At 40.8% G+C, this 72089-nt stretch overlaps 1 long non-coding RNA gene and 1 pseudogene across 1 annotated transcript; both read left to right on the top strand.

Moving 5' to 3' along the window:
* Positions 1-19279: 19279 nt before the first annotated feature.
* On the top strand, positions 19280-53050 carry LOC113912959. The gene is made up of 4 exons (XR_003517051.1): positions 19280-19436; positions 26226-26335; positions 49505-49629; positions 52914-53050. It is a non-coding gene; the product is annotated as an uncharacterized LOC113912959 (long non-coding RNA).
* On the top strand, positions 40185-40285 carry LOC113913378 (annotated as a pseudogene).
* Positions 53051-72089: the final 19039 nt, after the last annotated feature.

Genomic DNA, 72089 nt, shown 5'->3' on the forward strand with positions numbered 1-72089 from the left:
ATATACAAATACCTACAATATCCTACTATGCTGTTCTGCTCATTTGGAAAAGCTGCCTGATGGTTTCCCCTCTGGCATTTTGAATAAGTACTAGCTGAAGGTGCTAAATAACTCTCAAGTCAGTGCAAGTTAATATTTCTGCCCAGTTCCTAATAAAATACAGCTGAAATCTCAACCAGGAGATGTTGTCTATCATCTGACATGCATTTGACTGTGATAATGAAATGCTGCCTGCCTCATTCCTAAATGTTGAAGTTGAGATCCCCGTGGAATAATTTTGGCAGTCTGGTTTCCCATAACTTTTTTGTTTATTGCATATGAATTAAGAATTGTTTTGTCCAATGATACGAGTTAAAGACTTGATAAAGTTGAGGTGGATTTAGTAACATCGTATGATTACATATTTATCATCTTAATAGCTTGCTTTCCCTGCAGTTTCCTCCTCACCCTTCCTTCCCACCCACAATTTGAGATTTGACGCAGAGTGTCTGTCCTGAGCTTCCTGTGCCTCACATCTGGATTGGAGTTACCTTTAATTATATCCTCAAGAAGCCCAGTGTTCTCCGCAGAATTCTCCTACAGAGTTCCTTAGTTACCTAAGAAACTGGCATATTAATTTCTCCGTTGATGTCAGTTTCTGTAGAGTATCAGATATTTGGCAAAAGTATAAAATTTCACTGAGATTAAGTCAGGAAGACAAAGAAATGGCAATCCAGATCGAAAATAATTTATGTAAAAATAAATCATGGTAAGCAGTGAGGACATTTGGTCCTCTGACCCAAAATGTTATAAACCCAGCTACACAAAATGGTATATGCCCAGGCTCCACCCACCTGCACTCCCCCCAAATTTAATGAGACTTCCTGCACCTTTTGATTAGTTTCCTGTTAGACTTTTCTGGAATGAAGATGAATTTGGTATAAGCATTCACTACCTTTGTTTCCCCGAGGACTTTCTTCAATTCAGGGCTGCAAAGTAAAAAATGTTCCAGAGAGATGAATTATTGGATCCATTTTTGAAGGGCTGCATATGAAGACAGAAAGGGCTTCCTTTATGAAGACCATAGAGGCCTCTCCCCACCTCTAACTTAAGGCTCATAGAACTTCCTGACATTTTAGCTCCAGCTGGCTAAGGGAAACCTGACATTGTTATCAACACACCCGGTTGAATTTCTTACTGCAGTGTGTTGCACACAATAGGTGTAAAATAAATATCAAATAATCAATCTGGCGTTTAAACTTAAATTGCTTTGTGAAAGCTCTTTTGCTGCTGACTTTACTGCTGCTTTATTCTTTTCCTAGTTTAAGATTAGAGAGTATTTCAGGCAGATCCTCACAAGACATGTCCATCCTAAGGACACTGACAGGGTCATTCCCTCAACTTCACATGTTCAGGGGTGCATTAGGGCCCCTGGACATGAGGTAGCTCGGGACCTAGGGTGAGGGGGAGAAGCCTACAGATTTTTCAATCTGTTAGAGAATTCTCCGTGCTCTTCTAGAGCATACATTTTCAACAGGAATGAATTCGTTTTGGGGGGATCAAAACCCCTTAGACTTTATATTAGATATTATAGTTTGTGGCCTTCCAAGGCTCAATCAAAATTTACAGAATCATAGTCCTCAGTACTTAAGTTCTTTCATTAGGGAGAAATTTAATTTAACCAAAAATGAAAATATATTCATTTCAATTATTTTAAAATGAAATTTATTTTTTCTCTTTAGGGGAGGACATTCCTGGGGGGAAAAAGGCTGAGAAATACTGCTCTGGTGCCTACTTCTTCTCTGTGGCTTTGGATACTGCCCATGAAAAGCATATGTGTATTCTTTAGTTATTTCCCTCAGATAAAACCAGTACTTTAAAAATGTCTCCCCCTCCCACTGTGGCTCTTCATAAGATGAACCCCTGGAAAAGGATTGGGAAAGGACCTTCTACAGATGCTGGGGACAACAAACAAAGTCTGAATTGAAAGAATTAGTCAAGGGTAGCTAACACAACTAGCCATGAGCCTTAACTCTAACTCCCCACCATGTTTCCCCAAATACGTCCTCTCTTTCATGTGGCAGGTTTCTCCAAATGGCCAGTAAGGGCTGGGCCTTGTAAAAGTCAACTTGTCCTAATTTGGGCCAGCTGTATATTTCCCATATTTTTTTCTCCTTTGGAAATGTTTATGATTCCTTCCAGGCAGTTTCTGAAGGCAGCTGTCTCTTTCCCTGGCATGGCCTGCAAAGAGTTACCTGACCTTGATTTAGGAGAAAATGTGAAAATAACTCTAGTAACCCCTGGGGACCTATCATAATCTCCATCCATGTGCTCATTCCTACTGGACAACCACACCCAATGATATCTGAGTCACGACTCACTTGGACATTTGAGTCCCTCAGCAAGAGGGTGAGGCTGCTGGATATTCTCTCCTCGCTATAAACAACTACAAAAATATTGGCTAAAATAGATCTAGGGACTTACCCAAGATCATGCAGCTAATAAATACCGGAGTCAGGACAGCTCTCATTCCAACACACACTGGAATGTTAGTTCTTTGAGGGCGGGAACTGTACTTGGTGCTCACCATCCAGGCCTAACATGAGGCTGGCACATAGCAGGAATTCAAGTAATAATTGTTAAAGGAATACATTTTTCCAAGCCTGGGGCTATCCCATCATCAGTGCAATGCAGGAAAGTCCCCTAAGAGTGGGAGCCATTTATCTGCTCCAAGGTCAGTACTACATTGTGATAGTTATCTCCCCCCATTTTAAAAAGTGAGGTGATTTTTTTTTTTAAAGCACATAGCTTACCCCAAACATCTAAGTTTGAAATGGAGTTCAAGGTGAGCTTATTGTCCTTCTAGGCTATGTTCCATTTCCAATTCATTACATGAAGTTAGTGTTAAAAGGTAAGATTTTCTTGTTATTCCTCTTATATCTCCTCTTATATTAGGAGACAGAAGTTGTACACACAGGTGAAGATACTCATTTCTGTTTTCAAGAAAGTTTACACATAACGCAAATGGATGAAAGAAGACTATGCATCCATTCTGGGAGATAGAAAATATACCATAAAAATGTTTGCTTCTCTTGAAATCAGTCATTTATTATGAGAGAAGATGTTATATTGAATTGTCACAGATGTGTCCTCAAACAGAAACTAGCTTTCCCCTGCATTAGCTTCTGCTAAGGAAAGGTGTTCTGGTGAGCTCAGTAGGTGTGGGGTGAATACGTTTCTGATTGAAGAAAATTGCATTTATTCAATCAGTTATGGGCCAGCAACCTTTATTATATCTTATTGCTGTGTTAAGCAATGGGAAAGATTAAAATGAATTGAGAAAAAAATCTTATTTTTGAGAAGATTATACTAGATTAAAGCAGGTAAAACATAACAGTAATTAAGGTAGGAAGTGAGAAGTGTAAAAGGCTATTAAGTGTTTAGAGCAGGGAAGGATTATTTCCTGTTTTGTGAGGTAGGAAAGAGTGGGCAGGATCAGATAAAGGAGGAGGCATTGTTTAAATTGGGTCTAAAATTAAGGAGTAATCTGGATGACAGATATTAAAAACAAGAAGGAAAGAGTAATCCAGGCAGAGAACATGACCAATGTCATGGATGCAGAAAAGTGAAGGCATGTGCAAGGGGACAAAGCATAGTTTAGTGGGGACTGGAACATGTGGTACTTGGTTCTCAGGAACTAAACTTAGAAAGGCCCAGAAAGCTGTGGGGGTCAGCCGAGCTGTTCTCATTCAGGAGTCTTCTTGAATTTGTTTTCCCCTATTCTTTTGAAATTAGGCATGGCCATGAATCTTTTTTCCTCCAGGTTTGGTGCAATATAACTGACATATAACATTATGCAAGGTGAAGGTATACAGTGTGATGATTTGATACATGCATATATTGCAAAATATTTATCGCAGTAAGGTTAGTTAACATGTCCTTCACCTCACATGACTACCATTTTGTTGATGTTTTTGTTATGGTAAGAACATGAAAGTTCTACTTTCATAGCAACTTTCAAGTATATTACAATATACTTAGTATATATTTTATTAACAATATTACACTATTCTTAACTTATTGTCATCATGCTGTACCTTAGATCTTTGGAACTTATTCATCTTATAACTGAAAGTTTGTACCCTTTGACCAGTATCTCACGATTTGCCCCAAACTCTTAGCCCTGGCAACTACCATTCTAATATTCCTGTGAGTTCAGCTTATTTATTTATTTGGTGCAAAAAATGTGGTTTTATTAAAGCACATGAACAGGACCCATGGGCAGAAAGAGCTGCTGCTGAGTTCAGACTTTAGATTCCATTATAAGTAAGATCATGCAGTGCTTGTCTTTCTCGGGTTTATTTCACTTAGCATAATACTCTCAAGGTCCATCCATGTTGTTGCAGATAGCAGGATTACCTTCTTTTTTTATGGCTGAATAATATTTCATTGTATATAAATACCACATTTTCTTTATCCATTTACCTACTGATGGACAATTAGGTTGTTTCCATGTCTTGACTACTGTAAATAATGCTTCAATGAACATAGGAGTGCATATATTTCTTCAAGATAGTTTATCTCTTTTGGATTTATACCTAGAAGTGGGATTGCTGAATGATATGGTAGTTTTATTTTTAATTTTTTGAGGAACCTCCATACTGTTTTCCATAGTGGCTGCACAGCTTACATTCCCACCAACAGTGCACAAGGGTTCCCTTTTCTTTACATCTTGTCTTTTGGATAATAGACATTCTGACGGGTAGGAGGAAATATCTCATTGTGGTTTGATGTCCATTTTCCCGACTATTAGTGCTGTTGAGCACATTTTCATGTACTTGTTGGTCATTTGTATGCCTTCTTTGGAAAAATGTCTGGTCAGGTCCTCTGCCCATTTTTTAGTCAGATTGGTTTTTTTGCTATTGAGTTGTAGGAGTTCTTTATGTATTTTGGATATTGACCCCATATCAGATATATAGTTTGCAAATGTTTTCTCCTATTCTGCAGGATATCTTCTCATTTTGTTGATTGTTCCTTTTGCTATGTAGAAGATTTTTAGTTTAATGTAGTCCCACTTGTTGATATTTGCTTTTGTTGCTTGTGCTTTTGGTGTCATATCTAAAAAATCATCACCAAGCCTGATGTCAAGGAACTTTTTCTCTGTGTTTTCCTTCTAGGAATTTTATGGGGTTTAAAAAAAATTCTTTTTAAAGATTTTATTTATTTTTCGACAGAGAGAGAGACAGCGAGAGAGGGAATACAAGCAGGGGGAGGGGAAAGGGAGAAGCAGGCTTCCCACAGAGCAGGGAGCCTGATGTGGGACTCGATCCCTGGACCCTGGGATCATGATTTGAGCCTAAGGCAGACACTTAACGACTGAGCCACTCAGGCACCCGAGTTTTATGGTTTTATGTCTTGCATTTAAGTCCTTAATCCATTTTGAGTTAATTTTTGTGAATGGCATAAATAGGGGTCCAATTTCATTCTTTTGTTTTTGGATATCCAGTTTTTCTAACACCATTTATTGAAGAGACTATTCTTTCCATGTTGAGTATTCTTGGCTTCCTTGTCAAATATTAGTTGACCATATATGTGTGGATTTATTTCTGGGTTCTCTATTCTGTTCCATTGGTCTAAGTGTCTGTTTTTATGCCAGTACACACTGTTTTGATTGCTATAGCTTCGTAATGTAGTTTGAAATCAAGACGTGCAATGCCTCCACATTTCTTCTTTCTAAAGATTGCTTTGCTTTGGTTATTTGGGGTCTTTTGTGGTGTCATATAAATTTTAGGATTTTTTTTTAATTTCTGTGAAAAATGTGGCCACATATCTTGATTTAAATTCTCATGAAAGTGGACCTTGAGACAAAGCCTTAAATGTAGCATAGAATATTTGTAAAGTGATCTTATGGAACAAAAATGAGGAAGTGGGGAAGTGACCCAGGAATGGGGGAAAGCTATGGGCCACTAATATTCAATCCTGTTGAGGGCACTCAGAGGTATCATAAGGATTGTGCCATAAAAGGAAAGGGATCCTGGGGCATATATCACAACTCTCCTCCTCCAATTTGTTGAAGGTTACTCCAGTGGCACTAATATCCTTGTATTTCTGGATCACCCTCATGTGTGGAACAAATTCTGGTGTTGGTGAAAGCCCTTGAGAATAAAAAAAAGAGAGAAACAGGCATTTGGGTTGGGAAGCTGTCAGCTTGCTGGGAATTGCCCTGTAGTACCAGGTGAACTCAAGTGACTGAGGAAGATGGAGCAGGGCCTCAAGAGGTATGTGCTACAGTACATATCTTACTTTGGTCAATAGAAGGTGAGCAAAAGTGATGTCACTTCTAGGTGGATGCTTTAAGAAAGAGTTCATGATTTCCATATTTCTTTCCCCTGCCAGACCAAAAATAATGGTTCAAATGATGGGGGCTCCCTCAGCTTGTGTTCAGCAGTGAAAAGATGTGGAGCAGAACTAGCAGCTCGCTCACAGTGTACAGACATATAGCATGAGTGAGAAAGAAACCTGTTCCTTATAAGCACCTAAAATTTCAAGGATTATTACTAGTTCGGCATAACCTAGCTTACCCTGACTGAAACGTATTCATTTCCAAACTGATTTGTTATGTGACAGTCAACTGTGGTACCCAAGAATTAATTTTAATACCACAGAAGTCCAGGGGCACAAATAAGATAGAGGTATAATTCTCTGTCATGTCCAGTTGAAGACGAGCCATACAGGATGGCTGGGGTTCTCCATTAGCTCTGGGCATCCAGGTTCTTTTTATCTTCTTGCTCTACTGCTACCCTAGGATAGGGAATAGCACACTTATTCTGTAAAGGGCCAAATAATAAGTATTTTAGGTTTTGCAGGTCACATGGTCTATTTGTTACAACAATTCAAGTCCACTGTAGAGTAAAAGTAGGTATAGATAATATGTAAATGAATGGGCGTGGGTGTGTTTCAACAAGGCCTTATTTGCAAACATAAGCAATGGACTGGATTTGGCCCATTTGCCAAAGGACGCTTTGGCCCTTAATTTAGGTTTTAAATACAATCTATGGGTTCAGTGTGGTAGCACAAATACTAAAACTGAAATAATTAAGAGAAGGTTAGTATGGTCCTTATTAAGGGCAAAGAATTCATGAAGTGCATTGGTCTTCAAAGCAATCATGCATTGAGCTATAGAGTAGTTCTACCTGGGAAAGATGGTGATTTCTAGGCAAGTCCAAGTAGGGAGCTGCATTTGGTGTCATCACTGTGTTTAAGGCTCTGAGCCGGCTTCTTAGGCTCTGAAACTAAACTCTAGGGGTAAGTAAAGGAACTAGGCTCCCAGGTACTGACTTTTTCTAAACAAACAAACAAACAAACAAACAAGAGTGGTGTGCAGTTCATTCTTTTGTAAAACAGGCAGCCTGGATATTTGTGTTCTTTAGTTCATGTATTCTCTCCCCGTAGGCAAGCAGCATGGGAAGAAAACTCATAATTAGGAATGAATATTAAGAACTTGGAATCAGAACTGGAAAAGAAGCTGGATGTTCTAGCAGCTGGTGATAGCCTGATATGTCTATTTCCTCCTTGGACTGCATCTCTCTGCTACTCCTTTTTCTAGCTTCCATCACCCCCCTGTACAATATGTAAAGCTTCAGTTTTGGTAGCCAATTTGTCTAAGGTAATGGATAATGATGCATACCTATGTTCTGATCTGTTATATGATTTCAATCTTGGGGACTTCCTCATTGTTTTCTCCATGTGCTAGCAATACATCATTTTGTATTTTTTATCAAGAAGTTAAATGTAAAAAGTCAAACCATAAATAAGAAGATATAGGTGAATGTGTGGTATTTAAGTAGGAAAGGACTTTTAAAGTTTAAATACAACAGAAACATTTAAAAAGGAAAATTATTGACTAGATTATTAGCCCAATCTAATGAATAGAAAATAGATTATTATTTTATTTTATTTAATTAATTTATTTTTTAAAAGATTTTATTTATGTATTTGACAGAGAGAGACACACAGAGAGAGGGAACACAAGCAGGGGGAGTGGGAGAGGGAGAAGCAGGCTTCCCGCTGAGCAGGGAGCCTGATGCGGGGCTCAATCCCAGGACCCTGGGATCAAGACCTGAGCCAAAGGCAGACGCTTAACAACTGAGTCACCCAGGCACCCCTAGATTATTATTTTAAAAGAAAAACTTTTCTGTGCTAGTAACATGCATAACATTAAGATGCAAGCCAAACACATAAAGAAATTGGAACAGGTGATAAGTAGAATCATTAAGAAATTCTAAAATAACCTTAATATATAAATATCTCCAGTGAGCAAATAAGAAAATAGCAGGAATTCCTGTAGATAACTGGAGAAAGGACATGCCCAAGCAACTCGTGAAACATGATATTAATAGTTATTAAATATATAAAAGGATATTCAGTGTCCAGAGAAATAAAGGCAAATTGTGGCCATTGTGACAGAGACAGTGCTCACCAAATGTTCCATACCCTCCTTGACATTTTTGAGCTCTTTTGCAGTTAGGCTGGGTCCTATGACCGGTTTTGGTCAGTGCACTACGAGCAGATATGACATTGATCACTGGGCCAAGGTAATTAAGAACCAGTGTGCCTTCCTGCAGCCATCTTAGAGACCATCTGTTCTAGATGCTGCAGCTGGAAGGTAGAGGGTTTATGTGAATATGAGATAAACTTTTATTGTGTTAGTTTTGGCAAAAGCTTGGCATGTTCTAGAAACAGAAAGAAGACCATTAGAGTTGGCCTGTGGGAGACTAGGAAGAAAGTGGCAGGAGATTATGTTGGAGAGGGAGGCAAACCCCAGTCAGGGAGGACTATGTAGATGAAAATGGAGAGTTTAAATTTTATTTTTAGTGCAACAGGAAGTGTATCAAGATACAGTGGTGTATCAAGAATATGCCCTCAAAGGAAGAATAGAGGGGGGGAAATCGGAGGGGGAGGCCAACCATGAGAGACGATGGACTCTGAAAAACAAACTGAGGGTTCTAGAGGGGAGGGGGGTGGGGGAGATGGGTTAGCCTGGTGATGGGTATTAAAGAGGGCATGTTCTGCGTGGAGCACTGGGTGTTATGCACAAACAATGAATCATGGAAACACTACTTCAAAAACTAATGATGTAATGTATGGTGATTAACATAACAATAAAAAAATAAAAAAAAAAAGAATATGCCCTCAAGAACCTTAAAAGTGTTTCTTCTCTCTGATCCACAAATATACAGAGTCTGTTCTGAAGATTCTAAGAAAAAATCTGAAAAGTAGTCAAAGATTTATATATAATAATGTTTTTTCTTAGATTAGAATAACAAAAAGCCAAAAAACCCCTAAATATCTAAAAATACAGGAAATTATTAAAGCCTCATATTGTTATATCTAAATAGATCTTCTCCTAAAGGATTTTAAAGATAGAAATTCTTATGTTGCATTTACAATAGCGACACAATTTGAAATAAAAAGAATGTAGAAGATCTTTAATGAAAGATGGAGAGGATGACCTGAATAAATGTAGGGAAATACTAAGTTGCTGTATGCAAGAGTTTAATATAAAAATGTAGTTTTTTCTATTCATTTAATAATAAAATTCCAATTAAATTCCCTAGAAAATTTTAATTAAACTTTACAAACCTGAGTCTAAAGTTCATCGAGAGAAAAAATGTCTGAGGAAACTAAAAATAGTTTGAAAAAAGAACAATATGGGCTCCTGCCTAGTTGTGAACATTGGCTCAGTGGAAAGAGTAGGAATTTAAAAAGTGACCCATTTTGTTTTTTTTAAAGATGTTATCTATTTATTTGAGAGAGAGAGAGAGAGAGAGCATGAGTGGGGGGGAGGGGTAGAGGGAAAGGGAGAAGGAGACTCTCCGCTGAGCAGGGAGCCCAACGCAGGACTCCATTCCAGGACGCTGGGATCATGACCTGAGCAGAAGGCAGATGCTTAACCGACTGAACCACCCACGTGCCCCAAGAGACCCATGTTTATATGAAAATTTAGTGTTTGATAAAGCCAGAGTCTCAAAGCAATGGGGGAAAAACAAACTATACAGTAAATGGGTATGGGACAACTGAATATCCATTCACATAAAAAAAATAGCTCTGCCCCACACATAGTACTCAGGAAAACATTCTGTGTGAAGTAAAGAACTTTATCTTTTTACAAAAAACCCACTATAAAAGTAGGGAAAATGTAGGTATAAAAAGCAACCAGGAGTTCTTCAAAAAGTTAAACATAGAATTACCATATGAGCCAGAAATTCCACTCCTAGGCTTATACCCCCCATATTGAAAACAGGGATGCAGTAAAAGGTGGAAACAACCCCAAAGTCCATTGGGAGATGACTGGATAAACAAAATGTGGTATGACATAATATTATTCAGCCTTAAAAAAGAAGGAGATTCTGACACAGGCTATGACATGGACGAACCTTGAAAGCATTGGTGTTAAGTGAAGCAAGCCAGTCACAGAAGGACAACTATTGTATGATTCCCCTTGTATTAGGCATCTAGAATAATCAAATTTATTGAGACGTGGAGTAGCAGGGTGGTTGCCAGGGACTGAAAGGGGAAAGAGGAATGGGCACTTGTTTGATGAGTACAGTTTCAGGTTGTGATGATGAGAAAGTCCTGGAAATGGATAGTGTTGATGGCTGCACAGCACTATGCATGTACTTAACATCACTGAATTGTGGCCCTTAAAATGGTGAAGATGGTAAATTTGATGTTACATATAATTTACCACAATAAAATTGCAAAAAATTATTTCAGGAAGTACACTAGAGAAAAAAAGGCAACCATGAAGGATTGGGCTGTGTGTCAGAGACAAACACTATTTCATGGTACAGGAGGAATTTGAGAGGCAGAAGTTCCCAGATCATTGAGAATGAGTACAAGCTGACATTGTACAGAAGTTGAAATTGACAATGTAAAAGTGTAATTCAGAAAAAGAAAAAAGCTGAAAAAAAGAGGAAGTTTTCAAAGGAATAGAGTGCTTAAGTTTTTATACATCGAAAACAAAAAAGAGAACAGATTTCCATTGAACGTGACCCACATAAGCTTTGCATACAGACACCACAAATTCTTACTTAATGAGGATTTAATTATTGGTCAAAAAAATAAAAGAAAACGAGTTAGAAAATTATTCTAATTAAAGTCATAACTTGAACAGATCAGAAGAAATCCCTACAACTTCATATTCTTCCCTGAATGAAGATTTAATTATGATCATGAAATGTCACTTACACACAAAAAGGCTCACAGGCAGTTACTAGACTGGAACAAAAAGGCTGAATAAACAGCAAACAATTGATAGTATTCTACAAAGACAACCAAATGCGGAACATTGACAGAGATAGAGAATATCAGCATGATGTTCTTGAAAACAAAGCATAACAGGGATTTTGTGGTACAATATTTACTGAAAAAAGATTTTCTAAGTTCAGTAGAAGTAATTTAATGCTAGAATGGCTAAACATGTAAGATGGAAAAGAAATTGTGAAACAAATTTTCACCATTTAGAATGGAGAATTTAATATATCATTATTGATTTAATAGGTAATTAAGTAGGACAAAATACCATATAAAAATTTAAAAAAGAACATATTGCTCAGTTCAGTCAGATTGTGGCAGGGACAAAAATTGTGTTGAACAACTAAAATTTATTGTATATGTTGTTGAACCAGAGACTTCTCAAAACAAGGAGGTTGAAATGAGTATTTCATTGATTTTTATACCTGTTGCAAAGAGTACATTTTTAAAAAATAACTGAAGAACTGAAAAATCTTGAGACATTTGGCATTAATTTAAAAGACAGGGGAAGGCAGTCTAGGGCAATGGCCCTGACATGTTTGGTGAAGACAAAGTCTGCAAAAACCAGACTTTTGTCTGAAATATTCAGAGCCCTTCTTTGTGCCTAACTAAATTTTAATTGTGTATAGTTAGAATTTGTTACTAGGAGACGTGGCTTTGACCATGCCAATTACAATTACATTCAGGAGGAACAATTCAGAGGTTAAGCATGATAATCTCTGGATTATCTCTGTGTAAAATGGTGTAAAAATGGCATATCTTGAAGAAAGTCATATCAAATTTGATCTTGCAACCACTCTCAGATAACATGATTGGGACATGTTGTGAAAGCAATTAGATTTAATTTAGATAAGAAGCAAGATCCATTACAAAAGATAGAGCAGCAGAAAATTCTCAAATAGAATGAATTATGGACTTTGGTAGAAAAAGAAATGAATATTAAATTTGTACTCCCATCAATTTTTAGTATTTAGAACTGATGTTTCCAAAAGGTTACAAGAAACCCCAAAAGATCAAGTTACTTACTCATATTAAAAAGGGCTAAAAATAGTTTAAAAACTTCTAGAGAAAAGTTTTTTCTAAATCAAAATGATATGAGAAATATGCACTATAATGATATTGCAATAAATACAAGGAAATTAAAATAAGGAAACAAAAATATTTCAATGACTGAGGGACAAGATTTATGTGTCAAATAATTTTGAAACTACTACAGAGACTATTTACTGAGCATTATAGATAAGGCAGAGTCACAAATGAAGATAGATATGAAAAAACTAAGTATTATAATGTAATCATATTTTTGGTTTTATAAAATCTGAGCATTGATAAATTTTAGTAGAACTTAAATGTAGTATGGATGTAGATATTCCTTAACAAGATGATGAAAATCAAAAGTGAATTTGGTGCCTTTCTTTCTTGCTGTGGAAGGGGATCAGAATATATCACCCCAAAGTATGCCACTTTGGGCATCAGGATTATTTTGAGCTGAAGGCAATTAAGAAGCAGCAAACTCAGAAAAGGCCCTTTGCCCTCCCCCCATCTGCCTAAAAGCAGGACATAAATTTCCCTTTGTGAAGGTGTTCCCTCTCTCCTATCCTGCCCCAGATGGAGAAAAACTCTTATCAATGGAGACAGAAAGTTGGCACCTGAGACGGAGCTGCACAAACGGACCTAACCCAAATAACCTCATCTTCCATTAGTTTCTGCTATATGTTTACTTTCCCACAATTTACCACCTGTAGAAGTCCAAGACCCTTCTCCTTTGGTCACTTCTCCACAGTTTCTCACCCTCTGTTGAAAGGGCACATAAGCTCCCTTCCCTCTCCTCCTGAGTTTAACTGCTACTTTAGTCTACACTTACTTTCTATGAAACGCTCTGTGCCTGTACGGATAAAAACATCAAATAAAATCTGTATGGGGGCACCTGGGTGGTGCAGTCGGTTGAGCTTTGACTCTTGGTTTTGGCTCAGGTCTGATCTCAGGTTCGTGGGATCAAGTCCAGCATTGGGCTCCCGGCTCAGCAGGATTCTGCTTGAGTTTCTCTCTCCCTCTCCCTCAGCCCCTCTCCCCCTCAAATAAATAAATAAATCTTGAAAAAAATCTGTATGCCTTTTCTCCTGTTAATCTGTCCTCCAGCGGTTGAATTCGAAGGTCCCAGCTGCAGAACCTAACAGGGTAGGGAAAAGTTTTTCCTCCCCTACACTATGTGGTGGTTTTGCCAGTGATTAATCTATTGTCTCTTGGCTCCAAATCTACTCTTTGGTGTTTGGCGTTGTGATGCTGGAGCTAGAACGCTTCGAACCACTTTTCTGCTTTTGCAGTGGTTCTGATCATCTTCGCCATTAGGGGTTGTCAGAGGGAGGCGGGAAGGCTGGGGGAGACAGACAGGACTTGCTCCTGGCTGTTTCCTTCCTCTTCTGATGGGAGGCACTCCAGGCTTCTTCACCCCAGCAGCAACACTTCCTCCCAGCTGAGGCCAGTGTGCAGTTAACACTTGGAGAAGCAGCCTTCTGACACCCCATTTCTGATACACCGGCACTGTTCAAATACATGGTATGATTTTTGCTTCCTGACTGGGTTCTGACTGATAAGGAAAAGTATTGAAAACATTTTGAAAAAAATATCTTTCATACTTTGACTGGCGGGTGGTCTGTGTCTAGGCAGCTTGTGTAGGGAACCTGTCTTGGGAGAGGAATAGTTGAGGTCCTGGAGGCACTAGTGTCACTCGCTGCAAGACAGAGTCAGAAGACCCAGTTCACAGGGCTGTTTGTGTGAATTTAGCAAAAGAACCAATGCTGGCGTATGCTGTTCCTGCTGCATTCCTTGTGGTCTTGCAGGGATACTGCAGATCTGTTTCTCTCCCTCTACCTCCAACCTTGGTGCTAGGAGCCCTTTCCAGACAGACTGGCCCATTGCTCAGCTCCATTGTCCTAAAATTAATCCCCCTCCCCATGTCTCTTTTTCTCTTGGAATCTGTGGACACTGAGCTGGTTTGGCCTCTGGTATTGCTTTAGTTTCTGCAGTAGCTTTCTCCTGACCTGCATTTTTTAGGTGTGTACTTCTTTGCCAACCTGATCTTTATGCTTATTACTTTGTGGGAATTCTTTTATAACCTCTTGATGTTATACCTTTTGGTTTTCTAGCTCTACATGTGTTTATTCTTTTAAAGTAGTATATTTCTCCCATTTCAAGGGATTTTGAATTAGAGTGATGTTCTTAGTTCAGTATTTTAATCCAATCTTATCTGTACTTCTTTATAATTGTTTTTTCCCCAAAGTGTCTATAAATGGGTTTTACTTTTATAATCAGAAGAAAAGATAGATTCCCCCAAAGATTATGTTACTTTCCTTGTAAACTATTAATCCCTCAGAAGTATAAACTTTTAGTTACTTCAGAAGGAAATATAACTATTATAATTCATGAAATCTCCAGGGGCAACACATTACAACTTAATTTCTTATATGGTGTTTTATTTATTTTGTAATTGCACAGATAAATAATGTATGAAAATGAAATGGCAGTTATGATCATCGTATCAGTGGAAATATTATGAAAGTCATTTGACTCAATTCAAGGCTGACAAGAACTTATGTACATTTAAAAATTTACTTATCTAGTTATCTTTTAATGTTTTGGCTCAGAATCTCCAGAGATTTTCAGGAACTAAATTAAAATAACATTTCTCTGAAATAAACTGAAAGTGAATGAGATGTTTGCAAATGTAACATGTACATATTGCAAGTATTTGTGAATACAACATGTAGATATTATGTAGATATTCATGATTCCTCAAGCATGAGTGCTCAACAGGTAACTGTCATTACTTTGACAATGCTTACTGAATGCCTACTGCATGTCAGGTGTTCTAGTCCTGTGAGTACAATGGATAAAGTAGATATGGTCTCTAGTCCCCATGGGACTTTTACTCTTGTGGGGAATAAGGATTTGTAGGCAGGCATTTATCATATAGTTTGCCAAATACTAGGATGAGATAAATCCAGGGAGATCAGAAAGCTCAGAGGAGGAAAACTTCAGTCTTGAGTATCAGGGAATAGTAGATGGTGACATAAAGAACTAATAATAAAGAAACTGATGAAAGGCAGATAACAGACGCACATCCTCTTTGCTTCAGCCTCTTGTATATACCGTGGCCTCTGCCGGGAGTCCTACAGCAGTCATACTAGGTGGTACCTCCTGAAGCAGTCATGTTTTGAGGTGCCAGTACTTTTCACACGTCCTTCTCTGTGATGCGTCCATTCCTTTGGTCCCATAACCATGCTTGTATTGTGTCATCTCCATCTTTTCTTCCTTTTGTCTCCCTCTTCCCTCCTCCTCTCCCCCAGCCCCATACCTGATTGCAACCAAGGTGGACACTTGTTATCCACACTGGACATTAACCAACCACAGTGTGTCTTCTTGATCTCTCTAGAGAATTTGAAGTAAGAGGCACAGCAACTCTACTGAAGCACTGTCTGTTGAATGAATAAACTAATTACTCCTCAACTTGATCCATAGGAACCGAGTTAAAGTACATTTTTGGAGCTTTCAGAACAATGTTCTTAATCTTCTTATGAAACCTTATAGAATTTTCCTTTATCAAGTATATTAAGATTATATATTAAAAATGATGGATGGGGCGCCTGGGTGGCTCATTCGTTTAGTGTCTGCCTTTGGCTCAGGTCATGATCCCAAGGTCCTGGGATCAAGCCCCGCATCGGGCTCCCCGCTCAGCGGGAAGCCTGTTTCTCCCTCTCCCACTCCCCCTGCTTGTGCTCCCTCTCTCTCTGTGTCTCTCTCTGTCAAATAAATAAAAATAAAATCTTAAAAAAAATGATGGTAAGTGTAACCATATTATTCAATATGATTAAGTTGCCACAATGTGTTAGTTCCTCCTACCAAATCATAAACTGTCAGTATAGGCACTGATGTATTTAAAAGCAGACATTTGTGTTCCAATTTGGTTTGAACCAAAGATTTGTCAGGTAATCTAAAATTAAATTGAAATAATTTTAATTTAATTTTGATCTATAATATATGCTTTTTAATTAGGACTTGAAGGGAGGAGTGCTATTTTTAGTGATATCTATATTGTTTGTTGTGATATCTATAGTGAAATGGTGTTGTAGATTTTTATTTCAGAGTTAAAAAAATCAGGTTGTTGAGAGGTGATGTTGCAGAATGTACCAGTTAGCTATTGCCAAAATCCTCTGCATAACAAACAGTTTCAAAACTCAGTGGATAACAATAATTAGTCTCAAGGACCTGAGGGTGGGCTAAGGGGGGGTGGTTAATATGGGCTGGCTTGGATTAGAATGACTTGGCTCCTCTCTACATGTCTCTTGTCCTTTTCCTGGGACTAATGCTCACCTAGGTGTGTTCTGCTTAGAGGTAAAGCAAGCAAGTGCGCACTTGTAAGGCCTCTTGAAGTCAAGGTTCAGAAAGAATACCCAGTCACTTCTGCCTCCACCAACTGTCCAAAGCAAGTCTTATGACCACATCCATAGGTGAGAGGAAGGGAAGTATGGTACCACACACTGAGAGGACACTGCAAAGTTTTATGGAAAAGGCCATGTATACAAGGAGGGATGAATGAGAAGGGACGGTGTGCTATAATCTATGCACAGAAACTACCGAGTTATTCACCAAACTTTCCTTTTCTTCCTAGTGCCTACAGCTAGACCACAATTCCTTGCATCTCATGTAGTGAGATCTGGCTGAATGACCAAGTTCTTGCCAATGGAATGTGAGCAGAAATGACTTGACCCATGAGAATGTCTACTTCCCTATGTTATTTCTCATTCTTTGGTTTGATGCAGACAAGGCAGGACAATTTGAAAGTCAAGTAGTAAACACAGTCAGAAGCATAGGATGAAAGAGGCTGTGTCTGTTCGGTATCTCCTATTTGGACTTCGTCTGAGAGAAATAACCTTTTATTGTGTTGGAGTCATTACTCATTTGGACTTGTTTGTTACCGCAGCTAGAATTACCTTAAATGATACATATGATATACATATGTCTATCTATATCTGTATCTCATCTATCTATCGATCTATCTATCTATCTATCTATCTATCTATCTATCTATCTATCTATCGAGAGAGAGACAGAGAGAGAGAGAGAAAAGCCCTTATAGTGCCTCCAGAGTTAACTTTGATTCCTTCAGGGCAGCTTCCCTACATATCCCTCAGTCAGGGAGGAAATGCCTTGATTATCCTGAGGCTGGAAAGATATTCTTCCCAGTCACCAGGGCAGGACTGAGCAGGAACAACACTTTAGTGACCAGAACAAGTCCCTGCAAATAGATCAGGGATGGAAATGTCTTTTAGTGTCAGGCCTTTTTTTTGGCATCCTTCTCTTCTTGGTTCCATTGGACTCCTTTAGCGGGAATGAAGGAGGAAGAATATTTGAGAAGAAGGTTTTCTTTTTTTAAGATTTTATTTATTTATTTGACAGATAGAGACACAGTGAGAGAGGGAACACAAGCAGGGGGAGTGGAGAGGGAGAAGCAGGCTTCTTGCCGAGCCGGGAGCCCGATGCAGGGCTCGATCCCAGGACCCTGGGACCATGACCTGAGCTTAAGGCAGACCCTTAACGACTGAGCCACCCAGGCGCCCCTGAGAAGAAGGTTTTGGGTGTGGTTTTCATCTCGCTACATGAGCTGAGGCTTGCCAGGCTGTGCCCAAGGCCAAGGCCAAACGCACTCCAAGAATTCTCCTCTCCTAGTAAAACACCAGGTATGCTTCATTTAGAATTTAGAATGTCTATTTTGTTTTAGAGTTTAGTTTTAGGCATGTAATCCATTATAAGTTTTAAAACATAATCCACTTGGGCATATCATCTTCAAAAGTCATAAAAAGCCTCTTTAATTTTTTTATTTGGAACAATTTTGCCTCATAAAGAAGCATCCTGAATTTACAAGAGATGATGCATTCTACCTCATCCATCACGTAATTCCTCCCCTACAGCTTCTAAGATCAGAAATGCTACTTCCTCCAAACTTTTCCATAGATTCCATTCTCTATTTAGTAACAAGTAGAATGTATCCATTACATCAGTGAACCTGCGGGTAAACATTTGGACATCACCTCATTTTATGAGTGAGAGAAAATGCCTAATTATCCAGTTTACTAGATATTCACCAATACCTCCTTGGCCCTCAAGAGATATAGAAGAAAAAGAGATTACTATGAGAGACGAAAATAGCTTCATCCTAGACAGAGTAGCAATTAGAATTTTTATCTCTAGGCCATTTGGGTTATTATTATAATTCCCTTTCTGTCCAAAAATTCCTCAATTCTGGTGGGTTTGTCCTTACAGTTAATAATAATAGCTAACATTTGTTGAACACTTACTGGGTCTCAGGCATTTAATGTACATTTGCTCATTTCATTCTCAGAAATATCCTATGAGATAGACGCTGTGATTCCTACTGTATAGATGAGGAAACGGAGGCATGGCTGGTAAGAGATCCAGCCATGGTTTGAGGCCAGACAGTATGACTCCAGAAGCTGAGCTCTTCTCTGATATTCTACATGGGAATAACTAAGTTGTATGGTTTCCAAGATTGATTAGTCTTTTGCTATACAAGCATGATGAACTCTGTTGAGAATCTCCAATGACTTTGTCTTGGCTGATTTGAAGCTGTCAGGTAGATGAGAAAGGCCACTTTTTAAGGCCTCTTTCCTTTTCCATATAATAAATGCTGCTAATTTGTAGCAAACATTTCTAACTTCTTTAATAGGCCCATGGAAAGCTAGATCCTGATATTATCCAGCTGTACATAGCCTCACGGGTCACAACATTTACTGCTGACATCAGGTATTTTTAATCTATATTCCATGGGAACATGGTGAGTACTCAGTGGGAACCATCCAGAATGTTGGTTGTACTGGTTGTTAAAATCATGACATAACAATAGGTAAATAGCTATTGCCCCAACAACCCCTTCACCCCAGACCCTTCTCTGATATTTCCATCTCTTTGTACCATCCATCAATGGAGGGGTTAGTGTCTGACACAGCGGGGTGCTTCCTAGATATGCTTTGCTCTGTGGCTGGTGTCCCTTGCTCTGGACCTCCATTAATTCATCTACACAGTGGAAAAAGCAACACTTGCTCTGCCTTTGTCATTGGGCTGAGGTGAGGATCATGGGGGAAACATGGCTGAAAACTTTCTTTCCATACCAACAAATACAAAAACCAGGGAATGTCACCATGTGGGAGAGCCTCACTTCCTACCAGGCAGGGGACAGTAAACGTCCTCTGGGTCTGCTAGCGTTCCTCAAGGAATGGCTGGGGTTCTGGAATTTTTTTTTCACACATAGAATTAAGTGTTAAATGTTTTTGTGAAGTTTCTAATGCTTTCTATATTTAAGTTCTTGTAGAGTATATGATTTTTTACCTTAGTTCCTTTCTCTTCTTTTTTTCCCTTCTAAATTAAACTCTCATTTTCACTCATTCTAAAATGTAATCAGAGCATGTGCGAGAAAATTTATAGCATATAGGTAGGAAATTGAAGGTTAAAAAGCCTATTCTGTGTGCTAATTGTACTTTGAGAAACAATGTAAAAATGAAAGGGCAGATTTAAAATTTATTTCAAAATTCAAACTTACCACCCTAATATTTACTCATTGTTCAACTCTTCTTTTGGTTACCTTCTTTCCAACAGCATAGATCTTTATTTTGTTTATAAGCATATGTTAGTTTTCAAATTATTTTCTTTGTTAACATTATTAGCACATTACCACTTTGCTTGAAGTTTCACAATATTTTTAAAGATTTTATTTATTTATTTGAGAGAGAGAGTGGGAGAAGAGTGGGGTGAGGGGCAGAGGGAGAAGCAGACTCCCTGCCAAAGACAGACACTTAAACAACTGAGCCATCCAGGTGCCCGAAGTTTCACAATTTTTAAAACAAAGATTTTAATGTTGAACATTTTCTCTCTGTGATAGCTGATCTTTTTTTTTTTTTTTCTCTTTTAAACAGCTTTATTGAGGGGCGCCTGGGTAGCTCAGTCGTTAAGCGTCTGCCTTTGGCTCAGGTCATGATCCCAGGGTCCTGGGATCGAGCCCTGCATCAGGCTCCCTGCTCCGCGGGAAGCCTGCTTCTCTCTCTCCCGCTCCCCCTGCTTGTGTTCCCTCTCTTGCTGTCTCTGTCTGTCAAATAAATAAATAAAATCTTCAAAAAAATAAAAAAATAAACAGCTTTATTGAGGTAAATTCACATAGCATACAATTTACCCATTTAAAGTGTGCAATTCAATGGCGTTTAATATATTCACAGAGCTGTACAATCATTATCAAAGCCAATTTTAGAACATTTTCCTAACGCCCCAAAGAACCCCATACCTTTTAGCAACCACCCCTCATCTCTCCCCAGTGCTGTCTCTGCCACCTCACCCCAGCTCTAGACAACTACTAATCTATATTTTGTCTTTATAGATTTCCCTATTCTGGACATTTTGCATAAATGGAATCATACAATATCTACTCATTTGTGAATGGTTTCTTTCACTTGTCATAATGTTTTCATGATTTCTATGACATCTTTTTGATAAGAGATCCTGTATGGTCTTTGGATAGCAACTATGTTTTGTTGCTCTATGTATGTTTCTATATAGTGCCTCACCAAATAGACCATAAACACTTAGGGACTATTTTGACATCTGTGGTTTTGTATGCCCAGAACAGCATTGCCTTTTGCTGGAAAATGCTCCTTTCAATCCTGGTGTTGGGGGAGCAATGGAACAGGTTCTTATATAGGCCCTTTCTCCCAGGGGTCAGTCTGGGGATGGACAGCTGACCCTGCTGATCCTTCCCTGGAATTTTAGAACTGAGAATGGAGACATGGGATTCTGTGGTCTCTGGAGATGGGGTTTAGGTGGTCATGTCTGCTGCTATGTGGAAGAAGGTTGTAGGAGAGAATGGAACCTTACACAAAAAGGTAAGCCATTTGGACACCTGGCAGCATTCACATTTCTGACTCTATTTATCTCTGAGGTCCACCTGCATCCCTGACCTTCCTATATGGTCTCTAAGGCACACTATTATACATTTCAACATATTCTGGCAGCAAGTATTTAGATATGGGAATTATCACTGCACCTAAAGTATCTTGGGAGGGTTCAAAATTATGGGTCACCTGTCTCTGGAAATATCATTTTAATGGATAATCATGACCTACATTAATTGATATTAAGTTTTAGATCCTAGGTATTTTGTATTAGTTCAAGATGTCTTCCATGAGCAAATTCAAGTTCTCAATTCACATTAATGATATATCACCAAATTTTGTGGGTATTTTTTTGATCATTAAAAAATGTATTACATAGGCACATGCCTATATAAAACACAATCAGATTTTTTTCCTCCACATTTCACTGGTTTGAATGAATGGAGGTTCTTTCTCATTTGGACTTGTTTAGTTATCATGAATAAGTAATTGAAAATAGAAGACAGGAAGAAATCTTAGGCATGCAGAGTATTTTTCTACTTTAAATGTACATTTTAGCATTTTGTGCATGCGCTGAGTATTTTAAAAAAAACCCTGAAATGCAGAATTAATATATTACTACTTTGTAATATTACATCTATCTATTTGCTGTTTAAAGAAAAGGTTTGGGTCTTAACACCTTAAATTTTATGAGACTATAAATATTCTTATTTATTCAGATGCACATAAAAGGCAAACTCTAAGAAAAAAGTCGTGACCCCTTTTACTACTCTTTTTTCTGTGTGGATGTGTATTGCAGAAAGGAAGACTTGGCATTTATAACAATTCTGCGTGTTTGGTGGAGATTCCTGGACTTTTTTAATGCCCCCGCACCCCAACCTCCAGTGACCTATATTCCTGTTTGCAGACACACTTTAATATCAGTTCTTTTTACTAACTGATGAAACAGCTACTTGAGCAAAGCTCTGAAGGACAAAGATAAAAGAAAGAAAACCACAGGTCTAGGGAGGGAGGTTGGAGAAGAGAATATGATGGGTCAGGAAGAAGGGGTGGGATCTGAACCAGGTTTCAGACTAGCTGGAGAGTGGGATTCCTGGGGCAGGTGCAAGAGGCAGGTGGTGATGGTCCCAGCAGGAAAGAGGTCCTGGATGTGGCAGTGGGTCTGAGTAGCTGTGGTGAGCTGCAGGCCTGTGGTGGATGATGGGGTCTACATTGGGGGAGAATCCTATCTCATGAGTTTGCAGTTGGAGAGAAGGTACAGGGCTTCACAGATGTGCAAGTTGTCTCATTCATGTAGAACACGGGGCTCCAGGTGGATTCGTGGTGGTTAGGCAAGACCTAAGGCTGGGAAGATCCAGAGTGCAAACCTCTGAAAGTTCACCGAGCCACACTTACCCCATTGGATAGGCACTTTTCAAGCCATCTTACTTGGAGCACTGCCAAGTGATCATGGAGGCCGAGCTGGCTGGGCTCTGAGCTCTAAACTCTGTTTCAACCATAGAAATTACTTTTATTTGATTTTTGTATGTGTGTGTGTGTGTGCATGTGTTGGGGGGGGGGAGTTGTATGGGATTTGACAGAGAAAAAGCATTCTGTTGCTAAATTATTAAAAAGTTAGAAATCTTTCCTCAGAAGATACTTCTTCAGCCTGACATTAAAAGGAGGCCAAAAGCTGCTCTGGTTGAAGTTAAGCTTGTCTTATGACTGAGAATGGATGGGCTTCCCCCATCTTTCAGGAAAGTCATTTTGGCCCCAGCTTTCAGTGGTCACCAATGTCATAGTGAGCCATGGAAAAGGTACAAGGAGGAAATTTTTCCTGGGAAGAGAAAGGTGAGGTTATAGGAAGTGAAATAAGGAAGGATCACTGGTAGGTTAATGCTCTTCAAGGAGAGGCCACGATTATGTCATTTGACCTCTACCCCAATAGCAGTCAGAGGCTAAGTGTCACATGGGGCAAATAAGCAAGTTTGCATATCATCTAACAGATGTTTGTGTCCAGGAGGGCGGGTATTTTATTTTACTCAGCTTTTGGTCAGTAGGACTTGCTGGGTGACTGGGCTATAAAAAAGTCAGCTCTGGGGACAGGGAAATGAATTTAGTTTGACTCAGCCAAGAAACCAGACCTAGTAGCTTGATCAAGCTTAATCGATAAATTGGTTCAAGTTATGTTTCCATTCTGTGTTGATGAACACATAATTTCTGGATGGGGAGGGAAGAGGGGCCTTTGGAGATCACCCATCCCTATCCTCACCCCTTTACCTCTTGCATGGCGTCCTGCAGGCCCAACCAGCTTGAATGGGGCATCACTCAGAATGAAGGCACTCAGCACCAGTGATTACACAGTGAACTTTTGAAGACTGCAGACCCCTAATTGGGGAAGTCAGAGGACCACCATCATAAGCTTGAGTGTACAAAAAACAAAATAAAACAAAAACAAAAACAAGACCCCCCAAAACAAGCTCTTAGGCCTCACCTAAAATCCACTGAATGAGAATTTTTGAGGGTGGGGCTCAGGAATACACATTTACACAAAACCCCAGAATGTCTTAGGTACTCTAACCCTTGAGAACCATTGCTTTGAGACCTAGAATGGCTCAGATAAGAAGCTTTAAATCTAGAGTGATGTGATTCCACATTGCCCTCCGTGGTGTTATTCTTGACTGAATAACAAAGACCTAGAAATTGTATCGTAGGAGAATTATTGTGTCTCAAGAATTGTTTTACTGGTGGTGGGGTGGGGGATGAATCTCAGGGTAAGATTAACCTGTGACTGCTCCTGGAAGAATAGAGAGGAGGGGAAAGAAATCTCAAGATAGGGAAGAAAGATTAGAAATTGGGGTGCGTGCTTGAGAGGATCCTCTATAAAGAGTTTTTAGTTTTTTTTCCCATGGGAGTCTGGGAACACTTATATTTGACCTCCAGGTTTAATCACTCCCTGGTTAAATCCCGTGCTCTGTGAAGGCTGTTACACACATACAGTGTAGTTTACATGTGGGAAGTTAGGGGCAGAGTAGTAAAGGAAAGAGTGGCTTCCTTAGAACTACCTTGCTACAGAGGCCAGCATGCCTGAGACAGCGTAAGTTAGCAGCTATAGCTTTCAGAAGTCCAGGCAAGGACCACAGGGTAGTGAGTGGTGCCAAGGCAAGGCAGGGAGGGGAAATTGGCAAGGACAACAGTCATCAATTGTCACTGTCCCTACCCTTGCTCCTATTTTTTTCTTTAACTTCAAACACATTTTTATCTCTACTATTCTTTAAAACTGCTCTTGTGAAGGTCACCAGTGACATCTAAGTTGCCAAATTTAATGGTAAGTTCAAAGGTCTCCTCTTCGACCCATCAGTAGGCATTTGACACAGTTGACCATTTGCTTCTTGAACATCTCATTGTTGACTTCCGGATGAGCATTCAATCTTGGTTTCCCTGCTCCCTCACTGGGTGCTCCCTTAAATCTCTGTTAGTCATTCTTTCTCAATATTGGCATGACCCAGGGCCCATTCCTTGGCCCCTTCATTCAACCCATGGAGAGTGACTCCCAATACATTTATCTCCAACTCCAACCTCTCCCCACTTGTAAATCCAGCTGCTGAATGTCCATCTCCAGTGGGATCTGAGATCAGACTAATTTAACATGTCCAAACCACACTTAACTTTCCTCCCTTTGCTGCTCCGAACTTGTTCCTCCTCAGCCTTCCCATGTCTCTAACTCATCCCTGACTCTTCTGTTTCTCTCACAGCCCGTATCCAGTCTTGTAATAAACCCTGTTGGCTCTACACCAGCGAAATATACTCAAGATGTGCTCCCCTCTCACCATGACCACCCTGACCCAAACCACTATTATCTCGCACCTGGATTTTTGCAGTAGATCTAGACAATACCTAACTTGCTTGCTGCTTCTACCCTCACCCCCTGTACAGTAAAGGATTAACTCAGCAGTTCCGGGTTGTCCAAACCTTGTACACTTTAAGGTAAAGTTTGCCCTGTCTGGCTTCTGGGAAATAACCTCTATGAGTTTGGAATATCCTGCTTGAAAGAGATTATTTCCCAGGAACCAGACAAGGGCCACAATTTTTTTTTTATTGTGCTAAAAATATACATGAAACTTACCATCTTAATCATTGCGAGGTGTAAAATTGTTATGCAACTATCACCACTATGCATTTCCAGAACTTGTTCATCATCCCGAACTGAAACTCTGTACATATTACACAGTGACACTCCATCCCTCCTCCCTCCAGTCTCTGGCAACTTCTACTCTAGCTCTGTCCCTATGAATTTGCCTATTCTAAGTACCCCAAGTAAGTGGAATCATACAATATTTGTCTTTTTGTGTCTCGCTTATTTGACGTTAGCATAATGCTTTTGAGCTTCCTCCATGTTGTGCATGTGTCAGAATTTTATTTCTTTTAATGGATTAATTACATTCCATTATATTCACATACTACATTAAAAAGATCTATTCATCTGTTGATTGACATTTAGACTGTATTCACCATTTGGCTGTTGTGAATAACATTGCTGTAAACATTGACATACAAGTATCTGTCTGAATCCCTGTTTTCCATTCTTGTGGTATGTACCTAGGAGTGGAATTGCTGGATCATATGGTAATTCTATGCTTAACTTTTTGAAAAACTGCCAAACTATTTTTCTACAGCAGCTGCACCGTTTCATGTTAACCACCAATTGTAACTGTCATCACTGTTGCATGGTGAGGGGGAGGGGTTAATTTCTCTACATACCCACAAATACTTGTTATTTTCAGGATTTCGTGTTTGTTTTTTGTTTTATAATTGCCTTCCTAATGGGCATGAAGTGGTATTTCATTGTAGCTCACAGTCTTTTATCTCATCAACTTGCACATAGATTGACAAAACAGTCCTTGGGACAATACCTGCTCTCCCTGTTTGTCTTCCTTACTGTTGCATTTGACCATTGTTGTTCATGGATCTTTGTAAAATACCCCTTGTGTTTTATAGATTGTCTTGTTGGTTCCCTGCTCCCTGAACCATCACATCAACACTTTTCTGCCTGGCACAGAGTTTTTGGTCTTCCCAAACTTCGTTCCCTAACTCAGCTCTTCCACATGGTAAGTGTTCCTTAAAGTTTTGCTGAGTAAGTGAGTCCATGGACTTATTAATCAAGACTCTTTCCTGAGGGAACTTGGAGTCTAGTATATGAGTTAAAAAGGAATAAAAATCAAAACAGAGACCCACATAAAGGAGAACCAGAACAGGGGGGCTTCATGGAGGAGAAGGAGTAGGAATTTGAAGAATGAGTAGGAGCTGGGGGGAAGGGAAAAAGGACCATTGAACAAAGAACACAGTATGTGTTTTCTTTGGCTGAGTCCTAAAGTATACAAGAAGGGAAGGTGTTCTTTTAAAAGGTGGAGAGGCACCAGATTCTGAAAGCCTGGAATGCATGGTCAGTAGTTTGGAATTCATTTAAGCAATTAATCAGGACTTAAAGGACTACACATTCTTCTCTAGTGCCCATGGAACATTCTCCAGAATTGATCACATCCTAGGTCACAAATCAGGTCTCAACCGGTACAAAAGATTGGGATCATTCCCTGCATATTTTCAGACCACAATGCTTTGAAACTAGAACTCAATCACAAGAGGAAAGTTGGAAAGAACTCAAATACATGGAGGCTAAAGAGCATCCTACTAAAGAATGAGTGGGACAACCAGGAAATTAAAGAAGAATTAAAAAAATAAATGGAAACAAATGAAAATGAAATCACAACTGTTCAAAATCTTTGGGATGCAGCAAAGGCAGTCCTAAGAGGAAAGTATATAGCAATACAAGCCTTTCTCAGGAAGCAAGAAAGGTCTCAAATACACAACCTAACCCTACACCTAAAGGAGCTGGAGAAAGAACAGCAAATAAAGCCTAAACCCAGCAGGAGAAGAGAAATACTAAAGATCAGAGCAGAAATCAATGAAATAGAAACCGAAAGAACAGTAGAACAGATGAACAAAACTAGGAGCTGGTTCTTTGAAAGAATTAATAAGATGGATAAACCCCTGGCCAGACTTATCAAAAAGAAAAGAGAAATGACCCAAAAAAATAAAATCGTGAATGAAAGAAGAGAGATCACAACTAACACCAAAGAAATACAAACAATTATAAGAACATATTATGAGCAACTATATGCCAGCAAACTAGATCATCTGGAAGAAATGGATGCATTCCTAGAGATGTATCAACTACCAAAACTGAACCAGGAAGAAATAGAAAACCTGAACAGGCCTATAACCACTAAGGAAATTGAAGCAGTCATCAAAAATCTCCCAGAAAAGTAAAGCCCAGGGCCAGATGGCTTCCCAGGGGAATTCTACCACACATTTAAAGAAGAATTAATACCTATTCTTCTGAAACTGTTCCAAAAAATAGAAATGGAAGGATAACTTCCAAACTCATTTTATGAGGCCACCATTACCTTGATCCCCAAACCAGACAAAGACCCGATCAAAAAGGAGAATTACAGACCAATATCCTTGATGAACATGGATGCAAAAATTCTCACCAAAATACTAGCCAATAGGATCCAACAGTCCATTAAAAGGATTATTCACCCTGACCAAGTGGGATTTATCCCTGGGCTGCAAGGTTGGTTCAACATCTGCAAATCAATCAATGTGATACAATACATTAATCAAAGAAAGAACAAGAACCATATGATCCTCTCAATAGATGCAGAAAAAGCATTTGACAAAGTACAGCATCCTTTCTTGATCAAAACTCTTCAGAGTATAAGGATAGAGGGTACCTACCTCAATATCATAAAAGCCATCTATGAAAAACCCACAGCAAATATCATTCTCAATGGGGAAAAACTGAGAGCTTTCCCCCTAAGGTCAGGAACACGGCAGGGATGTCCACTCTCACCACTGCTATTCAACATAGTACTAGAAGCCCTAGCCACAGCAATTAGACAACAAAAAGAAATCAAAGGCATTCAAATGGGCAAAGAAGAAGTCAAACTCTCACTGTTTGCAGATATGATACTTTATGTGGAAAACCCAAAAGACTCCACCCCAAAACTGCTAGAACTCATACAGGAATTCAGTAAAGTGGATATAAAATCAATGCACAAAATCAGTGGCATTCCTATACACCAACAACAAGACAGAAGAAAGAGATATTAAGGAGTTGATCCCATTTACAATTGCACCCAAGACCATAAGATACCTAGGAATAAATCTAACCAAAGAGGCAAAAAATCTGTACTCAGAAAACTATAAAATACTCATGAAAGAAATTGAGGAAGACACAAAGAAATGGAAAAACGTTCCATGCTCATGGATTGGAAGAACAAATATGGTGAAGATGTCAATGCTACCTAGAGCAATCTACACATTCAATGCAATCCCTATCAAAATACCATCCATTTTTTTCAAAGAAATGGAACAAATAATCCTAAAATTTGTATGGAACCAGAAAAGACCCTGAATAGCCAGAGGATGGTTGAAAAAGAAAAGCAAAGCTAGAGGCATTACAATTCCAGACTTCCAGCTCTATTACAAAGCCGTCATCATCGAGAGAGTATGGTACTGGCACAAAAACAGACACATAGATCAACGGAACAGAATAGAGAGTCCCGAAATGGACCCTCAACTCTATGGTCAACTAATCTTCGTCAAAGCAGGAAAGAATGTCCAATGGAAAAAAGACAGTCTGTGCAACAAATGGTGTTGGGAAAATTGGACAGCCACATGTAGAAGAATGAAACTGGACCATTTCCTTACACCACACACAAAAATAGACTCAAAATGGTTGAAAGACCTAAATGTGAGACAGGAATCCATCAAAATCCTAAAGGAGAACACAGGCAGCAACCTCTTCGACCTCAGCCGCAGCAACTTCTTCCTAGAAACATCGCCAAAGGCAAGGGAAGCAAGGGCAAAAATGAACTCTTGGGACTTCATCAAGATGAAAAGCTTTTGCACAGCAAAGGAAACAGCCAACAAAACCAAGACAACCGACAGAATGGGAGAAGTATTTGCAAATGGCATATCAGATAAAGGGCTAGTATCCAAAATCTATAAAGAACTTATCAATCTCAACACCCTAAGAACAAATGATCCAATCAAGAAATGGGCAGAAGACATGAACAGACATTTTTCCAAAGAAGACATCCAAATGGCCAACAGGCACATGAAAAAGTGTTCAACATCGCTCGGCATCAGGGAAATCCAAATCAAAATCTCAATGAGATACCACCTCACACCAGTCAGAATGGCTAAAATTAACAAGTCAGGAAATGACAGATGTTGGCGGGCATGCAGAGAAAGAGGAACCCTCCTACACTGTTGGTGGGAATGCAAGCTGGTGAAACCACTCTGGAAAACAGTATGGAGGTTCCTCAAACAGTTGAAACTAGAGCTACCATATGACCCAGCAACTGCACTACTGGGTATTTACCCCAAAGATACAAATGTAGGGATCTGAAGGGGTACGTGCACCCCAATGTTTATAGCGACAATGTCCACAATAGCCAAACTGTGGAAAGAGCCAAGAAGTCCATCAACAGATGGATGGATAAAGAAGATTTGGTATATATATACAATGGAATATTATGCAGCCATCAAAAGGAATGAAATCTTGCCATTTGCAGAGACGTGGATGGAACTGGAGGGTATTATGCTGAGCGAAATAAGTCAAGCACAGAAAGACATGTATCATATGATCTCACTGATATGAGGAATTCTTAATCTCAGGAAACAAACTGGGGGTTGCTGGAGTGGTGGGGGTGGGAGGGATGGGGTGGCTGGGTGATAGACACTGGGGAGGGTATGTGCTATGGTGAGCACTGTGAATTGTGTAAGACTGTTGCATCAGAGACATGTACCTCTGAAACAAATAATACATTATATGTTAAGAAAAAAGAGAAAAAGATAGTAGGAAGGGACAAATGAAGGGGGGAAACGAACCATGAGAGACTATGGACTCTGAGAAACAAACTGAGGGTTCTAGAGGGGATGGGCGTGGGGGGATGGGTTAGCCTGGTGATGGGTATTAAAGAGGGCATGTACTGAATGGAGCACTGGGTGTTATATGCAAACAATGAATCATGGAACACTACATCAAAAACTAATGATGTAATGTATGGTGATTAACCTAACATAATAAAAAAAATAAAAATAAAGTTTCACCAAGGGAAAAAATAAAAAGAAATGTGAAATCCATGAACAGAAGTGAGTTTGGGATGAAAATGCTGTGTTCAGTATTGAGAAAATTGAGACAAAATGTTGTCATAGTATTTCCTAGGAAGAGACTGACCTGTGGGAGATTCAAGGGGAGATCAGGCATCATCTTGGGCAATGTCTTTATCAGGGAGATGATGGAAAGAATGCAACTGTGGGGTATAGAGAAGAGAGTGTTGAAAGGGGAAGGGATGAAGGCAGATGATTCAGGAATTTTTTTTAAAGATTTGTTTATTTATTTGAGAGAGAGAGAGAGAAAGAGAGAGAGTGGGGGAGGGGAAGAGGAAGAGGGAGAGAGAGACTCTCAAGCTGACTCCCTGCTGAGTGCAGAGCCTGACTTGGGGCTTGATCCCATGACTCTGAGATCACCACGTGTGTGATCTGAAACCAAGAGTTGGACGCTCAACCCACTCGGCCACCCAGGTGCCCTAGGAATATTTTTAAAGGAGGAAGAGGGGTCAGAAATACAAGACAGGGGCCAGGGGTCCTTAAACAGCCCAGGGAGGAGAGAATTCTGAGGAGGAAGTGATCAGCACTGTCCTGAGATTTTGGAGTTGGGTGTTTTGACAATCACTGGATTTTGCCAATTAATCTTAAGCAATTCATAACATTCGAGAATGTAGTTTATACTCATTGGAGGAGGTGGGGTAGAGTAAAATATCAGAGCACTGAAGAATGAGCAGAGTCTGAATGCAGGTTCTTTCAAGACGATGAGCAGTGAAGGAAAGGGGGTAGAAGAGTGGGAGGGAGGGTTTTTAAAAAATGGTAAAGAAAGAGTCGTGGCTCAGCTACAGAGTAGAAGCCCCTGGGTCTCTGTAATGTGAGCATGGGAGTACTTTTGGGTTAGTTTATACCAGCTTTAACATTTTCTTTCTTCTTTTTTTTAAAGATTTTATTTATTTATTTTAAGAGAGAGTGAGCATGAGTGTGCATGCATTGGGGGAGGGGCAGAGGGAGAGGGAGACTCTCAAGCAGACTCCCGCTCAGTGCAGAGCCCCACACAGGGCTCAATCCCACTACCCTGAGCTCATGACCTGAACTGAAACCAAGAGTGATTAGCTCAACTGTCTGAGCCACCCAGGCACCCCTAGCTTTAACATTTTCTATGTGTTTTTCATTTGTTTGTTTTAGAAATGGCAGCTAAACGTGTACAGACTGTGTTAAATTACTGTTTTTTCTTGAGATATAACTTTTTCAGTTCACTTAGAACATGCAAGTCGGATATTTTTAATCAAATGAAATATGTATAAAATGGATTTTCTCCTAATTCCAGCTTCATCATGACTTTACAATACCAACTGATTGTGATATTTACAATATTTGCCAAAACTTAGAATTTTACAAACACTAGGTTATTACCAGTGTTTCTTTAATAAATGTAGCATGCAAAATTTGAAATTTTAACATGGGTACCTACATTAAACTCAGAATATATCTTTGTAGTATTTCAAAAATCACACTGAAACATAACTTCCTTGGAAAATAGACTATAAAACTTAATAGGTTTTCCATTTTATCAACTGGAATGCTTTAGCTTTGTTTTTCATTGTACATTCCTCATTTTTCACTCATTGAAAACTGCCAATTATTATTTTTTATTGTAAAGTCAATTTTAGTATCTGCTTTATTTTTTTAAATTTTGTTGCCTTTTCAAATTGGCATGTCTTTAAAGTGTTTCTTACTTGATTAGAAAAGTCTGTGTGTGTATTAAATCACTTCAGTTTTACCAGGTGAAATTGAGCTGTACTGTTTTTGAGCCAGTAATGAAAACTGCAGTTTTTAACATGTGACATTTTGGGGTGGTGAACATATGTGAAATGATTGTATCTAGATTATTGAAAGAAATGGTCTTGAAAAATTCATGGGAAGCTTTAGCATTGTCTGAAGAACAAGAGGGAAGGCAAATTAGTATTAACTTTAAAATGAGGGAAAAAGGGTAGTTTTGTTTTAAAGCAAAAATCTGGTTGGGCCAGAATGTAAAAGAAGATAGTAAAAGCCAAATTTGGGCGGTACCATAGGTTGTAGGAGGCTTGAAGGGAAATGAAATTGTTTTACTGGCACATAATAAGCTTGAAAAGAAACAATAAAAAGTACTATTTCATTGATACTATTAGATCAACTTTGATGGATTTATTCATAAAATGGAGAAGATGCTGGTGAATCCTGCAAAATATTACATGGGGGACATGCCGGAAGAGTGAAATTACAGTTTGTTCTTTTCTGTTAAAATAACAGTGAGATCATAGTCTTTAAAGAGGCTGGTAGAGTGGGCCAAAAGCCCCTTGCTCTGTCTGATTTGTAATTTGTGATAAATTCAAGTACATGGGGAACACTAACATGAACTGTCTGTGGTTGGTAGAAATGAAGATTGGAAAAGACTGTAAATAGATCAATCCAAGTGAAAATTCTCTGTATAAATGAATCATACAATTAAACAAACAAAAAGCATACAGGGGGAGAAAAAAAAGGAGAAATCAGATCTGGGGTGTGAGATGCGGGGAAGGGAAAGATGAGGAAGGGACACCCTGAGATGCCCTGAGGTTCCTTCCTCTGAGAACGGAGTCAGGAATCTCAGCTGTGTACTGGGGGGTTTGGGAGAAGAGACTTCAGGGAGTTCTGCGAGATGGCCTTGATCTTAGAAATGTAGGAGGGTCAGGCCATCGTCTTACTGAGATTTGGGGAGAGGTTGGACGGGAAGTTTGAGCAGGGGAAAAAGGTTTGTATGAGTGCCATGGTATGTGTGTCAGGGAAGCTGTGGAAGCAATGTGAGCACAGGTCAGGAGTTTCTCAAAACGTACTCGAGAAGAGAGAACATGGGGTCAGTGGTTTGGGTTCAGGGGGAAGCATGGGGCCCCTTTGGTACCTTTTTATAGAGTGCAGGGCCCAGGTGTTGGTGGGCTATGTGGATTCCCCCCACCCCCGGCACTGCTTGCTTGCCTCTGACACCTCCAGCCACACACTTGTGAGTATAGCTGGGGGCATCAGTCTGCATACCTGGGCTCTGAGATTATTTTGGCTTCATCTTTTCCCCTGATCTACGTCATCCTGTTAAAAACAGCTTGAGACACAGTTGACATGATTTTGGCTTTACATACTCTCCCCTATGAATTTACTCTGTGATCTGGGAAATGAAACATAGAAGAAAAAAAGAAAAGAAAAGAAGGAAGGAAAAAAATCTCCATCCACATTCTCCTTATCAGAGAATTTGAGTATTATGACCACACATGCTGGAGGCAGTTTCCTGTTCTCTGGCTCAGGAGGCAGAGGGGATGCCAGCGGGAAGCGAACAGGAGCTAAGGTGGCTTGTCTAACTCCCAGTCTCCTTTTCCTTGTTGGAGTGGTGACTCCTCCACAGGAATTTTCTCTCAGAGTCCCTATGCCCTGAGGCCATGCTCCCACATCTAGTCTTCCATCCTCCTTGGACCATACCTCTCCTTTCTCTCAGCCGATGAAAGTTCTTCAGCCTCTGTGTTGCAATGTTGGCCACAGTTAATAAGATAGTCATTTTGTTGGGTCCTGGGTTTGATTTAGGAAAATTAAGCCAACACCAATGGAGGGACTACCACAGGCAGGCCCTGGGTCTCGTGCTCCGAACAGGACAGAGCTGACAAGACACAATGTGGTGAGGGAGGCCAACGTGGGGGGCTGGTGGGAGAGGGCAACGGTGTTGGGCAACGCCCAGAGAGATTGCTTCCAGCTGAGAGGGCTTGGGAATGGTTCAGCTGAGGGCGATTTTAGAATTGGGCTTGCAGGGTGTAAGGGGGGGACGCGGGATTCTGACCAGATGCTAGGGTGGAGGGGGCAGAGCCTTTGTGGTGGAGGAAACCAGGTAAGCAGAGGCGTCGGGGGCAGGGCTGGGAGAGAGCCTGGAGTGGTGTGAGCTGGACTAAAAGCAGGGTGAAGCGGAGTAGTGGTACTCTCTTCATGCTTGCCCTGCTTAGGAGTTTGGGTTTTCTTCTGTGAGAGGTTCAGCATGAGAAGCCCCAAGCCTTTGGAGGCTGCCTGTAGTTCATTGCAAAAGCTTTCTCATTTATCTGACTGTGTGCAGTTAAATCTGTGTTTCCCAGGTTCATCTGTTAAGAAGAAAACTGGAGCTTTCTTTGGCCATTGTGATGTCATCTTTGAATCCTTTGCTTTCTGCGAGCCCCTTTTTATCGAGATCTTGCTATTTTGCTTGGCTCTTCTTGGTTGCCTCCCTGCACCATCTACAGCCCGCAGTTTCATTTGCTTTGCCACTTTGGAGAGTTCAGGATCACAATGTTGCCAATTCTAAGTTTTAATAAGTTTTCTCACCTTTTCATGGCTGTCTTTAAAAAGAAAAATATATACATGCAATGAGCAATAGTTAGCATTCTGAATATTGTTTGTTACGTTACAGTTGAGATGAAAACGTTAAGAAACACAGTCGCATCCCATTGCCTTAGAAGACTTTTGGTTGTAAAAGCGCTTTAAAGAGAAGTTGGCAGATAAGAAAATGAGAAGAGGGATCTCCATTCATATAATTGTTGCTTAGTAAACTTGATAATGGAAGTTTTGGAGGGTTCTTTTTGTGTCACTTAGCAGGTGTTAGTTCTGCTCCAAGAGAGGAGTTCATGGTTGGGTGGGAGGCACTGAGAGATTTCTTCACCTGCTGGGTACCAGTAGTTTTTATTCCTTATTTAGGTCTGATACTCCACAGTGCAGTGTTGTGTTATTTTTAATAAAAAAGAGCAAGCCATCTAAATGTTTAATCAAAGGGAACAGTGTGGTATATACAGCACATCTACTTGATGAATGCTTCTGTCATTATTAAGAAGGTGATTACTGAGACCATTATGGAAAAATAGTATGATGTAATGTTCAGGGGAGAGAAGCAGAATGTAAAATGACATGTCAGCTGAGATTTAAGTGCTTTAAAAGTGAAGAGTGTCTACCATACAGACAGTCTCTCAGAGACTGAAGGCTGGATCCAATGGCTGGTCAAAGGTGCCCCCCATGGGGCCTGAGCAATGTGGGATTGCGACCTAAATCTGAAGCTAAGTAAGCAATAAATACTCCTGAATATGAATAAGTATGTTTAAAAAAAGAGACAGACCTATTTTAGGTAAACAGTGTTACCATTTGGCATTAAGAAAAACAAATTTGCTTGCTGGCCCCTTTCTTCGCCTCCCTTTCCTTGTCTCCCCTAATCAGGTACTTTCCATTTGGGTTGTTTCTTCTAAAATTGGCAAACAGATTACCTTCCTCATCAAATTAATGTTTGCCTACCTCCAATAAAGCTGAGACCCTGTGGTTAGGCATACTGCTGCCCGTGACCCCCTTTCTCAGAATTGTGAACTCTGTCTGTGACTGGTGTTACTAGCTGAACTCATCCACATTAGGACTTGTGGCTGCCTCCTTCCCAGGGTGTCTAGGAATGGGATTGGCAATAATGGTCCATTGCCTGGTTCTCACAGATGCATGGTCTGGAAGGTAACTTAGGCAGGTGAGTAGGTGGAGTGTTTGTGATGCAAGACCCTTGGCTCACTGTCATGAAGTTGCTTGTGTATTACGTGGATATATTATTTCCATAATACCCTGCTGTTAGGGAGGGAGAGGAAGAGGGGAGAGAGAGGGAGGGGGAGACAGAGAGAAAGAGGGAGGGAAGGAAGGAGAGAGAGGGGGGAGGGGGAGGGGGAGGAGAGAGAGGGAGGGGGACAGAGAAGGGGAGGGATGGGGGAGAGGGGGAGGCAGAGAGAGAGAGAGAGAGAGGGAGAGAGGTGGCTGCCAGTTTCTTGCATTTTGGGCATCCTGCTCTTAAATAGGCATGAGGGTCATTACTAGAGGACTTTTTCCTCAGAGGAAGTCCTTTCAGTGCTCCCTCTACTCTGGGGCTTAGCCCCTATTTTCTTCTCACCCCCTTATCATCCCTTTGCCCTGTTCTGCCATCTCCTTTGCGGGCTGTGCTTTCTTGATGGTGCCTCTCTCCTAGGGCTCTTGGAGTATGGATGCAGTTCACCCAGCCTGCCTCCTTTACTGTCCTCACATAGCCATGTCAGTTGAGGACAAATGGAAAAGGCAAAATTCAACTCTTTCTCAAATCTCCTTCCTTCCTGCTTCTGCAGTGGTAGAGTTGAGACATCTGTCTCTGCACAGAAGCACACAGTTAAGAGTTAGCTAACCACTTGCCTTTCTTTCTTCCTGACCCCTCACCTCCGAATCTGGGAGCCTTGAGAGATCATGCAGAGTGTAGCGCTCAATGGGCTCTAGAGATGACCTGGCTCACCCTCCTTTTTCTAGATGAGGAAAGTGATGCCCCAAGGTCATTGCTTGAGATCACATATTCCCAAGTGGCAACTACAGGACAAGATCCCAGATCTCTCCCATCCCAATCGGGCAGCCTTTTCATTATATCCTTAGGCTTACTTGAGTGACTTTCTTGACCCCAGAAACTTCTAGGATGCTCTACAGGTTTTCTGTATAGCTTTGTCCAAGGGCCGTCTCTTTCACAACACTTTTATAGAGGGACCCAGCCAGAAGAGAATTCTTCATCCTCCAATCTCCCTTAGCGTCCTTTTAAACCATGCAAAGCATTTGTAGTGCTACCACCAATTTGGGTTAATTATATACATGTTTTACCCTCCTGACCGGACCACAAGAGCTGCTTGAAGTCAGGAATTGTACCTTTGTCATTTTTGTTTGTCCTATGATGGGGGCACAGCACTTGGCAATGGTGGGTGCTCAATAAACATATGTTGCACGAATGAACAAGAGAATGAGTGAATAAGCCATGAGCCCACTGGAATAGCACCTTTGTTCCCTCCTGGAGTTGGGTGCTATAAATCAAAGTGTGATGAATCTCTGGGGACTGGGAGCTTTGTGAGTTATGGGGAAGCCTCCCTGTCTCTCCGGCTGAGTGGGCAGAGATAACATTAAAACTGCAGCCTTGGAGTAGGAGCAGTGATTTAGGAAGTACATGCGTATGGGCTCTTCATAAATAAATCAATTAAATTGCTGCCACGAGCTAGTCAGGCAGGTCTGCCCCTCAGCTGAGCAGGTGTGTGGTGCTCCTCTGGCTAGATCTCGATTGCTGCTGAAAATCGTTCCAGCGTCTGGGTTTCTGCACAGTGTGGGGCTTCTGGTCATCAGCGTTTGCCTGTTTGAGGACTTTCCTCACCAATGAAGAGAGGGCAGAATAGTTCATCGTTTAGTCACCGTGGTTACATCAACCTGGGGCAGCTGCCCCAACTTCAGGCTTTCCCTACATGTGGCTGATTTTTTATTTTGGTATGGATTTCTTTACTTGGTAAGTTTCCTTATGGGGGATTCAGTAGCTATGGAGCTCAAAAGTCATGTTTCAATAAAGAACTGTGGGAAGCTCAGCTGATAAGAAAAATGCTCTGAATTCTGGTCCATTTCAAAAAAATAAGTGGATTTTGGAAACGGTGAAGTGACTCCATGCATCGTCCTCTCCATTAAAATCGTTTTGCTTCTTTATCTTAGTCCCAAAGGCGAGGGTCTCTGGAGTCAGAAGGTAGCAATTAATTTAGTTGAAATGCAAATTTATATTTCTGAGCTAATAGGAGGTGATGAGTGGAAATTCTCCAAGTTCCCTCTTTTCCTCACAATTTATTTCCTTACAACAACTATCTACTGAGTACTTAACACATGTCAAAAACATGACAGGCCTTGGAGATATAAATAGGAAGTACTCTTTGCTTTCAAGGATTTTATATTTTGATAGGAGTTGCAGATGTATACACTGATGAGAGTATAAAGGAGCAGCCCAGTGATGGAAACTGGATAAAGAGCTCTGGGAATAAGAATGAGACAGAAGTGTATTGGCTTAGGGAAGGGTCACTAACCTGGAACTTAAGGGATGATGGGGTTTCACTAGAGGAAGGGAGGGTACTCCAGAGAGTGGGAGTAACACAGAGAAAGGACTTGGAGCATTTAAGGACTGATCATTCAGGCATCTATTCACCCACAGGTAATTACTGACCAATCCATGTGGTGGGCTCTGTGTCACGCAGGTACTCGTGGAGCTGCCTCAGACAGGGTCTCTGTCTGCCAGGAGCTCAAGGTTTGCATGGAGGGTGGGATTCCTGCAGAGAGAGTCGGGGGTGAGGCTGGGAGTTTGGGCTGGGAGACTGTGTCAGAGGCTCTGGTGCTGGACTGAGGAGTTTGGACTATGGCCAGCAGTGCTCATGGGGATGGCGTCTAAACCTTCAGTTTATGACTGAAGGACATTGAGGGTTTTTCTTTTCTTTCTTTTTTTTGCTTTCACAAACATTGCAGTGAAAAACTTTGTAGTACGTACATCATTTCAAGCATGTGAGAGCATGCATATAGGATCAGTGCCTAAAATGGAATCACTGGATCAAAGGGTGTGTGCATTTTGTAAATTTTGTCAAATTCCCTTCATTAAAGGTTTATCAGCGTTCACTCCCAGCAGCCGTAAATGAGATGCGCTTCCCTGCCTACTCTGCCCCCCCCAACGCACACACGCGCTCACGCACGCGCACACGCACGCACGCACACGCCCGCACACACATGCATGCGCTGTAACGAGCACAGTCTTTCATTCTACTCCCCCAAAATTGTCACTCTTGTCGGGGCACAGATGGCCAAGCTCCAGCACTCTCTAAAGGTACAAAGGCATGAGTTTGAGATGGATGAAATTCTGTCCTGGACAAATCCAAGAATACCTTCTATGTTTTACCTCAGTTCAGGTTTCTGTCCCGTGGGTACGCAGAGTAAAGCATTATGGGAAAAAGTGGTTGGCTCCCAGGTTGTTAGATTCAAAGATTAGGAGTGTCCTCATGTATAACTACTAAACGGGACTCATAATAACTCATGGTAGATGGGTCACTGATGTAGCCTTAAACTCTCCCTGATTTTTTTTTTTTTCATATTTTCAGCTTCTGCCACTTTCTGGGGAAATGACTGCTCTAAGTCTCATTTGTTCTAAACTTTTAATCTTGGAGTGTGCAGGCCTGTTTAATCAGTCTACTACATCAATAATAGTTGATAAATATAGTCCTTTACATGGGATGATAAAAAGCTGGTAGCATATGATTACTTGGACATGTGACAAGAACTTCAAACTTAAGTCTGTGTCTTTCAGCATCCCTACCCCCCATAAGTGGAAGATGAAGGCAGAAGTTGTGGTTTCCAGGCACAAATCCCATGTGTGTGAAATAGATAACTGAAGTTGGCCCAACTATCTCAGGTGTCATCTCCATCCTCTCTCTGACTACCTGGGGATAAGGAGTGACAACAGAATGCCCACGTTAAGAATGAAGGTGCTTGGGCGCCTGGGTGGCTCAGTTGGTTGAGCGGCTGCCTTCGGCTCGGGTCTTGGTCCTGGAGTCCCGGGATCGAGTCCGGCATCGGGCTTCCTACTCGGCGGGGAGTCTGCTTCTCCCTCTGACCCTCTTCCCTCTCGTGCTTTCTATCTCTCATTCTCTCTCTCAAATAAATAAATAAAATCTTTAAAAAAAAAAAAAAAGAATGAAGGTGCTTGACAAAGGCTTACCAGGAGTGATCTGGCAGCTTTTAGCAGAAATATCAAGAGCAAATTGCACAGGTAAGAGGCAGAAAACTGAATTTAGAGTAGTTTGTAGTTTCTGTATTAAACAGGTACTCATTATAGGATTTTAAAAGTCAGGTGAGCAAGCAACTTGCATTTATTCAGGACCTGCTTGCTGAGGCACTGTGTTAAGCAGTACGGAAGGTAATGAATAAGTAAGTAAATAAATAAATACTGTTCGTTTCGGCAGCACATATACTAAAATTGGAATGATAGAAGATTAGCATGGCCCCTGCACAAAGATGACACACAAATTTGTGAAGCGTTCCATCTTTAAAAACAAACAAATAAATAAGTAGTTGGGGTCCCAGCTCTTTAAGAAATCAGGAAGGAGTTGGGAAGACAAATCTACATGACCAATTTAATGGCTATATGAGAGTTAACAGTATGAGGTTGCAAATACATGAAACAATTTGGTGCCAAGCTGTTGGGTCTGAGGAACTTAAATAGCTCTGAGCTAAGAGGATTAGAGTGCCCAACTTGAAAGCTCACCACAGCTCTAGGAAAGTTCTTTGGAAAGCTAGGGTGTATCTTTCTCCCTGTTTCCTACCCATCAGGCTTCCATACATCTGTGTTCTTTTTGAACCTCTCCCATATGCTTTGCATGCACACTTTGCTTTGGTTCTCTCTCCTGAGGGACTTTCAGGATACTTCCCTCCTTTTCTCTATATCTTGGGAATCCACTCAGGGCAGCACCATCTTCCATTCTTTCTAGAGCTCTGTGGCTTATGGCTTTCCTTCATTCACACAGCAACTCGATCCTGTACCCCATATTCCCCTTACCAGAGGATAAGTAAATGCCTTCAGGTCCCCAAATAATTAAACATAGAGTTACCTTATGGCTCAGCAATCCCACTCTTAGGAATATACCCCAAAGAGTTGAAAACAGGGCTTCAAACAGATACTTGTACATAAATGTTTATATGGCACCATTAACAATGGTTAAAAGGTAGAATAACCCAAATGTTTATCAATGAATGACCCATGGTTAAACAAATTTGGTATAGCCATACAATGAAATGTTATTCAGCCATAAAAAGGAGTGAAGTGCTGATAGGTGCTACAACATGGATGAACCTTGAAAACAATATGCCAAGGGAAAGAAACCAGATCCAGAAGGTCACATATTGTATGGTTCCATTTATATGAAATGTCCAGTATAAGGTAAATCTGTGGAGACAGCAGCTAGATTGGTGGACATCAAGGACTGGAGGAGTGGTAAATGGAGAGTATCTGCTTAACGTGCATGGAGTTTTATTTTGAAGTGATACGAATATTTTGGAACTAGATAAGGGTTGTAGTTGCAGAACATTGTGAATGTACTAAATGCTACTGAATTGTCCACTTTAAAAGAGTCAATTTTATGTTACATGCATTTTTCTTCAATTAAAAAAAAAACCCCAAAACAAAACAGGTAACTCCTTCAGGGAACATGAAGTTGATTTGGGGGTAGGGGGATGTGGGTGATTGAAGAAATAAAACCTTAACGCAGAGGGGTGATTTTTAGAGTGTAGTTCAGGCAATGACAGTAATCCATCAGATTGATACAGAGATTTATAGTTCAGAAAGTGCCTTTGGTCCAACATCTTATATACTCCTTATAACCTTTCCCTCATTTTTCCTCCTCATCGGTCAAAAAAGGTCATGGTTCACACTTCTTGTCACCTGGAATAATGTTACTGCACCCCTGTGTTTGAATCCAATCCATTCATGAAGGACCAGATCAAATGTCATCTCTTGAAGCCTCACCTGGAAATATAAGCACATTCTGGTTGCTCCGACCACTTTAGGGTTTAAGACAAGCTCTGTTTATGAGCCAAGGTACCTAATGCCAACTTGGGCAGAGATGACACCTATTTTGATGTCTAGACATTTTATGTGAACAACGTAATGATTGAACAATATTGGCATTAGGAATAATTTGAAGGTGTGATGGACGATGTGGCGGAGCAGATCATATGGTTAGTCAGGAATGGGTAGGTCAAGGGGAGCTTGTTAAGCAGTTGGTTAGTAGAGCCTCTTAGGCTAGGGACTCCCTAGTATAACTGTCATATCTGATGCCTCCCATGGCACTTGACATATAGTAGGCCATTTAAAAATGTTGACTTAGTTCTTTTGTTCATTCATTTATTAATTTCCTTTTGGGGAGAGGATGGTTCTCAGAATATAACCTGCCTAAAGATAAGAACCCCATCTCCCTCATTCCCCAGTGCCTTGCGGAGTGCCTGGTATAATTGGTTCTCCATAAACACTTGTGGAATGTGTGACTGAACTGAATGGAGAGAACGTGAGACAGAATCTGGCGGTTCTCTTCTTCAATCCCAACTCTGGCTCTCACTGGCTGTGTTGTCCTATAAATAAGGCAGAAGGATACAGCTTAGTACTGGATACATTTAATAAATGGTAGGTGTTATTTATCCATCAAATAATCATCAAACCTGAACAACAAAAGCAGCTCTCTTTGGCAACTTAAAGTCATCCATTCTTGTGCTTTGGTCATGTGAGCCTGGCTGAGTATTCATTTATTTATTCATTCCACAACTATTGACTGAGCTCTTACTATGTGTCGGGTTCTGTTCTAGGAACAATGGGGAAGCCACTGGAAGGCTGTAAAACAGGAGGAACGTGCCCAGACAAATGTGTTACAAGGATTCCTCCTTTTTGTGTGTGAAGAATGACTTAAAGGCGGGCAAGATGCAGTAAGGAAGCACAGAGAATGTGTATTGCCAGAGAATGTGTATTGCACTTGTCTTTATGGAGAGGAAGATGTCTTAGTCTAGAGGGGAGGCCGTGGGGGTGGTGAGGAGATCTGGACTGTGTTTTGGAGGCTGAGCAAAAAGGACTTGATGGTGGGTTGGATACTGGGCGGGGGAGTGAAGAAAAGGGGGGGTTAGGTTTATGCCTCAAATAACTGGCTGAGTGGAGCTGCTGTTTCCTGAGACAGTAGACACTTCTGAAGAGATTTGGAAAGGAATTTTGACAATCTTGATTTAGCTAGGATGCTTTTGAGGTACTTAGTCGATATTGACGTGGGGCGCAGTAGAGAGATTGGAGCTGTTATCTATTGAAAAGGTGGCATAGAAGGTACTTAAAGCCACAGGAATAGATAAGATCCTTTAATTAATTAGTTTATTTTTTGTTATGTTAGTCACCATACAGTACATCATTAGTTTTTAATGTAGTGTTCCATGATTCATTGTTTGCTTATAACACCCAGTGCCCCATGAAAGATGAGATCCTTTTAAAAGGGACAGAGAGAAGCCTTGGGAATGAGCTGTGAGAGGCTCCTTCACTTAGAGCTTGGGTACAGAAATGGCCCAGCATGTGGGCTTGCAGAATTTAAGGGACAAAAGAGTTTCTGGGAAGAGGAATGTCCATCGATATCAACAGATGCTGAGAGGACTGAGCAAGATGAGGACAGAGAAGGGACATTGAAACTGGCATCTTGGAGCTCATCTGTGATTTGGCAAAGGCAGTTGCCACCAAGGGGAGGGGTGAAAACACCAAGGTAATAGGTGGATGGGCTAATGGGAGGAGAGGGAATAGAGACCCTGGAGACTGCTCTCTCAAGACATTTTCTGTGAAGTGTGGCAGCGGCATGGGCTGATAGGTCGAGGCGGATGTGAGGTACAGGACACTTTGCTTCCTTGAAGGGGGAAACCCTAGAGCATGTTTGTGGGTTGATAGGAAGAATCAAGAAGAGGGAGAGGTTGATAACCCATGAGGGAGAGAAGGCTGCAGCAAAGCGCCTGAGAAGGCGAGAGTGAGGGCTCCAGACCACAGGTGTCCTGTTATATTTTGAGAGGCTTTTCTGGAAGGATGGAGACATAAGTGACATCCGTTTTGAGAGATGCTGGACATGAGAGTAAAAATGACTGAGGAGGGCGCCTGGGTGGCTCAGTTGGTTAAGCAACTGCCTTCGGCTCAGGTCATGATCCTGGAATCCCAGGATCGAGTCCCACATTGGGCTCCCTGCTCAGCGGGGAGTCTGCCTCTCCCTCTGACCCTCCCCCCATCTGCTCTCTCTCTCTCTCTCTCTCTCTCATTCTCGCTCTCTCAAATAAATAAATAAATAAATAAAAATAAAAAAAATCTATATAAAAAAATGAGGAAAGTGAAATCTCTGGACCATAGCATTTTGGGCAGACCACACACACGGTATGGAGGTGCACTGACCAGGTGCATAAGCATTTTCTTGAAACAAAAATGTGATCCTGCAGGCAGAGGTCAAAATGTCGAACTATCACAGGAGTTCTGATGCCTCTAGGCCTGAGGCAAAGGGAAGGGAGATAGAAACTTCTAGAGAGGGGCAGAGTGGAAAGGAGGAGGAGGTCAAAGAGTGTGGGGGCCGGGAATGAAAGCAGAAAGGAAGAAAGAGGAGGCAGGGAAGAAGAGGGGAGAACTTGTGTCAGAGGCAGCCCAGCCACACCTGTGGCTTTGCCCTTTAACTAACAGCCAAGGGCACCACGAGTCATAGGAAACCACTGTAACCAGCACAGGTGTGACAACACAGCCCGGCTCCGCTCTTGGCCCGTGAGAAAGGAAGTGCCAGAACAGGCGCCTGGCTATAATTAGCACCCATGGGCAGCCTAGAAAGCTGCCTGCTCTGAGGTCGGAGAGTTCAGAGCTGGCGTGTGAAAACAGGGGCGTGCAAACCGCCGGTGGAAACTCCCGCGGGAGGTTGGCCTCTGAAGTCCCTGTTGGTGCCTCCTGGGCTGGGAGCACAGCCCTGCAAGCTGGCCACGCCGAGCACGGACCCTGGAGCCAGCAAGGCTAGTGTCCAGATGAGGGCGGCCAGAATTCATTGGGCTATCCTTTATCTGTCTGGGCAAATGTCCTTCCTTCGTGGCTGGCTTTCTCTGGCTCATGGGGCAGCCCCAGCTGGTGGGAGTGACGCTGCCTTGGCAGACAGGGGAGGCCGGCCTTGGCAGATACAGAGGGCGATGCTTTCCTAAGGCATCGTCTCCGTGGAGAGTATTTCTTTCTAAGGCTTTGGCACATCCATGCTTTTCTCCCCCACGCTGGCCCGTCTCTGACTTTATTGCTCATTTCCCACATGGGAACATCTTTTTTTTTTTTTTTTTTTAAATCTTTGCAGTGAAATAGAGAGGAAACCTCAAAGAGCTTCTCTTCTCTTCTCTCTCTCTCGGGGTGCGTGTTATTTTGGAATCAGTTTGGAATTTAGGAGGGAAAAGGTAGAGCGCGTGTTCTTTTTCTTTACACTCCTCAACAGTGAACGCAGATGTCCCCTTGCTGCTACTCCTCTATTATAGACTCATTAAATCTCAGCTTTGGATGGCATCTATTTCGCCCACCCACCTCAGGAAGCAGGACTCCCAGCCCTGATGAGTGCTATTCAAAGCAGAGGCCCCTTCCTCCTCCTAGGGTGGCTGCCCCTTCCTCTCTCCACCTGTTCAGTTCTAAGAAAATTCTTCCTTCTATGGATCCCACTTTAATTTCCTTGTAACTTTCCATCTCCAATCTTGGTTTTCTCTCTGGACATCCCAGAATTAGCTAGCTCTCGTCTTCCAAATAAGAGCCCTTCCTTTTTGATTTGTGGAATAGATCCTTCTTTTCAGCCTGTTTTCTCTTTTTCAGGCTAATCATTCCCAGTTACTTTGACCACTCATTAGTTCACCAAATTATCTGTTTCTTGCCAGTTGAGTGCCTTCTACTGTACTAGGTACTGGGGGATGTAGCCATTAATAAAATGAAACTGGAGGAACTCACATTTTATTTAAAAAGAACACTTAGTGGGCAAAGTAGAAACATGTCATAAAATTAGAAGATGAGGTGATAAGAACCATAATAGAGATAAAAGATGTCTATTGCCTATTGAGGACTTACCACATCATCTTGCTAAGTATGCTGTGCACGTGATCTCACATAGAACTCACAATATCATGACCAACTTATAGACAGATCAGATACTCTGCCAAACTTCACAAGGCTTTTAAGATGGCAGCCAACTTTACACTACAGGGTGGATTTGGGATTTCTAACTATTGAGACAGATGTGAAGTCTCACTGTCAAGTTTAGACGCCAAGAGCAGGGATTGAACTCTGGCCATCTGGCTGCAGAGCACATCTGCTTGACCGCTGTGCCATCTTGCTTTCCTGGAGGGCTCTTTCTCTTCTGCTGTGGGTATACCAAGGAAGTAAGGATAGGAGTATCCTTAGCAGGGCTGCTGCCTCTGAACTGTGCTGAAGAGACCTTTTTTAGATGCTCCCCCTGCCCCCTCCACCGGCAGGAAGCTCACTGTGCTAGCTCTGACCTCACTATTATTCTTGGCATAGGCCATTCAGTTTCATGTTACTGACCCCTCTGCTGTTCTGAATACATGCTTTCTTTTCACATCGTAATGGGAGCTGGCATGCAAAGTCAAGGCCACCTCATGTGCTGCCAACAATGGTCCATTCTTAGAGGAATCACTTTCCAAAGCCATCGTGGGAGCCATTGAATTAAATCCCGCTGCTCGGAAGCTAGTGGTTGTCCTGGGGAAGGTGGGCAGAGCTTTCCACCATCATTTGGCAGTGTTGTTCAACCTCCTTGGGGAGATGGGGATTCCCTGGGTGCTCCTGTGACATAAGCACTTAACACCTATTCATGGTGCCCACTGTGAGGGGCATAGTGTGGGGACCTAACAGCCGCCCCTCTTCACCCCCATTCCCAGCCATGGCCAACAGCAGCTGTTGTTGCTAGGACTGTTAGGGCTTCGCAGCCTTGAACAGCCCAGCAGGAGATCACATTCTATTTTATTCTTCTGGCCCCAAGAGGCTTTCTGATGATTGTATATTCCAGTATGGGGTTGTGTGTCTGCTTATTATTTCATTCTGGATGATGGTGTGACCTGTACTGAACATAGTAGGCAGGAATAATTACTATTATCATTATTATTTTTAACTGTGCACCATTGAGAGAAACAAGTGTTGTCGGAGAACAGAATTATCTTCCCCCTCCCCCCACTTTTGTTTCCCCAGTGAGCTCTCAATTTAAATTAAACAGAGATTGCTCATCAACAGAAGATTAGGGTGGTGGTGATGGGGGGGGTGTGAAATTTAATTCATTTGTTTCTTTTTTGTGGAGGGAGCAGATATTAGCTCTTTTATTTCTCCCCTCTGATATGGATGACTTTTCTCTTTTCATAAAAACGGCCAATAGTAATAATAATAATAATATGCAGAATTTGGACCTCTCAGGCAACATTCTTGCAATGACTTAAAAACTGGGGAAACCAAAATTCATTGCATTTGAATTCACATCTGCATTTTGCTTTGGGGCCTTGTGGTAGGCTGAATAATGGTCCTTCAAAGGTGTCCATGTCCTAGTCCCTGGCCCTGTGACTATGTTAATTTAGATGGCAAGAGAGATTTTGCGGATGTAATTAAGGATCTTTAGGAAGATGAGCTTGGATTTTTCCATGTGGGCCCAGTGTAATCATAAAGGTCCTTAGAGGAGGTCTATAGCCATACCATCCTGAATGTGCCCCATCTCGTCTTAGAAGAGGGAAGCGGGGCTCAGAGGCAGAGTAGGACATGTGATGATGGAAGCAGGGTCAGAGCAATCTCAGGAAGGGGCCCTGAGTCTGCAAATGTGGGAGGCCTCTAGAAGCTAGGGAAGGTAAGGAAATGAATTCCTCCTGAAGCCTCCAGAAGGAATGCAGCCCTGCTGACACTTTGATCTAAGTGTCTGACCTCTAAAATTATAAGATAATTAATTTGTGTTGTTGGAAGCCCCTGTTTGTGGTCACTTGTTACTGTAGCAGTTGGAAACTGCACACCGGGATGAAGAGTCCATGGTTATGTAGGTAGACTGACCGACCTCTCAGGCTCAGGACTACTCTGTGGATGTTTTAGGTCCTGGGTCCACATACTCTTCCAGTTGACTGACCCTTTTCCTTCCAACTTCCTCTCTTCTCAAGTGTAGGAGAGCCTGGCCTTGCTCTGAGGCATTCTTTGGAACATTTTTAGAGGGCCCGTATAAGTGGACACCAGAGGATATGGTGATGCTTTCCTAAAGCAGATTGTAAAGCCATCTGGGGACACAAGGGCATGATGAGGAATTCATGTTCGTCAGACCTTTCCCCCTAATTTGCCACAACCAGTTCTTGACTGGTCCTCATTAAGGACAGTGTCATCTCTGAGAAGAGAAAGAAGGCAATGAAGGAACAGCTGGACTGACTGAATTTTTCACCAAAGAGAGGGAGTTTCATTAGTGAGACAGTGGGAAATTTTGGGGAAAAACATCATTGTGAAGCCTGCAACTGCCAAGGTGTGCACATACTCCAGCTTTTTGAAAAGGAGGGTCCAAAAGGAAAGGCAAAAATAAGCCCAAGGCCTTGAGACTCTAAAAGGGCAGCAATTCAAGTTAAAAGACCTATCCCAGTAAGGATAAAAACAGGCTATGTGGGGAGTTCTCTAGTGAGTTCTGATGGAAATACATCCTCCTCATTCCAAAACATATACAATATGGAGGTAAATACACAGCAAAGATAAATACAAAAGGAAGTATGTGAGTTAAATGTCAGGAACGGTAATGAGGAAAATAAACTGGAGCTTGTGAAAAATGATGAGAATAAGAATAGTTTATGAGGTGTTTTGTGGAGCCTGAAGAATTGAGGATGGCCAGGTGTTAGACCAGGTAACATCATAACATCCAATGTTGCCCTATCATGGCAAAGAGTGGTCAAATTGTAAAGGAAGGGACAAATATGATTAAAGAGAAGTGAAAGCCAGGTGAAGAGAGAAAGTAGTAAGAAGATATCCTCGTATTTTCAAATATATTCCCATCTCCAGGGCCAGATGGATTATATCCTCAAGTACTAGTTCCCAAAATGTAGTTCCCAGACCAGCAACGTCAGAATTCCCTGGGAATTTCTTAGACTTGGAAATTCTTGGGTCCACCCTAGACCTGCTGAATCTGGCATGCTGGGTCCAGGGCCCTGCAATCTGTGTTTTAACAAGTCTTCCAGATGATTCTAATGTGTGGGAATTCATAATCTGGACTCCATGGGTGGACTTCAGTGGGTCAGTGAACCCTCCGGTGTAAGACACAAATATTTTTGTCAATGCTTATGTTTTGAAGGGAGGAAGATAGTCATCGGCTTTCATCAGATTCTGAAAAGGATTTGAGACCCCAAAAGTTTTAGAATCATTCTTCCAGCTTATTGAAATTGGAGCTTATTACTGACTTTAGAAAACTGCTGATGGTACTCCAAGAAATCATGGACACTCATAGTTTGGCAAAAAAAAAAAAAGGTCTTCCTGGTTTTTTAAAAATCAAAATTAGATGGATCCTGAAAACTGTACTTTGGTTAACTTGGTGTTGATCTCTGGCAAAAATCTAGAATGCTTCATTAGGTGGCTGGGCAATGAACACTTAAAACAGTTGAGTATCAAGAGCCAAAAGAGATCCACTAACACCCAAATACACCAAATAGACTCTGGGCTGTTTTATTTCTGCCATTAAAGAATAATTTCTTGTGTTTAAATACAGAAAAATACAAAGAAGAAAACAAAGATGGCCTGTAAATCCCACTGCAAGATAACTGAGCTCCCTTCTTTTGCCCATCAGAGCTTTCTTAAAGGTCCCTGTATTCTTCTGGAAAACAAAAGTTACAGGTAAAAGGATTGTTTTTTCTCTCTTCAAGTACACTGTTTTACACTTTGCCTTTAAAAATAAATCGTGTATCTTAGAGACCTTTCCATGTTCACACCCATAAAGTTACTTCATTATTTTTAATGGTTGAATAGCTTTCCTTCATATCTTTTACTGTTCTTTTTTTTAAGATTTATTTATTTGAGAGAGAGAGAGAGAGAGAGCACAAATGGGGGGAGGGGCAGAGGGAAAGGGGAGAGAGAGAGAAAGCAGACTCCCCACTGAGCATGGAGCCCAACTCTGGCTTGATCCCAGGACCCTGAGATCATGACCTGAGCTGAAATCAAGAGTTGGATGCTCAACTGTCTGAGCCACCTAGGCGCCCCATATCTTTTACTGTTCTATAGGTATTTTAAAACATGGATATTATTTATGTTTGTTTTGCTATTGCAAGCAATGATGCAATAAACAATGTTGTACACATATTTTGTATATATTTCCAAGTATATCCATAAGATAAATTCCTGTAGGTAAAGTTCTCAGTAAAAATGTACATGCATCTTAATATTGCAAAGTACTCCCCAATATGGTTCTTTTGTTCAATAGTCATATGCACATGTTTTTCCACAACATTGACACTACTAGGTTTTAGCATTTAAAAAAAATTGCCAATCTAGTTGGGGAAAATCCATCATATTCTTGTGTTTTGATTTGCATTTGTTCATTAAGAAGCTTAAGTATTATTTCAAAAGTTTATTCACCATTCATATTTTTTAATGAACCCCCCTTAAATCCTTTGTCCATTTTTAATATGTTGCTTAACTTTTTATTAATTTGAATAATACTTAGAAATTAAATTGTCCTTTGTTCATCATATGATGTTGAAAATGTTTTTCCAGTTTGTGATTTTCCTCTGACTTTGCTTATGGCTTTTTGTTTTGTCACATTGATTTAAAAAAAATGTAGTCAAATTTATTCTTTTATGGCCTCTGAGCTCATGGTTTTTAAAATCTAAATGGAATTTCTAGATTGGTTGATTTGGGAAATGCCACAAAACTTGCTTATAAGGATTTCATCCACATGTTTTATAAAGTTTGCCATATCTTTGTGGACAAAATGAAGAAAAAAAAGTTGAGTGATGTATACATCAAAGTACCTTTATAGTTGACTCAGTGAATGTACATGAAGAATGCTGATTAATGAGTCCATGTCAACCTGGATTCCTCTGGTCTTGATGAAGACAGAAGACATAATTCTCGTATTTTCAGACAGAAGAAAGGTCGAGATAGTTTCCTGGATAACAGAACCAAGATTCAAGATCTTCACAGCCCAGAACAATGAATTTAAAACCAATGAGACAGGGGCACCTGGGTGGCTCAGTCATTAAGCGGCAGCCTTCAGCTCGGGTCATGATCCCAGGGTCCTGGGATCGAGCCCTCTATCGGGCTCCCTGCTCAGAGGGAAGCCTGCTTCTCCCTCTCCCATTCTCCCTGCTTGTGTTCCCTCTCTTGCTGTGTCTCTCTCTCTCAAATAAATAAATAAAATCTTTAAAAAAAAAAGTGAGACAATTTAAAAGAGATAGATCAATGATTTATATTTTTCCAAAAGTTAAAGTATACGAGGACAAATGGGAAGACCTGCGATACCAGATATTCATGGAAGTAACATAACAACAAAGATAGAGCTCAGTGTGAATTAATGGTGTGCTAGGAATACCAAGAGAGTCAGTGTAAGTTTCTCTCTGGACTATGGAATAATTTTTAAAAAAACACCTTAATTTTGAAATATACTTAAGAAATTGTAAGAAGTACAGAGAGGTTCCAGGTACTTTTTCATCTAGATTTTCCCAATGGTAACATCCCACATAATTATAGTATCACTATTAAAACCAGAAAATTGACATTTGTACACTCTACACACCTTATTTTTCACCAGTTTTTACATTCACTCTGTGTGTGTGTGTGTGTGTGTGTGTGTAGTTCCATGGAATTTTATCACAACTACAGATCATATATATTTTTTTAAGTTTTTATTTATTTATTTGAGAGAGAGAGAGAGCAAGTGATAGAGAGAGCACAAGCAGGGGCAGCTGCAGAGGAGGAGGGAGAAGCAGGCTCTCTGCTGAGCAGGGAACCTGACATGGGGCTCGATCCCAGGACCCCAGGATCATGACCTGAGCTGAAGGTAGATGCTTAACCCATTGAGCCACCCAGGTGCTCCCAGACTTATGTATTCTTAACAATTTTTAATTGGTAAATAAAGTAAGAATAGACTTATCTGTAGAAAAAAATTTGTTCCTTTATTTCAGACAAATCAAGCCTGGATTTTTATATAAGTGACATATCCTGGATAAAAGTGTACCTGGGGGTGAACTTGCACAAAGTACTCCTATGGTCCCTTGACTGTGCTACATTTGCATTCCTAGGGCTATAATGAAGCTGCATATTGACAAACTATAGAATTGAAGAGAAATAGAACTTTTAGTAACATCTTTAAAAGGTTCTATGAAGACCTGTCATGCAGCAAAGGAGGTCAGCTTGTTATATGTCATTACAGTGTCTGTTAAGAGAGATTGGAGGCAGTTATAAGAATTGATGATGGGTAAAGATCAATGAATATCCTAAAGGAGCTGGAATGTTTGAGAGGGTAGGTTTTGCTTTATATCCCAGATTAGGGAAGGAAGAGGAGAGGGAGAAAAGGCAGAGAGAAGTAGAAGAAGTGCTGGTGGTCCCAGTGGCACACATTGGTAAAACAAAACAAAACAAAACAAAAGCAGTTACCAAGGTATATCTTAAATGCCTTCTCTGTCAAACCTCTCCCATTGACTTTGTAAAGAACAATGATTGTATTCAGCTATGGCTCCTGTTAATTATGAAGATAAAGAGAAGGTCGGGGCGCCTGGGTGGCTCAGTGGGTTAAGTGTCTGCCTTCAACTCAGGTCATCATCCCAGGGTCCTGGGATCGAGCCCCACATCAGGCTCCTTGCTCAGCGGGAAGCCTGCTTCTCCTTCTCCCTCTGCCTGCTACTCTGTCTACTTGTGCTGTCTCTCTATCTCTCTGTCAAATAAATAAATAAAATCTTTAAAAAAAAGAGAGACGGTTGATAGATATTTTTGTAACTTTGTCATTCTCTCTTCTTTGCCTTTCTGTCTTTCTTTTTAAAGTTGATGATACATGTTTTAATCTAAAGAATGCTATATTTTATAGGCTCTGATACTGTTTTGACTGCCTTTTTTTCTAATCTAACTTGAACAGACCTAGGTTACTGACTGGTGAGTTTATAGTTCTTTATGTCACATGTTTGTAGACCCTGAGAGGTGACTGCTGTCATACTCTGAAGACTGGTGAAATTAGGAGCCTGTGTAAGAGTGGAAGCCAGTCCCATGGAGCTGTAAAGGAGAACATCTGCTCTGAAAGCATCTTGACCGAGAGGAGAGTTATCAGGTGTATTGGTTTGGATTTCATTCAGTTGAATATATTAGAATACTCAAATACAAGGACTTAAGAAAATGGAGATTTATTTATTTTTTACATGACAAAAAGTTGAAAGGTATTGGTTGCCAGCTTTAGTGCAGTGGCCCTGTCATGTTAGGGCTGAGTCTCTTCAGTTTTCCTTGCTGCTCCTCATGGTTGCAGGAGGGCTGCTGCAGCTCCAGGCAACATGTCTATATTCAAGGAAGGAAGAAGGAAGAAGAGAGAAGGGGAGAGGAGAAAGGGAAACAGGAAGAATTGCCATCAACTCTTTCAGGAAATGCAAATGTCTTCCCAAGGTCTTCCCTCATATCTCACTGACCAGAATTTTTCCTTATACCCACAATTTTGAGTCACACCATGTGACTGAGACATTTGTACATGCTTTAATGATATGAGAGGAACCAAGAGGGGAACAGAGAGTTTTCTATGATATGCACATGGTTTAAGGACATTAACCTATGAAGATGGACTGTTGATCTCAGAGATTTAACTTGATATTTATTTGTAGAGTTCCTTTATGTACTCATTTTTGTCTGGAATTAAGAGAAAAGAGGTAGGGCAATAAGGATTTTGATAACTCTCCACTGAACTGAAACCATCTGCAGGATGGGGTATGAAATTGGTCATAAAAACTCTTCTTGTGATTTTCTTGCAGCTTTCTCTGGAAAAATATCAATTTAGAGAAATTTCTTCATAGACTCTCTGTTTTTCGTTGTAAACATGGTGGGATGATGTTCTGGGCTGTTGCATCTGGGAGCCCAAGTAGGTTTCAGGAGATTGCCGCTGTCCATTTGAGAGTTGTATTTCTGTAATTGAGACCAGAGCTTGACTCCTTGTGTCCACAATGCTACTAAATTGGATTAGAGACTTTATGGAAAGAACAATGAAAGCCCAAATTCATGTATGAGCATGAAGATCTTTTAAGTGGTAATATAAAACAGGCACAGCATTCTTGGGCTCTAAGCGTGGGTTTTAGAAAATGTGTTTAGTAACACAACTCTGATTGTTTAAGGGGACTTTGAGCATCTGATGAGGGAGGTTTTAATTAGCTCCTTTTTATAAATGTGGAAATCAAGGGTCAGGAGAGTGAAGGAACTAGCCTGAAGTTTCTCAAATAGAGCTGAGATTCAAAGTGCTTCTTGTCTCATGCATGGACCTTCGTCTTCATTAGGAGGACATCCTAAGCTACTGCTAAGCTCCACAAAGTGAGTAAAATCAGGTGTAAGTAGGTAAAGAAGTGAGGCCCAGATTGAAAAGATTGTTCTGTAGGCCTGAGGTCATGTAGTTTGGTGTTGATGCTCTGCACTTGTGATTCAGTGTTTGTATGTGATACAGTGAGTTAAACAAGGTTCTATGAGATCAGTCTTGCTGTGGATGTGTGTGCTGTCTGTTACTGCTCCTCAACAAAAAGGGGACTCAACCTCAGATGTTTGTCCTTCGGGATATGCACCTGGTCCTGGACTGGTGTTCCTGTGGACAAATGTGCCGTCATCCTGCTACCACCATTACATACCTGACCACTAGGGGGACACTGACCCCACTGACCTTGCCCCCTAGAGGGAGAACATGGCCCCCTTTGCCTTAGCTCCCCTACCCAAGAGGACACTGAACATTTCCTAAAGGGCTTTTACTGAGAGAGAGAGAGAGAGAGAGAGAGAGAGAGAGAGAGAGAGAGAGAGATTGTGTGTGTGTGTGTGTGTGTGTGTGTGTGTGTGTGTGTTGGGGGATTAAAAAAAAAGATGAAAAGGTATAGAAAGAGGTGCATTTAGCAGGAGTACTGGCTGCCGATATGCTTCGATGGCATTGCTCATTTTTCTTCATTTTCATCCTAAGGGACCGCACTCCAAAGCCTGTCCTTGGAAATTTCTCCTTTCCCTTCTTTCTTGTGGGTACCTATCCCCTCCAGGGCAGGGTTACTGTAGATGGGGTGAGGAACATGTTCCAGACTAAGTATATATGTATTCCTTCCACATTTAAAGGCTTTGTGATGACAAATGTGGTTTTGCCATGTTTTCTTAATGCCATGACTTTGAATGGATATTAACAGTACTGGTAAAATAAGAATTAATTTAACAGAAAGGGTTTATTTACATTCCTGTTTTCATTTCCAACTCTAGTGTCAGGCATGGCAATGCCTCAAAACAAACCATTATATATTATGTATATCCACACACATGTGGATATATCCACATACAAGTGCACATGCGCTTTCTGCATATACACACTTATCTCTGTGTTTGGGATATAGTTGTTGAGAGTACTGGAGTAGAGGACGAAGCATACTTTTATCCATTTGTTTTCAATTTAAGCAATTTAACCATACCTATCATGAGTCACAAAAACGGACCTACTCTTGGACACAGTAATTCCTCTTTGGAGAATGGTGCCAAGTAAATCATTAAAGAGAAAAAGTAATAAAATACATAGATATATTTTTTTAACATACAGGGGTATTTTAATTTGCAGCTCACAGATTATTTTCACATAAATTATCTCATTTCATGTTCACAATGACCTTCTAAGGGAGGTGGTTTTGTTTTTCCTCCTTATTTTATAAATGAGGGAACAGGCTTAGGGAAGTGATATCGTTTCCTTAAGTTTGCACAGTCGAATCAAGTGGTAGAGTTTGGACAGTTTTGCTTAGTTTGGAAAGCAGGGAAACTCAACCAACAAAGATAGGACACTTGTCAAAAAGACCCACAATAAAGCACTTGAACATGCATGTGCTTAAAGGGAGGAAATGGGAAATCTATGCTTTTAGTCCAAATTCAGTGTTCTCTCTCTCATACAATCCCCACTCCCCAACGGAGGAACTTGTTAACTCTGGTGTGCCAGGTTAATGCACATCGTGGAGGCCTTATATACTGTAATTACAGAGACTGAAATGTGATGGAAAGTATTTATGGCATAATTTAAATTATAATATAAAACATAAAAATCATATTCATAGTATAATTATAAATGTGTAAAGTATGTATATTTAAGGATAAAAATTGGAAGGGAACATGGAAAAGTGAAAACAGTTGTGCTCATGGGATTGGAGTTAAATTTTCAAAATTTTTTTTTCCTGAGTACAAATAGAATTAACAATAAGTTTTAAAAATCCAAATACTATAAAAAAATGAACATTTATTGAGTGCAGGTACTCACCTAAGTGCTTTTCATGCCTAATTCCATTTAATCACAACTCTGTGAGATAAATATTATTATAATTTCCACTTGGTAGATGAGAAGCGTTTGTTTTAGGATGCTTAAATGACTTCTCCAAGCTTCTAAAGGTAGAAGTCAACATGGGGGCACTTGGGTTTATGCTCTGTTTCTTCCAGCCCCAAATACCAACAGTCCTTCAATATGTGTCCTATAAAGGGAATAGTCAGTCATTTAATTGTCCAAATCATCTTGTGTGCCTACACAGACTCTTTTTTGTCTCATTGTGGAAAAGCTTTAGTTGATTGACAGATATTACCCATTCACAGAGTGTATAATTATTTAGGAACTCCTTGTGGACCATTTACACATACTAGATGAAATGCATTGAGGAAGTAGAGATTTACAGCCTATTTTGCAAAACAAGGGTCTGGAATAGCAGAGGCTGCTCTGAATGGTGATTCTGGGCGTGCTACCAACACCTTGTTCTCTACAGGTTTAATGGCAGCATTGACCAGAAACTTAGCTCAGGAGGTAGGCGTGTTTGACAATCCATGGGATGCAAAACGGGTTGCTGTATCTCCCATCCCAAGGAACAGTGCTAGCCCCAGGCTTTCCCCTAAATCTCCAGGAAGAAAATCAGTATATTATTGCTCTTGTTCTGAATTGGTAGGATAAATGCCTCAGTTCTCTACTTCACTTTGCCCAAGCATTAACTTTTAGTTGAGAAGAAAAGTTGTCCTCTTCCAGCAGAAGGGATCAGCCTGAGTTTCTTGGTTCTAATGGGGCTAGGTTCTTTCCAGTGGTGTGGAATTCCTTCTAAGGCTTGAGAAATGACTCTATTGTAGAAATGTCCCTTCTTGCTCCTGGTTACAGCATTGCTGGTTTGCAGGAGCAGATTGCTCTTTGAAAGAGGGATTTGCAGAAGGCTTTGGAGAACAGGACACAAAGTGGTTCTTCCACACCGCCCCCACGGGAGAGCTGACCTGTCAGCTATCTTTCCTTCATAGGATGGAATTTCTAATCTGTAGGCTTCAGGTACCTCACTCCTTACCTTTCCTATTTCCTCCTTCAGAGCATGTGCACGTTTAAGGTCTTTGTTGTGAATCTTTTTGATTAGTGTCCTATCTTTTTTGGTTGGGTTTCCTTATTTTCCAAACTAAGCAAAATAGAATCACCCTGTTCCTGTCCCCTTTTGTCTAGAGCTCTGTTATTCCGAATCTTGAAATGTGTTCTTATTCTGGGGCTTTTATTTTTGGTATGAAGTTAGTCGAGTATTAATGCTTCTTAACACTGTGGGTAGTGTTCTTCCTCTGCAAAGCAATTCACAAAGATTAGCTAATTAATCCTCTCAACACCTCTTGTCCTGTGGGGACAGTTAAGAGTTGGCTAACAACAGGAAGGAGAAGGAAAGTGATTCTCACTCTTTTCCTAAGTGTCTTCAAGCTTCAAAGCACATTTCTTGACATTAGCTAGAATACAGAATATGGGAGAGAGAGGAGAAAGGAGAGATTTCGAGAGGAAATCCCTCTACAACCTTCATGAAATTCTCCATTAAAGACTTTGGTGCAGGTTCTTTAGGGGATAAACTTTGTGGAGCTAGCTTTGTCTAAGAATGTGAGCCGGGGCTTAATTTTAATTCTCATTTTCCTTCTGATTTAGAATCATAGATGTTAGAGGATTCAGACCCTGGAGATACAGATACTCAACTCCTTGACCTTACAAATGCAAAAACTAAGGCAGGGACAGGTTAGATTATGTTAAGGTCATACAGGACTAGCTCAATTTGTTTATTGGCATGCCCTTGGCTTCCCTGTTAGATAAGGTGTCTGCTTATCCTGAGGGTCTTACAACAAGGTATTAATTGACTGTGTCACTGGCCAGTGCTAGGCTTAGATACTGGGCTATGCTCAGCATGTGGTTCCTGAGTGAAGTGGAGGTACCTGTTATAACCAGCCTGGCTGGTGTACCCAAGAAAAATAGAAGAACCACCATTGTGAAAAAATGCTCTCCATGTATATTTGGGGAAAACGGGATATAGAATACATCATTTATCTTCAAAGAGAGTGAACAGATATTTGATTGAAGCAAACAGTCCATTATGGTGTTCACTGTAGCAAATTCTGTAATTATAAGTTTTATGGCAACTCCCATTACTTAACCATTTTCATCCCTCTCCTAGCTGTCTGGAAAACCACAAATTGGGTAGAAAATTTCATGGCTAGACTCTGCCTGGTGGAGGATGGATGACTTCTGGGAGCACAGGGAAGGAAAGAAAATCTCATTAGCTACCTCTAAGTTATTGTTGAATGGGAAGAAATGTAAACATACTCCTTTTCCAGTTTGCAAAAGAGTTGAATGTTTCTTTTCTCTGTATCATGAAATTGTGAAAAATGAGGCAGAAAGACCTCATTTTCAAGGCTCTATAGAATCACTAAGAAATGTTGGGGGGAAAATGGTTTACTGAATCACTTCTAAGCATGCTGGGGATGGGGCCGCTTATAATTTCAGCATCTACTCTGCCAGTGTTTACAATTTCCATTTTCCTCTGCTCTGCCTTGATCATTGTGTCCGTGGAATCCTGGGTTCCTAGAGTTAAAAGGATTTGAAACTCTGACTGGGAGGAGAAAGGCTCAGCATGTGTCCTGGTTGGTGGTGTTTTCTGAGGTGGCAGGATCTAGCCTTAAGGGTTCAGTCAATTAGTGGTTTTGTGCGGAGTCGAAATAGTGTCATGTGCCAACAGGTGCTTGACAAATACATCTTAAAACACACATAGTTCAGTAGCAGAATTCTAGACACTAAAACAAAACAAAACAAAACAAAAAAACCCTGTCTTGAAATGTAACTTGTTTACTTAATCATGAACAGATTTCTTACCCTCAAGTCAGTCACACGTTGTCCTCTCTGTGTCTGATGTGTCTGACTGGGAACTCTCTCACCTCATCTCTCCGTGGATCCTGACTCTAAGTCATCTTTCAAGGCTTAACACAGTTTCTGGGTTTCCTCTGCTTCCCTAAGCGTCTCCTGATTGTCTTAGGCTATAAGTGAATCTTCTTTCTCAAAATTCAGGGAGCATTTATTTCTTGTCCTATCAGATTAAGATACTCACTTATAAATGTTTTATATGGTTTGCAAATGGCTTCGTATACATTACTTGTCTACCTACTTAGATTAGAAGTGCTTTGGGAACTGGGATCATCTTTTATGTAGCTAACTTCAGTGTTTAGGGGAATTCTGAGACATAGTTTATGCTTCATCAACTGCTGCTGAGTAGTAATATAGTATGTGTGAGAATGCTTTTTTTCCCTTCTAGGCTATAAGCTCTTTAAGGAAACATCTTTTTGTAATTCATTTTTCTGTGCTTTACACTCATTTAGTGCTTACTAAATATTTGTTAATGAATGATTTGTAATCTCCTAAGCTTTTCAGAGAGGACATTTGTCTTTAGCTTCTCCTCAAATCTCTAGGTGCTTATCAACCTTGTAGACTTTGATGACTCCACTTCTGATGGAACATTTTCTTTCCTTTGTTTTTTTTTAAGTCTTTGGCATTTCTTTACTGTTTTTTATTTTGCTAACACCCATTTTCTTCAAGTGTATATCACTGTTTTTTTATTATGTTATGTTAATCACCATATATTACATCCTTAGTTTTTTTATGTTATGTTAATCACCATACATTACATCATTAGTTTTTGATGTAGTGTTCCATGATTCATTGTTTGTGCATAACACCCAGTGCTCCATTCAATATATGCCCTCTTTAATACTCATCACCAGGCTACCCTATCCCGTCAACCCCTCCCCTCTAGAACCCTCAGTTTGTTTCTGAGTCCATAGTCTCTCATGGTTTGTCTCCCCCTCCAATTTCCCCCCCTTCATTTTTCCCTTCCTACTATCTTCTTTTTAACATATAATGTATTATTTGTTTCAGAGGTACAGATCTGTGATTCAACAGTCTTGCACAATTCACAGCACTCACCATACCACATACCCTCCCCAATGTCTATCACCCAGCCACCCCATCCCTCCCACCCCCACCACTCCAGCAACCCTCAGTTTGTTTCCTGAGATTAAGAATTCCTCATATCAGTGAGATCATATGATACATGTCTTTCTCTGATTGACTTATTTCACTCAGCATAATACCTTCCAGTTCTATCCACGTCATTGCAAATGGCAAGATTTCATTCCTTTTGATGGCTGCATAATATTCCATTGTGTGTGTGTGTGTGTGTGTGTGTGTGTGTGTGTGTATGTGTGTGTGTGTATACACCAAATGTTCTTTATCCATTCATCTGGACGTCTTGGCTCTTTCCATAGTTTGGCTATTGTGGACATTGCTGCTATAAACATCGGGGTGCACATACCCCTTTGGATCCCTACATTTGTATCTTTGGGGTAAATACCCAGTAGTGCAATTGCTGGGTTGTATGGTAGCTCTATTTTCAACTTTTTGAGGAACCTCCATACTGTTTTCCAGAGTGTCTGCACCAGCCTGCATTCCCACCAATAGTGTAGGAGGGTTCCCCTTTCTCCACATCCCTGCCAACATCTGTCGTTTCCTGACTTGTTAATTTTAGCCATTCTGACGGGTGTGAGGTGATATCTCATTGAGGTTTTGATTTGGATTTCCCTGAGGCCGAGCGATGTTGAGCACTTTTTCATGTGTCTGTTGGCCATTTGGATGTCTTCTTTGGAAAAATGTCTGTTCATGTCTTCTGCCCATTTCCTGATTGGATTATTTATTCTTTGGGTGTTGAGCTTGATAATGGAACATTTTCATAACTACTGCTGTTAGTTATTTGTAGGGATCATAGGCGTTTGGGATTATTTTTGGATGCTGTTTTTCCTCTAATACCCATGTCTTTGCAAAATTTATTTCCATGGAAAGTGCCCATTGTGCATTTTTTCTTTGTCCTTAATACACAAAGACACAGATTTGAAAAAAAATAGTATTATTGCTCTGTTGTACACCTTCCTTGTGATATTAATTTCCACTTCCTTAAACCTTATTTGGAAATAAGTGGGGATAAAAAATATTGAATAAGAGTATTTTCAAAGCACTGACCTATATAATCTGAAACAAAAATTACCCTGACCATCTCCCTGCCTCTCTTTTTCCCTAATGCACTGGATCTATAACTGTACAGTTGTACAACATTGTCTTCCTGCATCCTTCTTTACCACATGTATCATGGACACTTTGAGAACCTTGAATCCCAGCTACTCTGTTGGCCTCGTTAACCTTTCTAGAAAATTTATTTTCTTACTTTTAGAAAAGCTCACGAGTATTATTTCCTAGAGTAATAGTAAGCTTATTTTTGAGTTGGAGTCTGTTGTCACCCCATGAACCATTCATTCACTAATGAAATTATTAAGATACTGTAATTTACATAGTTCCACAGAAATACTAAATATTTTGAAATATCTAAATAGGAAATTTCATGTATCTCTTCATTTAACAAACATATACCCAACATCTCCTCTGTGACATTTAGTGAAACAGTAAAAAAAAGAATTCATCTTATCCCTGCTTTCTGGAGGTTTGCAATTTTTAGAAGGTGATTGGAATAACATCGGAGTCAAGAAAACTGAGACTTGAAATAGAGGCAGATGGCACATCTGGGGTCTTAGAGAAAAGATCCATTTGTTATGATTTTGAGTAATCTGAAGAGCTTTTCATAAGAGGGAGTTTTTAGCAGAAACCTTGATGGTTGAGTAGATGAAGAAAGGGATGGGGTGGGAGCAAGGAAAGAGTGCTGTGGGCTAAGGAAAGAGCTAGAACAAAGACTCGTGGATAAGAGGGCATGAGTAGTTTTGGGAGAGGAAGTCCAGCAGGTGAAAGTGGGGTGTTAGGGGGCTCTTATTAGGGTATATGAGGGATAACAAAACAAAACATTAGGATTTTTTTTAAAAGAAAGGAGTAATACTCATTCCTCTGTTTCATTTGTGGCTGCTGAAATGAGTAACGTGGCGACATCATTAACATTGTTCCTGTAGATGAACCAAAGTGCTGAGGCCAATGCCAAGGGAGAGAAAGTGTTTTGGAAAGATAGCAGCAGATGTGGAGTCACCAAGTCATTGGCAGCGGCACCTCCAATGACTTGGAGGAGACTGGGTGGCCGATACTCAGCTGACCACTGGAGTTTCCTTAACAGACAAAAATGTCTCCATGGAATAGCAAACGCTTGAATTTACAAAAACTCAAAGTCAGGGGTCCTAAGGTCTAGACATGCTGTGTGACCCTGGAAGGTCATTTCATTGTTCTAGATCTTAAGATCCTCATTGGAAAATGAATTGGTTGGACAAGAAAGCCTTTAAGGTTTCTTTGGCTTATCCTATGACTTTTTAGGCCAGTGATTTTCAAGCTCCCCTGAGCATCGGTGTGCTTCATTCAGGAGCCTCACTTGAGAGTCAGTATCAAGAGGCAATTATAATTTCCACTAAGACTCTCAGGTGTCTTCTCCCCTGACAAAGATTCTTCTGTAGGTAATCTATGCTGAGAAAATCCGTGAAGTCTTTTCAGACTGATCCAGTCTGCATCGATCTTGACCTTTCCAACTCTGGAATTCCTGGAGAACTCTCCCTGATTCCTGGAGGATGGAGACCTGTTCTTAATCCTTTCTTGCTTTTCAGTACTGAGCCTAATGGAATGTCAGATTTACTCATTTCAAGAAATCTGTATTGAGAGTTCCTGGGTGCCAGGTACTGGGGACACAGAGACAAAAATTTCCCTTTAAGGAGCACTGTCCAACTGGTAGGACATCTGTGCAAATGAAATAAATACCTGCCATTTTGTTGTTTGATTAAGTGGACATTTAATACTTTTTCAGATTTAATATTTACTGTTTTTTCCCTACTAGTCCATTAAATAACAATCCTCCAATATCTTTGAAGGAATATAAGGTCAGGGAAGGGTGAAGATTACATCACTCATTGTCAATTTATTGAACACCCACAAAGCAAAGGATGATTTGTAAAGTTCTGGTACCAGGGCCAGTGCCCTCTTTTATTTTTTTTTTAAGATTTATTTTTTTATTAGAGAGAAACAGGCAGAGAGAGTGTGTGGGGGGTGGGGGAAGGGGCAGAGGGAGAGAGAGTCTTAAGCAGACTCTGTGCTGTGTGCAGAGTTTGACATGGGGTTTGATCTCACGACCCTGAGATCATGACCTGAGCTGAAACCAAGAATCGGATACTTAACCGACTGTGCCACCCAGGCACCCCATCGCAGTGCCCTCTTGAGGAGCTGGCCACAGATGATATGTATATTCAGCTGATTTCAAAAACTTTAAGGCCAAGTGACCTTGTTTGAAACCCCCCCCACCCCCCCACCCCCCCCCACCCTGTACTGCTTCTCTTTCTTCTCAGCCGCCTCTGGCTTCTCTAATTTTTATCCATTTTCTCTCCCTCTCTCTTTTTCCTCCCATTTTCCTACTCTTTGACCAGTTTATGTTCCTCATCCTCTTATAGATACCTTCACTAAGGGTTAATTATGTGCCAGGTACAGATGATTATTTTACATAGATCATTACTTAATCCTGACAACAATATTTTTGTGGAGAAAGACATTGAGGCTCAATGATACTGTCATTTGGCCAAAGGCACACAGTGAGGGGCGGAGCTCCAAGAGGAGCAAACTGGTCCGTCTGATATATCACAATCCAGCCCATACATCTTCCTTGCAGAGAAATCTTCTTTCATTAATTAAGTGTCCCTGAAACTTTTCAGACAACCTCTGGAAAGTTAAGATCGTTTGTGTCTTCTTTTACAACAGATACAATTATTTGAGAAACTGATGGCTAGAACTTGCAAAGTCTGCAGGAAAGAACTTCTGGGCCTTCTGGGGTTTTTCACCAAGCACCACCATCTCCTCAAAGGCAAGGAACAGCAATTATGATGAAAAAGACTAGGAAATAAAAGGAACAAACAATGTAATGATTGCCCTGGAAAAACCATAGCCCATCTTATATTTCCATTTTAATAATGACCCCTAAGCTTCCCAGGGGTTTTTGGAACATATATGTTATCTTAAAACACTTTTTGAACTTTGGCATTTTCATTGCCTTTACAAGGGCCTCCAAGATGAAGACTCTCTTAGCTTCAGTGAGTGGAACAATTAAATGTGTTTACCTGCTGACATTCCAAACCGCTTTTTGATTGGAAACAAGGGGGTGAAACAGCCCTGGTGTTTATGTGTAAAGGGGTTTAGGGTTTTCTTTTCTTTTTTGGGATATTATTTTCCTGGAAGCTGCTTGGAGTGTTGTGCTTTTGATTTTTTTTTCAGTTTAGTTGAGCTTGAAAATAATAATGTAAATTCAGCGTGAAATATAATTCCTGTTGCCACTTTAATTTTATATTGTCTACTGATCCAATAGTGACTGGGAATTAACCTTGAAATCATATCCCAGTTAAACTAGTTACTGAATCCCTCCGAATTTGGCATTAATGATATGACTGGGGGACCTAGGAACCTAGATCACTGTCTTTTTCCTTCTTTCAGGGGGTTCTCACATCTGGCAGTAAAATTTCCCTTAAATCAGGGGAAAGAACTGATGTGTTGGTTTCCTTTGAGATGTGATTAGAATCTCCCTGATTTGGGAGTTATAGTGCTTAATGTTCTTTTCAGTGATGACTGCATAATCTTAGCCGAGCAAGAAAAGGAAATGCTGCCTTCACTGTGCTGAGCCAGGGCCTCTCCAGAGCTGCTACAGAGTGGGGTGCCAACCACTATGAAAGGTGTAGCTCCTGAGAACTTCCAGTGGAGTCTCTAACTAAGGATGGAAGAGGCACATGTCTGTTACAAATCGTAGCAATGTTGTGATTTAAGGGAGACGAACCATGAGAGACGATGGACTCTGAGAAACAAACTGAGGGTTCTAGAGGGGAGGGGGTGGGGGGATGGGTTAGCCCGGTGATGGGTATTAAAGAGGGCACGTTCTGCATGGAGCACTGGGTGTTATGCACAAACAATGAATCATGGAACACTACATCAAAAGCTAATGATGTACTGTATGGTGATTAACATAACATAATAATAATAAAAAATAAAGCAATATCATGTCCTTTATCTATTTATTTATTTTTAAATTTTTTAGTGGGTTGGGGGGACAGAGGGAGCGGGAGAGAGAGAATCTTAAGCAGGATCCAAGCCCAATGTGGGGCTTGATCTCACAACCCTGAGATGGTGACCTGAGCCAACATCACGAGTTGGATGCTGGGGCGCCTGGGGGGCTCAGTTGCGTTAAGTGACTGCCTTCAGCTCAGGTCATGATCCCAGGGTCCTGGGATCGAGCCCTGCATCGGGCTCCCTGCTCCGCGGGAAGCCTGCTTCTCCCTCTGCCACTCCCCCTGCTTGTGTTCCCTCTGTCTCTGTGTCTCTCTCTGTCAAATAAATAAATAAAAATCTTAAAAAAAAAAAAAGAGTTGGATGCTTAATTGACTGAGCCACCCAGGCCCCCCCTAAAGCAATATTATGTCCTTTAAAGGGCCTGCAATTGTACTAAATGCCAGGCAATAGACTAGGTACTAAGCATGCAAAACTAAATAAGGCACAGTTCCTGTTTTCAGTGTTTCTTTATCCAACCAGAAATTGGGGGAGAGCTGGCGTTTTCTTATGAATTAGAGTTGTAAGGGAAAATGTTGATTGCATCTCTTAGTGGAAATTATAAACTCAGATTTGAAATAGTCAGCTGTCACTATTACTAATTACTATAATTACTTATTGTCCACTATTAGTCATATTTTGAATATTATGAATAAAGCTATATGGACATGTATGTAAAAGTCTTGGTGTGGACAAATTTTCATGTTTCTTGAGTATATACCTTGGGATAGAATTGCTAGATCACAACATAATCTGTCTATTTAAATTTATAAAGAACTGCCAAACTTTTCCTAAGTGGTTGTCTCATTTTATATTCCCACTTGCAAAGCCTGAGAATTCTAGCTGCTCCACATTGTTGGAAATGCTCGGTATTGTTAATCTTTTCAATTTTAGCCATTCTAGTAGGTGTGCAGAGATATTTCATGTGGTTTTAATTAGCACTTCCGGATGACCATTGTTATGGAGCATCTTCTAATATGTGCCTCGGTCATTCAAAATCCTATTTTGTGAAGTGACTTTTGCTGGTCTTAAACTTGCTTGACTTATTACTATTGAATTACAGAGTTAAACAAAAGATTTTCTGGATACAGTTCCTCTACCATATGCATGAGTTTCCCCCAGTCTGTGGGGAAAATATGCATTTTATCAATGGTGTCTGAATTTCAGCAAATAAAGGTGTTCAAGTTTGATAAAGCCCAATTTATTGTTTTCCTTTTATGACTTGTGCTTTTTGTGGCCTATCTAAGAAGTCTTGGCTTCCCTCAGGGTCACAAAATTGTTCTTATGTTTTCTCCTAGAAGCTTTATCTTTTATGTGTAGGTCTATAACACATTTTGAATTAACTTTTGTGCATGGTGTGACGTAAGGGTTACAATTTTTGTTTATTTATATGATTACCAATTGTTTCAGCACCAGCTGTTGAAAGGCTATCATTTCCCTTCATTGACTTTCCTTGGTGTTTTGTGAAAATCAAGTGATCATATAGGGGTGGGCCTATTTCTGGACTCTATTCTCGTCTATTGGTCTGTATCTCTGACTTTTGCCAATATCACACTGTCTTGAGTACTGTAGATTTATAGTAAGTCTTAGTAGCAGGTGATGCAAGTGATTCCAACCTTTAAATTTTTTTCCTTTTGGGGCGCCTGGGTGGCTCAGTTGTTAAGCGTCTGCCTTCGGCTCAGGTCATGATCCCAGGGTCCTGGGATAGAGTCCTACATTGGGCTCCCTGCTCAGTGGGAAGCCTGCCTCTCCCTCTCCCACCCCTCTCCCCCGCTTGTGTTCCCTCTCTCGCTGTGTCTCTCTGTCAAATAAATAAATAAAATCTTAAAATTTTTTTTTTCCTTTAAAAAGATTGTTTTGATATTCGTGGTCTGCTGCATTTTAGAATCAGCATGGTCGATTTCTACAAAATACCTGCTAGAATTCTGATTGGAATAACATGAAATCTATAGATTAGTTTGAGGATAATTTATATCTTGAGAATACTGAGTCTTCCAACCCCTAGGGGTGGCATACTTCTTCACTTAAATTCTTAGTTTCTTTCAACAATGCTTTATTGGCTTTAGCTATGGATCTTGCACACATTGTGTTAAATTTTGTTCTTAAATATTCTGTTTTTGTATGATACTATATATGGTATTTTTGAATTGTAATTTTCTATTGCTCATTGTTAGCACATAGAATACACTGATTTTTTGTATATTGACTGTGTATCCTGACACCTTGCGAAATTGAATTCAGTCTTCTAGAGGGACTCAGCTGTGATCCATCAACAGCCAACACTCCGAGGCTCTAGTAGAATAAGTGTCTTGGTCCTGCACAGGGAGTGTGGATAGTGGACGGTTGCAGTTGCAATTATAATCCTATTGCAATACACCAGCTGGGAATGTCTGGTTCCTGCTCCTCTCTTACCATTCCCTTTCCTACATACACAATGATTCTAAAATACATCCAGCCTTGTGGATAAAGCTTCTTGCTTCTGTAACTTTGTTCATGCTGCTCCATTTACCTCAAACATTAATGTTCAGATTAAAAACAAACAGTTGTAAAAAGAGCTTGAATCCAAAGAGAAGTGAAGGTACAAGGGGCTGGGAGGGGCCTGTGGGGGTACAGTGCAGGAGAAACCAGGAAGGCAGTGGTTTGGGAGGCAGGCAGTGGGCCTCATGGAAAAACTTTCTGTGACTCTTCTGGTGTCGATCCCAGCCTGCTCCGATCTGAGGGTGTAAGTTCTGTATTGTGCTAGTTGGGTGCTCCCCCTTTCCAAAGGCGATGGGGACCTAGATATTGGGAGGGGGGAGTGAAGAAGGGCAGGCCTGGGCTGGGGCAGAGAAGAGCCTCTCAGAGATAGGTCTGGGAAGACCCAAGGAGAAAACTCAGGTGCTAGCATGCCAGCACCTTGTTGAATGTGGTGAACATTCACTGAATGTGGTAAATATCACATTCACCATTTACCGTTAGCAAATGAATTTATTAATGAAGAAATAAGTCTGTTGTTTCTTCCTTCTTCCTTGTAAAAGCCCTTGGCAGAAATTTCCTTGAATTATTTTAAGAGTTTATCAATTACACAGTTATTGTCTGTTCAGATGCTGAAACTTTTCTGTCAGAATTTGACTCTGGTTCTTAAGATCAGGTGACCCTTAGTGAAGGATCAGTGTGACAGTGACACAGTTTTTAAGGAAGGAAACGATGATTATTGCTTGTAGAGGTGGACGTGTCCCCACCTGGAGTCAGTATTAGTAATGGGCATCTAGCCTTGAGAAGTACACTGGCTCTTCCTGAGCACCTCGGAGTAGGAGCGTGCAAAGCTATTGAGTTAAGCCCTTACTAAGATTGCTTTCTCTCCTTGGGATTAAAAATGATCAGATGTGAGGCACTCCTGCTCAAAATTGGGAAAAGCTACCAGTGAATTTATCTCCAGAAAAATTGTTTGCTCTGATTCCTAGTCCTTGAAGAACACTACCCAATCTGGGGTCAACTGAGAGATGATTAAGGGTATTATTTTCTTTTTTCTTTTTCTTTTTTTATTGTTATGTTAATCACCATACATTACATCATTAGCTTTTGATGTAGTGTTCCATGATTCATTGTTTGTGCATAACACCCAGTGCTCCACGCAGAACGTGCCCTCTTTAATACCCATCACCAGGCTAACCCATCTCCCCACCCCCCTCCCCTCTAGAAACCTCAGTTTGTTTTTCAGAGTCCATTGTCTCTCATGGTTCGTCTCCCCCTCCGACTTACTCCCCTTTATTCTTCCCCTCCTGCTATCTTCTTCTTCTTTTTTTTTCTTAACATATATTGCATTATTTGTTTCAGAAGTACAGATCTGTGATTCAACAGTCTTGCACAATTCATAGTGCTCACCATAGCACATACCCTCCCCAATGTCTATCACCCAGCCACCCCATCCCTCCCACCCCCCACCACTCCAGCAACCCTCAGTTTGTTTCCTGAGGTTAAAAATTCCTCATATCAGCGAGGTCATATGATACATGTCTTTCTCTGATTGACTTATTTCACTCAGCATAACACCCTCCAGTTCCATCCACGTCGTTGCAAATGGCAAGATCTCATTCCTTTTGATGGCTGCATAATATTCCATTGTGTATATATACCACATCTTCTTTATCCATTCATCTGTCGATGGACATCTTGGCTCTTTCCACAGTTTGGCTATTGTGGACATTGCTGCTATAAACATTGGGGTGCACGGATCCCTTCGAATCCCTACATTTGTATCTTTGGGGTAAATACCCAGTAGTGCAATTGCTGGATCGTATGGTAGCTCTATTTTCAACTGTTTGAGGAACCTTCATACTGTTTTAAGGGTATTATTTTCTGAAGTTGACTTTAATCCACACTGTACAGAAAAGCTATTTACTTAGATGACTTTTGAGTTGGAGGACACATCTACTTTGGCTGAAGTCCTAGAACTTGAGAGGTAATTACAGGTGATGTACAATCACCTCTTAATAGAGCCAATATTAGCATAATGGGATATCTCTGCTGGGCTCAAGTATCTGTGGGGTGCAGAATTAGGAGACATTTCCTAGTTCTAAGTATCTGTTTATATTCACTGAGTAGCCTTTTAGATAAACAATGACAATGCCGAGTACAACAACATACTCTGTCCACCATTTGGGCTGAAGATGAGCACAGACCCTTCTGCTTGGTATGGGAGAAGAATGGCAATATGGAGGAGTAGAGGCACTGGGTAAGCAAGAGTACAGGGAGGGGAAAAGGTGTCCCCTAGAAAAGGTTTACTGTAAAGGAAGAAATTGTTCTGAAGAGTAAGCCAGATCCTGCAACAAGGCCTTTGGGTCAGAGAGGAACAGTGGTTGGTTACGGTGGGTGGTTACTCAAACTCCTTGCCCAGCTACCTTGGTGGTACCTGTGGACCCAAGGACCCTCACTGTGTACAGGTTGTGAGATTTCAGCAAGATCACTATGCTCTCCCCCTCCCCCATTTTAAATCCAGCACAAGTCAGAGGAAAGAGCACTGTCCTTGCACATTTTGAGGAGGCCAGTGGGAACATCATGGCTCCATTTGCAGGCATATCTCTGAGGGCCAAGAGGGGCTCTTGCCTGTAGAATCCTGGCTCAGCTCATTTTCACTCACAGGTGGATGAAGCAAAGTACTAGGAGGAACAGTAGCCTGGAGGTGAAATCCTAAAGGTGGCCTCTGGTTCTGGTTGAGGGGAAGGGCTAGGAGCAGCGAAGTCTGGTTGGTGCCTCTGGAGAATGAAATTGTGAGGGAACCTGAACTTTCCAAGAATCTCTGAGCTGAGAAGAGGGGAGGGAGCAAAGGAGAGACAGCAGAATTCAGGAATTGAAGGGGCAACCGGCTGATGTGGGGAGCCGGGGGCTGCTGTGAACTGTGAGCAGGACACTTCTCTGGTCAGAGTTTGAATACTTTTTGAAATGGAAGATGGATGTGGGCTGACCTTGAAAAAAAATGCTTCCGTCTAGGCTAGAAAGAACCAGAGGGATAACTGGAGGGGCATGAGCACAGAATGAGCTTTGGAAAACTAGTTATGCTTTAAACTCATGCTGAGCTGACTTAATTAAATATAAGCATGTATGCATATACTTTATAAGATCCGTATCATTAAACTTGAGATTCTGTCACACTGTCATCAAAGCATACATGCAGCTGGAATGACTTCAGCCATCCTGCGGTGAATCTGTCTGGGGAGAAGAGAAAAGGAAAACGCTATGGTTCAAAGGGAAAGTCTCTTAGAGGAGGAGAGGCCTCAATCTAATGAACAAATTGTACTTACCAGGTGTCCATCCCCATGCAGTAATGCTGGACATTCTAAGGAGACATTCTGCTTGCTCTCAGCTGTTACTGTCTGGTAAAGGTTCAGAGCAACCACGGGCCAGGATGCTCCAAGGAGAGGGACCAGGAGTACATGTCAAAGGCTGAGTGGTACCAGGATTGATTAGGGCTATTGATCTGACATTTTCCTGAGCACGTTCATTGCATATCTAGAAACATTTTTTACGTTTATTTTTTAATTTTTTAAAGATTTATTTATTTATTTGAGACAAGGGCTGGGGAGGGGCAGAGGGAGAGGGAGAGTCTTAAGCAGACTCCACCCTGAGCATGGAGCCTGACGTGGGGCTCAATCTCACGACCCTGAGATCGTGACCTGAGCCAAAACCAAGAGTCGGTTGCTTAACTGACTGTGCCACCCAGGGACCCCTGGAAACATTATTTTTAATAAAATATTTTAGATAAACAAAAACTTATAAAGGATAAAATGATGGATAATATATACCATCCAAATTAAGAAACAAAAACAAAAACACGGATGAGGTGCCTTGTTTAACCATTCCTGAGACATTTGGTAAGTCTTGTCTTTAAAATCCTAGTTGGGTAGACTTCTTATAGGACCTATCTCAGTTTGGGCTGTTGTCATACCCTGCCACAGACTGTGTGGCTTATAAGCAACAGAAATTTATTTCTCACAGTTCTGGAGGCTGGGACGTCCAGGATCAAGATGTCTGCAGATTTGGAGTCTGGGGAATCCTGTTTCTGGCCATAAATGGCTGTCTTCTTGCTGTGCTTCAGGTGGTAGAGGGGGTGAGGGAGCTCTCTGGGGCCTCTTGTATAAAGGCACTAACCACATTCCTAAGGGCTCTACACCTTCCTGACCCCATCACCTCCCAAAGGCCCCACCTCCAAATACCAGCACATTGGGGAGGGGATTAAGTTTCAGTGTATGAATGGGGTGGAGGGGTCACAAACATTCAG

This window comes from Zalophus californianus, chromosome 14 (genome assembly GCF_009762305.2).
Source record: "Zalophus californianus isolate mZalCal1 chromosome 14, mZalCal1.pri.v2, whole genome shotgun sequence".
In the NCBI taxonomy this organism is placed as follows: domain Eukaryota; kingdom Metazoa; phylum Chordata; class Mammalia; order Carnivora; family Otariidae; genus Zalophus; species Zalophus californianus.